Here is a 71,100-nt window from a genome sequence, read left to right on the forward strand (position 1 = left end):
TTTTTTTTTTTTGCAGTACTGGGGATTGAACCCAGGAGCATTCTACCTGGGTTCATTCCAACCCCCAGCCCTATTATTATTTTGAAACAGGATCTCACCAAGTTGCAGAAGGCCTCACTAAGTAGCTGAGGCTAACCTCAAACCTGCAATCCTCCTGCCTCAGCCTCCCAAATTCTGGGATTACAAGTATGCACCACTATAAAACCGGGCGTGGTGGTGCATGCTTGTAATCCCCACGCTTGGGAGGTGGCGACAGGAAGACCATACAGGTTCGAAGCCAGCCGTGCTGGCTTAAGAGACCCTGTTTCCAAATAAAAATGTTAAAAAAAAAAAAAGGTGTCTGGGAGTGTAGCCCAGAGGTAGAAGGGTTTCCAGGAACCCCAGTACCGCCACCACCAAAAAAAAAAAAAAAAAAAAAAAAAAGTATGCACCACTATGCCCAGCTTTTTAATAGCTTTTGAGTAAGAGATTTAAAAAATAATATTGCCAGGCATGGTGGTGCATGCTTGTAATCCCAGCATTTGGGAGGCTGAGATAGGAGGATCGGTTAGTGGACAGCCTCAGTTACTTAGTAGGACATTCTGTAACTTAGTGAGACCTTGTTTCAAAATAAAAAATAAAAAAATAGGACTGTGGATGTACCTTAGAGGTAGAATGCCCCTGGCTTCCATCTCCAGTACCACCAAAAATAAAATAATAAAATAATATTTAAAATAATATTTCATGATCTGAAAATTATAGTAAATTCAAGTTGTAGTGTCTACAAGTTTATGCTTATTTATTTATTTACTCACCTACTTAGTTAATTATTGTTACTGGGGAATGAGCCCAGGAGTGTTCTACTCTGAGCTACACCCCAGGCCCCCTATTTTTTTTCTTTTTTTGTGGTACTGGGGGTTGAACCCAGAAGCATTCTACCTCTGAGCTATACCCCTAGCTCTATTTTTTTATTTTTTATTTTGAAACAGGGCCTCACTAAGTTGTGGAGGGCCTCACTAAGTAGCTAAGACTGGCTGTAAACCAAAGATCCTTCTGTCTCAGCCTCCAAGTACTGGGATTAAAAGCATAGGCCACCACGCCCAGCTCCCAGCCCTATTTTTTACTCTTTATTTTGAAACAAGGTCTCACTGAATTGTGGAGGGACTCACTAAGTAGCTAAGGCTGGCTGCGAACCCCATGATGACTTCATACCCTGTCTCTCCACAAATGGCAACACCCGCCATCCTTAGCTAACCACCTTAATTCTTAACTTATACAAAAAAGAGAAGTAAAGAACCAGAAGACAGCTTCCTCATCGCTCTCCCAGTGTGTTTCCTTTTTCTTTTTCTATTTTTTGCTACATCCCCAACTTTTTATTTTTTTATTTGCGAGCAGGATCTCACTAAGTTGCTGAGGCTGACCTCGAACCTGTGATCTTCTTGTCTCAGCCTCCCTCGTCCTGGGATTACAGGTGTGCATCATCACGACTGGTTTCTCCAGTGCTTCTTTTTGTATCTATTGCCTGCATGTTCTTTTTTTTTCTATTTGTTGGTGGGTTGTTGGGTTGTTGTTTTTGTTGTTTCAATCTCTCTGTTGAATGCAATGTGGTCCAAAAGTGGTCCAAATGTGACCACTCAAGTAAAGCACCCTCATCAACAACCTTGTCAAATGACGTGATCAGTACCTTCCAGGACATCACGCTGCCCTGCTTCCTGTGGTCCTCTGGCCAGCTTCTCCTCTGCTGGTGTGTATCCCCTACCCTCCTCTCTCTGACCATGTTCATTTCCCCATCCCAACCCTGCTTGCCAATTGTTTTAGTCAGCTTTGTGTGGCTGTGACCAAAACACCTTACACAAACACCTCAGAGGAGGAGAGACTTGTTTGGACTCACGGTTTCAGAGGGCTCAGGCTGGTCACCTGGCTCCGCGGCCCTGGGCCTGAGGCCGAGGCAGAACATCATGGCCAAAGGTACAATGGGGAAAGCTTCTCGGCTCAGGGCAACTGGGAAGCAGAGAGAGAAATGACAGGAAGAGAAAAGAAAGGAAAGGAAAGGGAGAGAGAGGAGCGCGGGCTGGGAAGAAGATAACTCTTCCGGTGTAACAGTTTGGGATGTCACCATGGGTTCTTGTTCTTGGCTAGTTTAGAAAAAAATAGCCAGAACTGCACTGCTGCAAGCTTAAACAAAGTTTATTATTACAAGATAGAAAGAAGGAACAGAACAATCAAAGCACTATATCAGAGGGACGCAGTGGAGTTCCTTGAAAGTAAGACACGGAGGTCTCTGAACCCATAACATTTTTTATAAGAAATCATTATCAGCCAGGCGTGGTGGCGCAGTCTTGTAATCCCAGTACTTAGGAGGCTGAGACAGGAGGATCGCACAGGTTCAAAGCCAGCCTCAGCTGCTTAGTGAGGTTCTCAGCAACTTGGTGAGACCCTGTTTCCAAAAAATAGAAAATGGGCCTGAGAGTATAGCCCGAAGGTAGGAAGCCTCTAGGTTCCATCCCCAGCACCACCACAATCATCATCATCATCATCATCCATTATCTTCTTCCTCCCATCTTCTTAGTCAATAGTCCTCTTTTCCCACCAAAAGCAGGTGCAGGCCTGCCAGGTATCTCTGCTGTATAAGCCTTTTCTGTTAGATCACTGATCAAAATGTGTTACTTAGCCGTGCGCGGTGGCACACGCTCGTAATCCCCGCGCTTGGGAGGCAGAGACAGGAGGATCAGGCAAGTTCGAAGCCAGCCACGCTGGCTTAGGAGACCCTGTTTCCAAATAAAAAAGTATAAAATAGGTCTGGGAGTGTAGCCCGGAGGTAGAAGGGTTTCCAGGAACCCCAGTACCACCAAAAAAACAAAAAAGTGTTACTTGGTTAGCAAGGTCAGGGGCTGCATGATAGAAGCTTGCTTTGTTTTTGGTTTAATTTTTATTCTTAAAGTTTAAAGCATATATTGACAAGTTGGTAAGTTCTCAGTTTTTCCTTATCTTTGTCTGTTAGAAGTTACTATGTTGAAAACTTTGTTTGTTTGTTTGTTGGTTGGTTGGTACTGAGGATGGAACCCAGGGGCATTCAACCTCTGAGCTACACCCCCAGCCCTATTTTTTATTCTTTATTTTGAAACAGGGTCTCACTGAGTTGCAGAGGGCCTCACTAAGTAGCTGAGGCTGTCTGCGAACTTTGATCTTCCAGTCTCAGCCTCCCAAATGCTGAGATTACAAGTGTGCGCCACCACGCCTGGCTTGAAAACTTGTTTTATAATAAAAAAAAGAAAAGAGACAGAATGTAGTCTTTTAAAGTATGGAGGTTTGGGGAGCTATAACTATCTTGTGTTATTAGTAATTAATATCAGGTTAATATAGCTTGTTTTTTATCTTTTAACTTTTGTCTAAACTGTTGTGAGAGTCTCTATAATTCTTTTCCTAACTGTGGGTGTCTGTGTTTTAATATTCAGTGTTCAGCTGAGCTAAAAGGCAACTTTTAGCTGACCAAGGTCAACCCTGGTGGCAGCCTTTGGCTGACAGCTTAGAGACAGAGAAATAGATTTTATTGGTTTTTTTTGTGTGTGTGTGGGTCTGGGGATGGAACTCAGAGGTATTTGACCTCCGAGCTACACCCCCTGCCCTATTTTTTATTCTTTATTTTGAAACAGGGTCTCACTGAGTTGCGGAGGGCCTCACTAAGTAGCTGAGGCTGACCGTGAACCACGATCCTCCAGTCTCAGCCTCCCAAATGCTGGGATTACAAGCGTGTACCACCACGCCCGGCTGGATTTTATTGTTTTCCCTAAGTATGAAAACTTGTTCTTATTAGCAACTGCCCTTATTAGCAATCGGTACAGGTTCAATCCCTATCACCAAGCCCCAAGGTCCTAAGACCAATGAATCACATCACACACAATTTGTGTCTTTCCACAATGCCACAGGTTTATTCAATATTCAAAAGTCTAAGTAAAGTTCTAAAAAATTACCAGGAAATTATGTAAGTAAAGTAAGCTAAGTTCTAGGCTGGGATGCTGGGTGGCTGCTTTGCCAAAACCAGTTAGCAATGAATGAACATCAAGCAATATACTTCTCACTAGCAAATTTAACAATTTAGGTTGAACAAATATAATATATATATATTCCGGTTCTAGGTATTGAACAGGGGCATTCTACCTCTGAGCTACACCCCGAGTCCTATTTTTTTAATTTTTTATGGATTTATTGATTTATTTTTGCGGTACTAGGGATGGAACCCAGAGGCATTCTACCTCTGAGCTACACCCCCAGCCATATTTTTTTTTGTGTGTGTGTGGTACTGGGGGTAGAACCCAGGGGCTTTCTACCTCTGGACTACACTCCCAAACCTATTTTATATTTTATTTGGAAACAGGGTCTCACTAAGTTGCTGAGAACCTCACTAAGTAGCTGAGGCTGACTTCGAACGTGTGCAATCCTCCTGTCTCAGCCTCCCAAGCGCAGGGATTACAAGCGTGCGCTACCATGCCCGGCCCCAGCCCTATTTTTTATTCTTTTTATTTTGTTTTGGTGATACTGGGGGCGGAACCCAGGGGCTTTCTATCTCCGGGCAATACTCCCAGACCTATAATTTTTTTTTTTTTTTTTTTTTTTGGTGGTACTGGGGGTGGAACCCAGAGGCTTTCTACCTCCAGGCTATACTCCCAGACCTAGTTTTATATTTTATTTGGAAACAGGGTCTCACTAAGTTGCTGAGAACCTCACTAAGTAGCTGAGGCTGGCTTTGAACCTGTGCGATCCTCCTGTCTCAGCCTCCCAGGCGCGGGGATTATAAGCGTGCGGCCCCAGGCCCAGCTTTATTCTTTTTATTTTGAAACAGGGTCTCACTGAGTTGCAAAGGGCCTCACTAAGTAGTAGCTGAGGCTGTCTTTAAACTGCAATCTTCTGGCCTCAGCCTCCCAAATTCTGGGATTACAAGCGTGCGCCGCCACGCCCGGCTCCGAGTCCTATTTTTTATCTTTTATTTTGAAACAAGGTCTTCCTAAGTTGTGGAGGGCCTCACTCAGTAGCTGAGGCTGGCCATGAACCTGAGATCCTCCTGTCTCAGCCTTCTTAAACTTAAGAGCACTCAAATAATCCATAAATAGTACAATTCAAACAAGCAAGGAATAGAGAATAACGGGCCAAGTCCGGGAATGGAAGAGGAGCTTCAGGAGTTGGTTGGAAGCTGAGCGGCCAGAATCCTCCGTGAGAAGTTCCACTGATCCTCATTCAGCAGAAAGGGCAGGACCAGAGCAAGTCTCAGGATCGGAGTCCGGCACAGAGGCGGACTGCCGCATAAACAAAGCTCAGCACACTGCTCATAGGAAATCTAGGGTCCTTTATAAGGCCCTCTGGGAGTTTTCCATTGTCTTGTGTGTGTGTGTATGTGTGTGGTACTGGGGATGGAACCCAGGGGCATTCTAGCTCCAAACTACACCCTCAACCCTCTTTTTTATTCTTTATTTTGGGTCTCACTGAGTTGCAAAGGGCCTCACTAAGTAGCTGAGGCTGTCCAAGAACAGGGATCCTCCTGTCTCAGCCTCCCAAACGCTGGGATTACAAGTGTGCGCCACCACGCCCGGCTGTTTTCCATTGTCTTTAGCAAACTCATCCAGTTTTATGGAAACTGCCAGACTCTTATCATCAGATAAGATATTGATGACAGAACTCCATCAGATGTTATCAGCTGTAGCACAGAAGTGCTGATCTGAGCCCCATGTACAGACAAGTTTCAGAAGTTATATGCTGGCATGTTAAAACAGATTATCTATGAGTTCCTAAAATTTGTTTTATATCCCATGCTCTATACAGGTATAGCTCAGAGGTAGAATGCCCCTGGGTTTGACCCCTAGCACCAAAATAGATATATAAAGGCTACAGATGGCCGGGGATGGTAGTGCACATCAGTTATTTCATTACTTGGAAGGCTGAGATAGGAGGGTCGCAGGTTCACGGCCAGCCTCAGCGGGCCCTCCACAACTTAGTGAGACCCTGTTTCAAGATAAAGAATAAAAAATTGGGCTGGTGGTGTAGCTCAGCCTCTCAAGTACTGGGATTACAAGTGTGTGCTACCATACCTGGCTACTATACACTTTTCTTTCTTTTTTATTTGTGTGTGTGTGTGTGTGTGTGTGTGTGTGTGTGTGTGTGTGTGGTACTGGGGATGGAACCCTGGGACACTCTACCTCCGGCCTATACCCCCAGCCTTATGTTTATTCTTTACTTTTTTTTTTTTTTTTTTTTTGGTGGTACTGGGGTTTCTGGAAGCCCTTCTACCTCCGGGCTACACTCCCAGACCTATTTTTTATATTTTTATTTGGAAACAGGGTCTCTTAAACCAGCGCGACTGGCTTCGAACCTGCGCGATCCTCCAGTCTCGCCTCCCAAGCGCGGGGATTACAAGCGCGCGCCACCACACCCCGCTAGTCTTTACTTTTGAAACAGGGTCTCATTAGTTGCAAAGTGCCTCAGTAGCTGAGGCTGTCCACAAACTCGGATCCTCCTGTCTCAGACTCCCAAATGCTGAGATTACAAATGTGCACCACCACACCCGGCTATGTACTTTTAAAAAAATTGTAAATCTCGGGTTTTGTTGTATGCAGGTTTAGCAAGAAATGAGAAATTTGAGGGTCCAAGGGGAAGTGCCCATTGAAGCCTTTATTAACTGGACAGCGGCGTTGCCCTCAGTCTAGAAATCTGACCCGAGGGGCACGCTGTCTGCCGGGAGAGGGACTTATATAGGAGAAGGAAAAGGGAGAGACGAAAAAACGCACGCAGGTGGCCTTGAGATGAGCCAGAGCAAGCACGCCATCTTGCAGAAGCAGAACTGGCGGTTATCTATATCTCATTTGGCAAGAGCTTAATGTCCCAGCACAATTTACTTTGTGAGGTGGGAAAGAAAGGGAGGAGGCTGTAAGTGAAAAGGTGTAGAATGGCTGACAGAAACTAAATGGGGTTACTTTTCTATTACATTTGGTTCAGGCACACAAATCTGTGGAGTAATCTTAAACTTAGCCACTTAACACAGAGTATTATAGTTTATTCCTTGTGGTTAAGAATATAGCCAGTACAATTTCCAGTTTGGGGAGTTTGGTATTTCCTGCAAAGCCTAATACTTTACCAATACTTGTAAATGTTTTATTAACATTGAAAAAGTCGTGTCGCCACAGTTTGCCCAGCAGGTCCTCCGCCGTCACCCAGCCTGTTTACCCCGCCTTCGCAGACTGTCTCAGCACAGGGCCGAGAGCGCCCCCAGTGGCGGACCTCAGACACTGCACACAATTTGGCGTGCTTCAGAAATCTATTAACCTTCTGGCCGAATCTGATGGTTAATCTAGTTCCAGAAAAAAAAAAAAAAAAAAAAACAAATGGGAGAGTTTCTCCATCCCTACTAAATTTTACCGCTGTGTTCTTAACTACCCCTCCTGTACGTACTTAACATTTTATTAGCTGTGGTTGACAATTTGGAAAACAGCTTATTTGAAGAAAAGAAGATAACAGCTTATTTAAAGAAAATAAGGTCTCTAATTTGGGGAAGCTAAGAAGTAATGGGGATTCCAGAGGAGCGTCAGATAATGGAAGAGGAACCTCAGTAGAGCCAGGGAGATGGTCTAAGGGAGGTGGAGGAGGAAGGAAGGTTCGCTGAAGGAATTACTACCATCAGCTATGCGTACATTTGTGAAAATACCAATATCAATCTCAGTACTCTGTATGGGGAGGCGGGGGGGAGGACACCAAGTGGTGTGTGGGTGTCACTGTCAATAGTTTACATTATTATGTGAGACTGCAATGCACAATTAAGAGCATATAAAAAAAATAAAGGCTTTTTTTTTTTTGCGGTACTGGGGGTGGAACCCAGGGGGGCTTTCTACCTCCGGGCTATACTCCCAGACCTATTTTTTAGACTTTTTTAGGAAACAGGGTATCACTATGTTCCGAGAGCCTCACTAAGTAGCTGAGGCTGGCTTCAAACCTGCAAGCGATCCTCCTGTCTCAGCCTCCCAAGCGCGGGGATTACAAGCGTGCGCCACCACGTCCAGCTAAAAAATAAAGGCTTTTGCCGGGTGTGGTGGTGCGCGCTTGTAATCCCCGCGCTTGGGAGGCTGAGATAGGAGGATCGCGCAGGTTCGAAGCCAGCCGCGCTGGCTTAAGAGACTCTGTTTCCACATAAAAATGTTAAAAAAAATAGGTCTGGGAGTGTAGCCCGTGGGAGTGTATACCGGAGGTAGAAGGGCTTCCAGGAACCCCAGTACCACCAAAAAAATATAATAATAATAATAAAAAAATAAAAAATAAAGGCTTTTAAAATCCAATTTCAGTCAGATATGGTGGCACACGCTTGTAATCCCCAATACTTGGGAAGCTAAGATAGGAGGATCACAGGTTTGAAGCCAGCCTTAACTACTTAGTGAGATCCTGTTTCAAAATAAAGAATAAGGGCACACGCTTGTAATCCCAGCACTTGGGAGCCGAGGCAGGAAGATCGGATCACACAGTTTTAAGCCAGCCTTAGCTACTTAGTGAGGCTCGCAGCAACTCAGTGAGACGCTGTTTCAAAATAAAATATAAAATAGGTCAGGGGTGTATCACACACACACACACACACACACACAAAAAAAAAAAAAAAAAAAAAAAACCCTTACCAATTCAGGGCGAGTTACTTCTGTAATTTTATTTATTTATATTTATTTATTTATTTATTTATTTAGTGTGTGTGTGTGTGTGTGTGTGTGTGTGTGTGTATAGTACTGAGGGTGGATCCCAGAGGCTGGTTTTCTACCTCTAGGCTATACTCCCAGACCTATTTTAATTTCATTTGGAAACAGGGTCTCACTGAGTTGCTGAGAGCCTCACTAAGTAGCTGAGGCTGGCTTCGAACCTATGTGATCCTCCTGTCTCAGCCTCCCAGGCGCGGGAATTACAAGCGTGAGCCACCACACCCGGCTACTTCTGTAATTTTATTTTAATATTTATTTATTTGTTTATTTATTTATTTATTTATTTATTTCAGTACTGGGGATGGAAGCCAGGGGCATTCTACCTCTAAGCTACACCCCCAGCCCTATTTTTTATTCTTTATTTTTGAAACAGGGTCCCACTGAGTTGCGAAGGGCCTCACTAAGTGGCTGAGGCTGTCCGCGAACCGCTCTCTCAGACTTTCAAATGCTGGGATGACAAGCGTGCGCCACCACGCCGGGCTACTTCGGTAATTTTATAATCGAATTCTTTGTATGTTGAGTTTGGGTCACAATTACCTCTAAATTGTAAGGAGGTGATACAGTAGGCCGGTGGTAAAAATGTTTTATGCACTTTTTTTGGGTGTATGACATATTTTAAACACACACAATAACCGAATGGAAAGGAAAAAACAAAAAACAAAATAAAGAATAAACTGGGCGCACAATGTAATCCCAGCATTTGGAAGGCTAAGATAGAAGGATCTGGGTTCACAAACAGCCTCAGCTACCTTTGTAACTCAGTGAGTCCCTGTTTCAAAATAAAGAATAAAAAATAGGACTGGGGTATAGCCCAGAGGTAGAATACCGCTCTCAGTACCATAGAAAATAAAATAAAATCTCATTTCTATCTGGGCATGGTGGCGCATGACTGTAACCTTGGTATCTGGGAGACTGAGACAGGAGGATCACAGGTTCAAGGACAGCCTCAGCAAGTAGTGAGACTCTCATCAACCTAACAACACTATGTTTCCAAATAAAAGTAAAATAAGACGGGCAAGGTGGTGCATGCTTGTAATCTCAGCATTTGGGAGGCTGAGACTGTAGGCTCACAGTTCACGAACAGCCTCAGCTACTTAATGAGGCCCTCCAAAATTTAGTGAAACCCTGTTTCAAAATAAAGAATTAAAAAAACAGGGGAAGGGGTGTAGCTTGGAGGTCAAATGCCCCTGGGTTCCATCTCCAGACCCGCAAAATAAAATAAAATAAAATAATAATAATAAAATAGAGCTGAGGGTGTGGCTCAGGGGTAGAACTCTCCTGAGTTCAATCCCCTGTAACACACACACACACACACACACACACACACACACACACACACACACCATCCGATTTCTAATATTAAGAAAGCCCTACCCTTCTTCCCAACTCTCCTATTAAACTTTTTACCCACCCCATTTTTATTTATTTATTTATTTATTTATTTGTTTGTTTGTTTGTTTGTTTATTGGTGGTACTGGGGGTGGAACCCAGAGGCTTTCTACCTCCGGGCTATATTCCCAGACCTATTTTATGTTTTATTTGGAAACAGGGTCACACTAAGTTGCTGAGAGCCTCACTAAATAGCTGAGGCTGGCTTCAAACCTGTGCGATCCTCCTGTCTCAGCCTCCCAAGCGCGGGGATTACAAGCCTGCGCCACCACTCCTGGCAACCCACCCCAGTTTTAAGAATCTTCAACATACAATTAGAACTTTTTTGCTTGGTTTAAAAAATTTATGTTCTCCATTTATGAGATAAAAGTTCAATAAACGTCCCTTGAATGCAAGCTCCAAGAAGATGGAGACTTTATTTATTTATTTTATTTTTTATTTTTTATTTTTTTGCAGTACTGAGGATGGATCTCAGGGGCATTCTACTTCCAAGCTACACCCCCAGCCCTATTTTTTATTCTTTATTTTGAAACAAGGTCTCACTAAGATGTGGACAGCCTCACTAATTTGCTGAGGCTGCCGGTGAACCTGATATCCTCCTGTCTCAGTGCCCAAGTACTGGGATTACATGTGTGTGCCACCACGCCCGGCAGGATGGAGACTTTATGCTTTATCCTGATGTGTTTACTGCTGATGTAGTACTTACTGGTTCCATCAAAGGGCCTTGCTCACGTCACAATCAATAAGTTTTTGTTGAATGACCTGTTAATTAATCAATGAACCCTATTATCATTTAGATTATCTAAACCTTTGTACCATAGAATTTCCTTACAGTTTCCTACTATCATTATAGTGTGTGTGTGTGTGTGTGTGTGTGTACCCAGGGGCATTCTACCTCTGAGCTACACTCCCCACCCCTACTTTATTTTTTTATTTGGAAACAGGATTTCACTAAGTTGCTAATAGACTCAGTAAATTGCAATACTGGCCAAGCATGACGGCTCATGTTTGTAATCCCAGTGCTTGGGGGTCTGAGACAGGAAGACACCAGCAGCCTCTGCAACTTGTGAGGCCTTCTGTAACTTAGTAAGACCTTGTTTCAAAATAAAGAGAATAAAAAATAGGGCTGGGAGTGTAGCTCAGAGGTAGAATGCCCCTGGATGGTTCAATCCCCTGTTCTGAAAAAAAAAAAAAAAATTGCTGAGGCTGGCCTTGAACCTGTGATCCACCTGTCTCAGCCTCCCAAGTACTGAGATTATTTGGGAGTGTGTCACCACACCCAGCCCACTATTATATTTTTGACAGTTTCCTAATCTATTTCTATTTGGCATTAAATATTTCAGTAGTATATGATTTAGTGCCTTTTATAGCTATTCATTAATCATTGTAAATATACCCCATATCAGTGCAAAATGACTATTTAACAAAATGCTGTTTATAACATAAGGTTTGAAGCCGGGCGTGGTGGCACACACTTGTAATCCCAGCATTTGGGAGGCTGAGACAGGAGGATCCCTAATCTTGGACAGCCTCAGCTACTTATTGAGGCCCTTTGCAACTCAGCAAGACCCTGTTTCAAAATAAAGAATAAAAAATAGGGCTGAGGGTGTATCTTGGGGGTAGAATACCCCTGGGTTGCATCCCCAGTACCGCAAAAAAAAAGATATGGTTTTGTTTTATTATGTCTTTATTATTTTGAATAAGCAACATATAATAAGAATAAATTTTTAAGTATTTTATTGGTAGAGCTGGGTGTGGTGGCACATGCTTGTATCCCAGTACTTGGGAGCCTGAGACAGGAGGATCGCATGTTCAAAGCCAGCCCCCACAGCTTAGTGAGGTTCTCAGCAACTTAGCTAGACCCTGTTTCCAAATAAAATATAAAATAGGTCTGGAGGTGTAGCATGGAGGTAGAAGGTCCCCGGGTTCCATTCCATAGTACCAAAAAAATATATATAAATTTTTGGTACATTGTAATCATACATCTTAATGGAGTACAAGATGGTGGAGGTATACATGCACACATCACTCGTTTAGCCCTTCCCTAATTTCCGTCCCATTCCCTCCTCCTCCCTCTTTCTCATGTTTGGCTTAGTGATCCACTTTGATATGTTTATTAGCGTACATCATGTACACTCTGGAGTTTCCCTCTTCCCCCTCCCAGCCCCCTCAGTCAGGTCGCCTTATTTGCTCATCTGTGGTTTCTCCTTCTTCGTCTTGAGTTCCTCCCATGACCTTTTTCTCCCTGGCTTCCTCATATGAGGGAGAACATCCAATTTTTTTTTGTGACTGACTAATCTCACTTAGCATAATGTTCTCCAGTTCCATCTATTTCCCCACAAGTGACATAATTTTGTTTGTCTTTATGGCTGAGTAAAATTCCATTGTGTGCACATCCCAAAGTTTTGTAATCCATTTATCTGGTGATAGACAACTTGGCTGGTTCCACAGTTTGGCAATTGTGAATTGTGCAGCTATGAACATTAGTTTGGTAGTTTTATAATAATAAAATTTTAAAGGTGCAAAAGGGAAAGTAATCTTTCTTCCTTTCTTCTCTGCTATCACTCAGTCTCCCTTCTCTGAAGCAAAAACTGCTGATAGAATTTTTTTGATTACCTCAAGTTGGAAAGTTTTGTGTGTGTGTGGCACTGCGGATTGAACCCAGAGGTATTCTTCTACCTCTGAGCTCTACATTCCCAGCTCGATTTTATTTTTATTTGGAAACAGGGTCTCGCCAGGTTGATAAAGTTTCATTATTCACTGAGGCTATCCTCAAACCTTTGATTCTCCTGTCTCAGCCTCCCAAGTACTCAAAAACATTTTAATGTTTTATTTCATTTTTAGTACTGGGAACTAAAGCCAAGGATGTTTTACCTCCAAGCTATTACCCCAGCCTTCCCCCCTTTTTTTTTATGGTACTAGAGATTGAACCCAGAGGTATTCTACCTCTGAGCTACATGCCAGCTTTTCTTTTCTCTTCTTTTCTTTCTTTCTTCTTTTTAAAACATGTTGAGAGTCTCACTAAATTGCTGAGTCTGGTCTTAAATCTGTGATCCTCCTGTCTTAGCCTCCCAAGTACTGGAATGCTGGGCATGGTGTGTGTGTGTGTGTGTGTGTGTGTGTGTGTGTGTGTGTGTGTGTGTTTATTGGCAGCGATGGGTTTGAGCCAGTATTGATAGCTATTAAAGGGTATATATATATATATATATATTTGTTTTTATTTATTTATTTATTTATTTATTTATTTATTTATTTATTTATTTATTTATTTTGTGGGTCTGGGGAAGGAACCCAGGGGCATTTGACCTCAGCCACACCCCCTTCTCTATTTTTTAAATTTATTTTTGAAACAGGGTCTCACTAAGTTGTAGATGGCCTCACTAAGTAGCTGAGGCTGTCTGCAAACCACGATCCTCTGATCTCAGCCTCCTGAATGCTGGGATTACAAACATGCGCCACCACGCCCGGCTCAAAACATATATATTTTTAATTTTTTTGCAGAACTGGGGATTGAACCCAGGGGCATTTTATTTCTGACTACACCCCCAGTCCTATTTTATATTCTGTGTGTGTGTGTGTGTGTGTGTGTGTGTGTGTGTGTGTGTGTTCCTGAGGATGGAACCCAGGGGCATTCTGCCTCCAAGCTATACCTCCAGCCCTAATTTTTATTCTTTATTTGGAAACAGGGTCTCAATGAGTTGCTAAGGGCCTCACTAAGGAGTAGCTGAGGCTGTTCTCAAACCGCAATCCTCCTGTCTCAGCCTCCCGAATGCTGGGATTACAAGTGTGTGCCACCATGCCCGGCTCATCTTTTATTTTTTAAATTTGAACAGGGTCTCACTAGATTGCTTAGAGCCTTACTAAGTTTCCAAGCCAGGCCTCAAACCTGCAATCCCCCTGTCTTATACTCCTAGGTACTAAGATTACATTTTAATATCTTAATTAATTTTTATAGAGGGACATAAAATAAATATAATTTTTAGTACTAGGGATTCACCCAGAAGCATTCTGTCACTGAGTTATATCCTTGGCCCTATTTTTTTTGTGTGTGGTACTAAACCCAGGGGCATTCTACCTCAAGCTGCATCCCCAGCCCTGTTTTTTATTTTATTTTATATATATATATATATATATATATATATATATATTTTTTTTTTTTTTTTTTTTTTGCAGGTCTGGGGATAGAACCCAGGGGCATTTGACCTCCAAGCTACACCCCCTGCCATATTTTTTATTCTTTATTTTGAAACAGGGTCTCACTGAGTTGCAAAGGGCCTCACTAAGAAAGTAGCTGAGGCTGTCTGCGAACCGCGATCCTCCGGTGTCAGCCTCACAAATGCTGGGGTTACAAGGTGTATCACCAAACCCGGTTCCTTGCCCTATTTTAATATTCATTTTGAAACAAGAGCTCATCAAGTTGCAGAGAGCCTCACTGTAAATTTCTGAGGTGATCTTTGAACCTGCGACCTTCTGCCTCAGCCTCTCAACTACTAGAACTGCAAGTGTGCACAAGCGCGCCCAGGTTGGCCCCTATATCTGATACAATTAGTCATTTTATGCTTCCTGTTCTTTATGATTCATTGATGTATTACCTTCTGCTATATTGGCCCTAATCCAATACAACTGTTGCCCTTAGAAAAAGAGGATATCAGCCAGGCGTGGTGGCGCACGCTTGTAATCCCCACGTTTGGGAGGCGGAGACAGGAGGATCGCGCTGGTTCGGAGCCAGCCGCGCTGGCTTAAGAGACCCTGTTTCCAAATAAAAAAAAATATAAAATAGGTCTGGGAGTGTATCCCGGAGGTAGAAGGGCTTCCAGGAACCCCAGTACCACCAAAAAAAAAAAAAAAGGAGGACATCTGGACACAGATATATACAGGGAGAAGACCATGTGTTAAGTTGGGTCCTGCACTCATGTGACTTTGTGTCACATGACCTCTGCAGGGCAAGGGAAGGGCTGAAACCCCCGCGAGAATTGGGCATTCCCGCGAGTAAACCTCCATCTCGCGAGATGCATGCCTTTAAAAGGAGAGCCCGCGTCCTCTAGCTTTGGACAGGCGCGCGGGCCCCACGGTGCCTCGCCCTGATCCCCGGGAGAGCCGTGCCATTAAAACTTTACATGCCACGTGTACCGGACCTCTCTCGTGTTTTTCACACTCCGCCGTATGCACATTATTTTTATTTTACTCGCATTTAATTTTTTATTTTACTTATCATTTGGTGCCGAACCGGGAGAACTCTTGGGTCCCTCCCCATTTTTTTCCTTTTTTTTTTTTTTTTTTTCTGTTTTCTCTTTTTATTTTTACTCTCTTTTTGAGCCCCGGACTCTCCGACCCGCCAGCAGCTGACTGTGAGGTCCCACACCAGCGCTCCGCTTGCAGGCGTTGCTCCCACCACTGCCGCTGCTGCTGCCCCGTGCCTGCCCGGACCGTAAGCCATCTTTCCAGCCCCGAGCTCTGCTGAGAGCTCACGGCCATCTTTTCAGCCCCGCGCTCTGCTGAGAGCTCAAGGCCGTCTTTCTGGCCCCGCGCTCTCCGGGAGAGCTGGCGGCCTTCTTCCCGCCCCGGGCTCTGCTGAGAGCTCGCGGCCATCTTTCCAGCCACGAGCTCTGCTGAGAGCTCACGGCCATCTTTTCGGCCCCAAGCTCTGCTGAGAGCCGGTGGCCATCTTTTCCCGCCCATGTGCTCTCTTCCGGAGCGCCGGCGGCCATCTTCCGCGGCCACCACCGCCGGGGCGTGCAGGCTCCACCGGCCGCCAGGCTGCTAGTTCCACCCGCCCGGAGCCAGGCTCCTTGGGTGATGCTGGCACCTGTTCTACTTGCTGACCTCCTGCACGGGCCAGGACCTCTGCCTGCTGCTTGGACCTCCTAAAACCACCGTTCCCGCCTGCCCACGCCGCCCGCCGCTGGAATGGGACCGCGCCGCCTGCAGACTGCGCCACGCCGTGTACCTATGTTTTCTCCGCGCCTGACATTGCTTAGACCCGCCTGCCGGGGCCGCCTGCCTCCTCCATCTAGGCGGCCGCCACTCTGCTAAACAGCCCCCAGCCCGCGCTCCAGCTGGTTCCTCCACTCGGACTCGCGCCCTGGCGCCCTTCACCCTGTGCCCGCCCACCCCCGCTGCCTGGGCCTGGCCATTCCGGTAAGCAGCCACATGGAATTACTGGGGGATGGGGTCGCCAGCTTTGGCCCGCCATCTTGGACACGTGGAATCACTGGGGGGCCGCCATCTTGGCCCCACCATCTTTAACCCCTCCCACCTCATGGCCTCACTGGAGGCCTCGCCATCCTTAACCCCTCCCATCTCATGGCCTCACTGGAGGCCTCGCCATCTTTAACCCCTCCCACCTCATGGCCTCACTGGAGGCCTCGCCATCTTTAACCCCTCCCACCTCATGGCCTCACTGGAGGCCTCGCCATCCTTAACCCCTCCCACCTCATGGCCTCACTGGAGGCCTCGCCATCTTTAACCCCTCCCACCTCATGGCCTCACTGGAGGCCTTGCCATCCTTAACCCCTCCCACCTCATGGCCTCACTGGAGGCCTCACCATCTTTAACCCCTCCCACCTCATGGCCTCACTGGAGGCCTCGCCATCCTTAACCCCTCCCACCTCATGGCCTCACTGGAGGCCTCGCCATCCTTAACCCCTCCCACCTCATGGCCTCACTGGAGGCCTCGTCATCTTTAACCCCTCCCACCTCATGGCCTCACTGGAGGCCTCACAATCTTTAATCCCTCCCACTTTCCACTCCTAACCAATCCTAGGAGTCGGCGGCCATCTTTCCGGCCCGAGCCAGGCAGCTTGGCACTTGCTCTGCCTGCCAACTGCCTGCGCGGGCCAGGACCTCTGCCTGCCGCTTGGACCTCCTAAAGCACCGTTCCAGCTTGGTTCTCCGGTCACCGCCGGGACCTCTGGCCGGTTTGCCCCACCCGCCCCGAGCCAGGCTCACTGGCGGTGCTCCTCGGGGCCCAGCCTCAGCGTCTGGCGCGTGCCTGGAAGCCATTTTGTCTCCACGCCGCGGGCCCGGCAAGCCACGCCGCCTGCGCGCCCCCACTGATCCCGCCAGCCACCAGTGCCGTCCACACCAGCCACCGGCATCCGCGCGCCCTGGCTCCACCACGCCCCCAGCAGCTTCTCAGCGCTTCTGTCGCAGCCAGCGCTGGCTGGCAACACTTCACTCCGGTAAACTGCCTCCTTCCCTTGGTTAGCGGGTTCTGGACTTGGGTCTTCCGGTCCACTGGGACCTTAAAATCCAAGCGCTTGGTGACCCATTGTCCCATGGTCCACTGGGACCACGCTGCGGATGACCAGGTCATCCTCCGGTTTTGAGAAGGAATGAAGACGTTCTTCCCTATCTCTTAACCTCTGTTTCCGAACGATTGAGCAGGGAAATCGGGGACGCCCATTTCCTGTTCTTCGTTTCCACCCGCGAACCAATTATGGGGAGTCGAACCTTTATACTAGCAGATGCCCTGAGAGCCTGTCTGCCTTGATACGAGTTGGGAAATAGGTTGCGGTGGCCCAGGAATAGTTAGGAACTTTTATAAGCGGTCTGGTATCCTTCCAAATGCTCTCCCCCATCAGCTTCCATTTATTTTCCCGCCAGCTGCCATTTTGTGATGGCGCGTAGTCACTGCCTGGTGATGTCACAGTCGCCATCTTGGCCCGCGCCAGACTGCAATTTTGCTGGGCGGCCCGCGTGGGCGCGCCCTAGGTGCTGTGGGAAACGCCGGGGCTGGGGCGACACCCTCTGCCCGTGGGGAGTCTGCGTTGCCATTCTTGCCGGACACCAGCCCCGGGACGCGCTCTTTGTGAGTATAGGTCCGTCACAGCTGACAGAACCTTAACATAGCATCTAAGTTTTAATTCCAGAGAGAAACAGGCGGAAATGGAGCATACACTCCGACTTTGCCAAAAAGCAGATCCCTGGTAGCTGCCCTTTGGCTGGTGGTGGCGGCTCAGCCCCCTGGAGCGCCACCTAGGTGTGGAGGACTGCAACAACAACTACCTCCAGGAGCCTGCCTGAAGTGGGGCGAAGCCACGCCTACCAATCAGACTGCTCGGCGTGTGGCCAGGAGGGCCACTGGAACAGTGCCCTTGGAAAAGGGTGAGCCCCAGGTGCCTCAACACAGGGGGAGCACCTTTCCAGACCAGGCCCCGCCGCTGGCCCTACTCAGCCTGGCTGAAGACTGATGGCTCCTGGATCCCTCAACCTCCATCCTCTTTGCCAGCTCAGGGTAGCTCTCCAGGTACTGAGTAAGCCAGTCTCCTTTTTGGTCGCCTGCTCAATCTCATGATTTGTTTTTTTCTTTAATAGCCCTTGCCTGTTCAAGCCTCCTCAAGCGCACATCACTAAGCTGTCCAGGGTAACCTCCAATTCGCACTGCAGCTATGCACCCACCTGCACCCCCTTCTGGGGGACTGAACTCCCGACTCCTCCCGGCCTGGGGCCCCTGACGACGCCCCTTGACAGCAGGAAGAAGCTAGAGGGTCCAATCGGCATCCATTATCCCTACCATCAAAAGGCCGGAATGTTAAGTTGGGTCCTGCACTCATGTGACTTTGTGTCACATGACCTCTGCAGGGCAAGGGAAGGGCTGAAACCCCCGCGAGAATTGGGCATTCCCGCGAGTAAACCTCCATCTCGCGAGATGCATGCCTTTAAAAGGAGAGCCCGCGTCCTCTAGCTTTGGACAGGCGCGCGGGCCCCACGGTGCCTCGCCCTGATCCCCGGGAGAGCCGTGCCATTAAAACTTTACATGCCACGTGTACCGGACCTCTCTCGTGTTTTTCACACTCCGCCGTATGCACATTATTTTTATTTTACTCGCATTTAATTTTTTATTTTACTTATCACCATGTAAAGACAAAGAGAGAAGCTGGCCCTCTTTAAGCCACGAAGAGAGGCCTTAAAGGCAGCCACCCCTGCTGACACCTTGATCTCGGCTTCCAGAGCTATAAGGAAATTAATTTCTGTTGTTTAAACCACCAGTCCATTGGGAGGCTGAGACTGGAGGATCGCGGTTCAAGGACAGCCTCAGCTGCTTAGTGAGGCCCTTTGCAATTTAGTGAGACCCTGTTTCAAAACAAAGAACAAAAAATAGGGCTGGGGGTGTAGTTTGGAGGTAGAATTCCCCTGGGTTCCATCCCCAGTACCGCAAAACAAACAAACAAACAAACAAACAAACAAACCACCAGTCCAGTCGGGTGTGGTGGCACACACCTGTAATCCTAGTACTTGGGAGACTGAGACAGGAGGCCCACAGGTTCAAGGACAACCTCAGCAAATAGTGAGATTCTCACCAAACCCATGTACCCTGTTTCAAAAAATAAAAATAGAATAAGACTTGGGATGCACCTCAGATGCAGAATGCCTCTGGATTCAATCCCCAGTACCAAAAAAATTTTTAAAAATAAGCTTCCAGTCTGTGAATTTTGTTATAGCAGCCCTCGCAAACTAATATACTACCCAAAATATTCAAAGGAAAGGAGGACCCACATGGTCTTCCATGAGGATCACAGGTTCGAGGCCAACCTCAGCAATTTAAGGAGACCCTGTTTCAAAATAAAAAAATTAAATAGGCCTGAAGGTATAGCTTGTAGGTAGAATGCCTCTGGGTTCAACCTTCAGTCCCCCAAAATAAATAAATAATAAATTAAAATTTTTAAAAACATAAAAAGGGCTCAGAGGTAGATGCCCCTGGTTTCAAAACAAACAAACAAACAAACAAAAAACCATATTTCTGATACTTTTTAGGCCTTGCAAATATTACAGCCAACTGCATTTTTTAATATTTTTTTCTTGTATTTTGGTGTTTACTCACCACAGATAATGGAGGATAAGGGTGGACAGTGAGCTCTGATTCCCTGGTCTCCAAAAGTCTCAGCTGCGCTGGACACAGTGGCACATGCCCTACTTGGGAGGCTGAGACAACAGAATCTCAGGATCAAGGCCAGCGTCCACAACATAGTGGGACCCTGTTTAAAAAAAAATTAAGGGATGGAGATATAGCTGAGGGGTAGAATACTCCTGAGTTCAATCCCTAACACTGCAAAACACAAATATATAAGTAAAAAAAATATAATAATTCTGGGCATAGTGGCACATGCTTAGTACTTGGGAAGTGGGGACAGGCAGATCACAGGTTTGAAGTCAGCTTCTGCAACTTAGAAAGGCTCTCAGCAACTTAGTGAGACTCTGTTTCTAAATAAAAAGGGCTAGGTGGTGTAGCTCAAAGACTCTTGTTTCAAAATAAAGAATAAGCTGGGCATGGTGGTGCAGGCTTGTAACCCCCGCGCTTGGGAAGCTGAGACAGGAGGATCGCACAGGTTCGAAGCCAGCCTCAGCTACTGAGTGAGGCTCTCAGCAACTCAGTGAGACCCTGTTTCCAAATAAAATATAAAATAGATCTGAGAGCCCAGAGGTAGAAAAGCCCCTGAGTTCCATCCCCAGTACCACACACACACACACACACACACACACACACACACACACACACCAAAAAATAAATAAAAAAAAAATAAAATAGACCATAGGGCCGGGCGTGGTGGCACACGCTTATAATCCTCGCGCTTGGGAGGCTGAGACAGGAGGATCACGCAGGTTCGAAGCCAGCCTCACTGGCTTAAGAGACTCTGTTTCCAAATAAAAGTATAAAATAGGTCTGGGAGTGTAGCCCGGAGGTAGAAGGGTTTCCAGGAACCCCAGTACCACCAAAAAATAAAAATATAAAAAGACCATAGAGCTGAGGGTGTAGCTCGGAGGTAGAATGTCCCTGGGTTCCATCCCCAGTACCAAATAATAATAATAATAATAATAATAATAATAATAATAATAATAATGTCTCTGGGTTCAATCCCCACCACCAAAAATACATACATACATACATACATACATACATACATACATACATACAAGACTGGCATGATGGTACACATTTGGGAAATACTTGGAAAGCTGAGACAGGAGGATTGTAGGTTTGCAGCCTCAGCAATTCAGCAACACCCTCAACAACTCAGTGAGACCCTGTTTCAAAATTTAAAAAATAGGGGTGAAGATGTAGATCAGAGGTAGAATGTCTCTTGGTTCAATCCACATTATCAAAAATAAATAAGGCTGGAGCCGGGGTGGGGGCGCACGCTTGTAATCCCCGCCCTTGGGAGGCTGAGACAGGAGGATCGCACGGGTTCGAAGCCAGCCTCAGCTACTCAGTGAGGCTTCCAGCAACTTAGTGAGACCCTGTTTCCAAACAAAATATAAAAAAGGTCTGGGAATATAGCCCGGAGGTAGAAAGCCTCTGGGTTCCACCCCCAATACCACTTAAAAAAAAAAAAAAAGTATAAAAATAGGTCTGGGAGTGTAACCCGGAGGTAGAAGGGTTTCCAGGAACCCTTCTACCCAGTACCATAAATAAATAAATAAATAAATAAATAAATAAATAAATAAATAATAAGGCTGGGCATGGTGGTACATGGCTGTAGTCTCAGTATTTGGGAGGCTGAGACAGGAGGCTCGCAGATTTGAGAGTAGTCTCAGCAAGTAATGAGACTCTCATCAATCTAGCAAGACCCTATTTCAAAATAAAAATAAAATAAGACTGGGGGTATAGCTCAGAGGTAGAATGCTCCTGGGTTCAATTGTAGACAGCCTCAGCTACTTTCTTAGTGAGGCCCTCCGCAACTTAGTGAGACCCTGTTTCAAAATAAAGAATAAAAAAATAGGGCAGGGGGTGTAGCTCGGAGGTCAAATGCCCCTGGGTCCCATCCCCAGATCCACAAAAAAAAAAAAAAAAAGTGCTTATACTAAGTGTGTTTCTGATTCTCTGAGAAGCTGTATCCCGGCCACCCTCTACCCATCACCCTGTTTATTTCCTTCATAGAACTTAGCATATTCTCTCGTTTCTATTTTATTGCCTAGCTCCCAAAACTTATAGTTGGTCCACTTTAGTCTATATCCAGAGTCCAGAACTCCGCCTGCAGAGAGTTGGGGGCAAGGGGCATGCCTGTAGGATCACTTGAACCCAGGAATTCAAGGCCAGCCTGGGCAATAGAATATGACCCTGTCTCAAAAAGCCAGACCAAACCAAAACAATATATACATAGTCTTCAAGTTTTTAGTTTTAGGTTCCAAGCAAAACTGAGCAGAAAGTACAGAGTTCACACAGACCCCGCACATGGGCGGCCTCCCCCAATATCAACATGCTTTACCACAGTAGAACACTCATCACAGTCAATGAACCTATTATCGTTAGCAGCCAAAGTCCAGAGTTCACATTAGGGTTCACTCTTGGTGTTGTGCACTCTAAGTTTGTACAAATATATAATGACATGCATTCGCCATTATATTTTCACACAGAATAGTTTCAGTTCCTATTTATTTATTTATTTATTTATTTATTTATTTATTTATTGGTGGTACTGGGGTTCCTGGAAACCCTTCTACCTCCGGGCTACACTCCCAGACCTATTTTTTGTACTTTTTAATTTGGAAACAGGGTCTCTTAAACCAGCACGGCTGAATCTGCGCGATCTTCCTGTCTCTGCCTCCCAAGCACGGGGATTACAAGCGTGCACCATCACGCCTGGCTCAGTTCCCTTTAAAAAAAAAAAATCCTAGCCGGGTGTGGTGGCGCATGTTTGTAATCCCTGCGCTTGGGAGGCTGAGACAGGAGGATCACACGGGTTCGAAGCCAGCCTCAGCTACTTAGTGAGGCTCTCAGCAACTTAGTGAGACCCCGTTTCAAATAAAATATAAAAAAAGGTCTGGGAGTATAGCCCAGAGGTAGAAAGCCTCTGGGTTCCACCCCCAGTACCACCACCAAAAAAAAAATATATATATATATATACTCAGCCAGGTGTGGTGGCGCAGGCTTGTAATCCCCACGCTTGGGAGGCGCTTGGGAGGCGGAGACAGGAGGATCGCGCAGGTTCGAAGCCAGTTGCACTGGCTTAAGAGACCCTGTTTCCAAATAAAAATATTAAAATGGGTCTGGGAGTATAGCCCGGAGGTAGAAGAGTTTCCAGGAACCCCAGTACCACCAAAAAAAAAAAAAAAATCCTCTATGAGCAGGGCACGGTGGCACATGCCTGTAATCCCAGTACCTGCGAGCTGAGACAGAAGGACCTCAGGTTCAAGGTCAGCCTCAACAACTTAGCAAGACTCAGCAATTTACTGAGACTCTAAATCAAAAAATAAAATAAGCCAGGTGTGGTGACCCACGCTTGGAATCCCAGTACTTAGGAGGCTGAGATAGGAGGATCCCAGGTTAGTAAGGCCCTTTGCAACTCAATTAGACACTGTTTAAAAAGAAAGAATAGATCTTCTGGGTAGCATGAGTGTGGATCCTGAGTGCCTCCAAGCCTTGCCTTGTTCCGTACTGTCAGCTTGGAAGGACTCACCGAGGCCTGAGATCTATAGGGCTGAGGAGAATCACTCAGCCCTGGAAAAGTCGTCTGCTGAGATGCTGCCCCACACAGACACTGATATGCTTGTTCAAAACATCCCTGAAGCCGGGCGTGGTGGCGCACACTTTAATCCCTGCACTTGGGAGGCGGAGACAGGAGGATCGCCCAGGTTCGAAGTCAGCCTCACTGGTTTAAGAGACCCTGTTTCCAAATAAAAATACAAAATAGGTCTGGGAGTGTAGCCCAGAGGTACAAGGGTTCCATCCCCAGTACCACCAAAAAAAAAAAAAAAATCCCTGATTCTTCTACTAGCCCCCAGTACAACTCCCCATTTCCACAGAGGAGAGCTCAGGGAAGGAAGAGGAAGGCGTTAAGGTCCAGGCAAAGAGGCAGAAGATGCGAACTGTGTTCTCCCAGACCCAGCTCTGAGTGCTGAACGATAGGTTTCAGAAACAGAGGTACCTCACCCTGCAGCAGATGCAAGAACTCTCCAGTCTTCTGAACCTGAGCTATAAACAGGCAAAGACTTGGTTTCAGAATAAAAGAATGAAACATAAGCGGTGGGGAAAGGACATTTGATCAAAGAATAGCAGGAGCAGCTGTGTGACTGAGGGCTCAGCCTCTGTGGAATACCCAAGCCTCCATGCAATAAATGATCGCCCCGGGCGCCTGGTGAACACATCTGGAAACCTCCCAGCATGCAACCGGACCTCCAGCAAAAGCCAGTTCTGGGACAACCAGCCCTGAGCAACCAAACCTGGGAGCCGCCCCCCCTGGATTGGAGCAGCCAGCCTTGGGGCTCCTTCTCCTGGAATCAGACCGGCTCCTCTCAAGCCCAGTCTCTGGCAGCCGGGGAGAGGAAACCCTGCAGCCCTGCACCCAGTTCCAGAAGAATGTTCCCACCAGTGGTTTGGGGATCACCCCGGAAAGCGCTGGGGAAAGCCATTTAAATTTTGGTACCCCAGAAGCCCAGGATTTGTTCTCCAGTTACTCCATGCCATCCTAAAATGTGTGAAGAGGGTCCAGGACTTGTTTGCTGTCTGGATAATGATTCCTGTCATTCTTTGTTGCAATTTATTGTTGTTGTTGTTGTTTGTGGTACTGGAGTTCCAGGAAGCCCTTCTACCTCCGGGCTACACTCCCAGACCTATTTTTATATTTTTATTTGGAAACAGGGTCCCTTAAGCCAGAGCAAGCGGCTGGCTTCGAACCTGTGTGATCCTCCTTTCTCCTCCTCCCAAGCGCAGGGATTACAAGCGTGCGCCACCACGCCCGGCTTTATTGTTGTTTTTTTAGATCTATCTCTGCCTGGTATCCAAGTCCTCCCTCCACCTGTTGTGACAAAGGGGTTGGGTGTGACTGGAGACTAATCAGAGTATTTTATAAGCCGGGCGTGGTGGCACACGCTTGTAATCCCAGCATTCGGGAGGCTGAGACAGGATGATCACGGTTCACGGACAGCCTCAGCTACTTAGTGAAGCCCTTTGCAACTCAATGAGACTCTGTATCAAAATAAAGAATAAAAAATAGGGCTGGGGGTGTAGCTTGGAGGTAGACTGCCCCTGGGTTCTATCCCCAGAACCGCAAAAATAAATAAATAAATAAATATTAAAAAAAGAAAAAGAATAAAAAATAGGGCTAGGGGTGTAGCTCAGAGGCAGATGCCCCTGGATTCAACCCCCGGTACTGCAAATAATAATAATTATTATTATTATTGATAATAATAATAAATTCTGGGGGTGTAGCTCAGAGGCAGCACATGGCTGGAGTTCCATCCCCAGCACCACACACAAGCAAAACGAAGTCCTCTGCGTTCTGACTGCTCATCCCTCCCCCGGCACAATCCTAGATGATCACTGACCTCTTACTCTCCCCATGGTTCTGTGTTTTCCAGAAGGTCATATACTTGGGATCATGTAGTGTGTGGCCTTTTCAGATTGGCTTCTTTCACTTAGTAATATGTATATTTACTGTTTGTTTTAGTGCTAGGGATTGAACCCCGGTGCTTGTGTACCTACCTAACCCCCAGCCCTATTTTATTTATTTGTTTGTTTGTTTGTTTGTTTTTGCGGTACTAGGGATGGAACTCAAGGGCATTCTATCTCTGAGCTACACCCCCAGCCCTGTTTTTTATTCTTAATTTTGAAACAGGGTCTCACTGAGTTGCAGAGGGCCTCGCTAAGTAGCCGAAGCTAACTGTGAACCGCAATCCTCCAGTCCCAGCCTCCCCAATGCTGGAATTACAAGTGTGCGCCACCATGCCCAGCTATTTATTTATTTATTTATTTATTTATTTATTCTATTTTATTATTTTTGTGTGTGTGTGTGTGCATGTTACTGGGATGGAACCCAGGGGCATTCGACCTCTGAATTATACCCGAAGCCCCATTTTTTATTATTATTTTTTTTGTGGGGGGGGGTCTGAGGGTGGAACCCAGGGGCATTCTACCTCCAAGTTACACACCCAGCCCTATTTTTTATTCTTTATTTTGAAACAGGGTCTCACTGAGTTACAGAGGGCCTTACTAACTAGCTGAGGCTGTCTGCAAACTGCGATCCTCCAGTCTCAGCCTCCCGAATCCTGGGATCACAAGCATGCGCCACCACACCTGGTTTTATTCTTTATTTTGAAACAGAGTCTCCTTGAGTTGCAGAGGGCCTCACCAAGTAGCTGAGGCTGTCTGCAAACCGTGATTCTTCTGTCTCTGCCTCTCAAATGCTGGGATTACAAGCATGTGCCACCATGCCTGGCTTTATTTATGTAATTACATATTTATTTTGGTACCGGATATTGAACCCAGAGGCATTCTACCTATGAGCTATATCCCCAGCTCTTTGATATTTTTTATTTGGAACCAGAGTGTCGCTAAGTTGCTGAGGCTGGCTGCGAGCCTTCGATCTGGAATTACAGTTTAGGAGTTTCTTTTTCACAGTAAGGAAACACGTAGTCCAGGATGGTAATGGTTCTTCTGCCCCTCAAGGATCTCCACGTGTACGAACTCTCTCTGGGTGTTGTTATTTTGTCATCTCTAGAGGTTGCCCCAGCCACATAGTCCAAAAGCCTATGTTACAGAGGGCCTAAGATGACTGTTACAGAGGGCCAAAAGCCTATGTTACAGAGGGCCTAAAAGATGCAGGATCCCAGGCCTGCATCCCAGTGCAGCCACGCATGGCAGTGATGGGCTCTTCAGCTGGGTGCTTGGCGGCGGTTCGGCTAAAGACTGTGCTTCCCAGCTTCTGTTGCAAGGAGCAGCGTCCACGTCATTAAGTTTTGGTCTACGAGACGGGGCAGAAATGGGTCTGCTCAATTTCAGTAGCATATTCTAGGAAAGGAGCATGCCCTCACATCCCCTTCTTCCAGCAACTTATTGAGGCAGGGTGCAGGCCTGGGGTTCGGTCTTTTCCTCCCAGTACTTGAGAGGCTGAGACAGGAGGATCGAAGGTTCGCAGCCAGCTGTAGCAACTTAGGGAGACCCTGTTTCAAAATAAAGAATAAAAAATAGGACTGGAGGTATACCTCGGGGGTAGAATGCCTCTGGGTTCAATCCCCTGTACAAAAAAAAATTATATAGATATAGATATAGATATAGCTCCAATAACGAATAACAGCCACAAAACAGAAGGATGGGGTTGGTTCAGTATCTCTGCCCCACACCGGGGCAGGCTTGTGCCTCTGGTCTGGTCAGCTCTGGCCAGGGTGTAGGTCATGAACATCAGACAGGTTCCTCGGAAGGCGTGTTTGTTGAGTGACTCCCCTCCCTTCCATCTTTCTTTCTTCCTAATGGTTCCCCTAATTTCCCAGCTTGTGGTTAAAATACCATCCACAGCTTCTCCTGTGCTGGAGTGGCCCCTGCGTGACTTAAACCAATTAGCATGCGCTACTCCCCGCCACAGTGCTCAGACAAGAAACAGGCACTGAACCTGAGTGGGCAAAGGAGAAATTTTCTGCAGTACACGGAAAAGAAAAGCTTCCTCTCTTCAGGGGAAGCTACAGAAGAGATCCCTTTGTTTCTAATGATGTGGTGCTTAGACACGAGGTCTGGAACCACTGCAGCCAGTACTGCCATCAGGAGGAAGAGCTGGCTTCAAGAAGAGGCTGACGCCCAAACCAGGCACAGCAGGGAGACAAGCGAGGACACTGGCAACAGCGGGGATTTCTGGAGCCAATGGCCACTGTTAGATCTCCCTTTGGAGGTTTCGATGGCCTCAACCAGTAGGTTCCTTAGACTTGGGCTTTTGTCGTTGTTTTGTGGGGGTGTTGTCGTTTTGTGGGGGTGCGGCTGTTTGTTCTGCAGTGCAGGGGGGTAGAACCTAGGGCCCCATCCAAGCTAGGCAAATGCTGTTACCAGATAATTTCTTAAAATGAACCGAAAGCCGGGTGTGGTGGCGCACGCTTGTAATCCCCCCGCTTGGGAGGCTGAGACAGGAGGTAGAAGGCCCCTGGGTTCCACCCCTACTGCTATAAAAATTAAAATTAAAAAATTAAAGCTGGGCGTGGTGGTGCACGCTTGTAATCCCAGCATTTGGGAGGCTGAGACAGGAGGATCGCGCAGGTTTGAAGCCAGCCACTCTGGCTTAAGAGACCCTGTTTCCACATAAAAATATAAAATAGGTCTGGGAGTGTAGCCCAGAGGTAGAAGGGCTTCCAGGAACCCCAGTACCACCAAAAAAAGAAAAAGAACCGAGGGCATAGCAAGCAATAAATTATCAGCTATTTATTTCTTTGTTTTTAGTACTGAGAAAGGAACCCAAGGGCATTCTATGTCCAAGACTCCAAGATATGCTTCCAAGCGTTTTTTGCTTTTGTTTTGGAATGCCATCTCACTAGGTTGCTGAGGGTCTAAGTTCCTGAAGCTGGCCTCAAACCTACAATCTTCCTGTCTCAGCATCCCAAGTACTGGAATAACAGGCATGAGCCTCCGTGCCCAGCAGGATTACATTTTGACTATTTTTAATATCACTTTTAGAATTTTCATTATATATTTTGTTTTAGAAGATTTTTTTTTTAATTTTTTTTTTTTTTTTTTTTTTTTTTTTTTTTTTGCAGTACTGGGGATAGAACCCAGGGGCATTCTACCTCCAAGCAACAGCCCAGCCCTTTTTTTTTTTTAATTCTTTTTTTTTTTTGAAACAAGGTCTCACTGAGTTGCAAAGGGCCTCACTAAGTAGCTGAGGCTGGCTTCAAACCTGCACAATCCTCCTGTCTCAGCCTCCCAAATGCTGGGATTACAAGCGTGCACCACCACGCCCAGCTTTAATTTTTTAATTTAATTTTTATAGCAGTAGGGGTGGAACCCAGGGGCCTTCTACCTCTGGGCTATCCATCCCCCCTGCCCCGTTTTATTTTTTTTTCTGGAAACAAGAGTCTCACTGAGTTGCTGAGAGACTCACTAAGTTGCTGAGGCTGTCTTCGAACCTATGATTCTCCTGTCTCAGCCTCCCAAGTACTGGGATTACAGGCATGTGTCATCACACCTGGCTTTGCAATCAGATTTATAAAAGTTATTTAGACTTATAGCGAAACTTCCCCATTTGGGGGTTTTGATTTTACTTTACTGCTTGGTGAGTTAAGATAATTTCCCATAATAGGAGGAGACACGAGGTCTGTTTGGATATTTCCAAATCCAAACATTCTCGGAAGTGCAATTCTGTTGTCTATCACACACAAAAGACACATTGTCATGTGACTTTATGCATGGCAGGCACGGACATGCATACAGTAATTGAGTCATAAGCCAAGAGTGGTGGCCCACGCTCGTAATCCCAGGACTTGGGAGGCTAAGACAGGATTGCAGTTTCCAGGCCAGCCTCAGCTACTTTAGTGAGGCCCTCTGCAACTTAGGAGACTCTGTTTCAAAATAAAGAATAAAAAATAGGGTTCCAGTCGGGCGTGGTGGCGCACGCTTGTAATCCCCGCGTTTGGAAGGCGGAGACAGGAGGATCGCACTGGTTCGAAGCCAGCCTCAGCTACTTAGTGAGGCTCTCAGCAACCTAGTGAGAACCTGTTTCCAAATGAAATATAAAAAAAGGTCTGGGAGTATAGCCCGGAGGTAGAAAGCCTCTGGGTTCCACCTCCAGTGCCACCAAAAAAAAAAAAAAAAAAAAAAAAAAAAAAAAAAAATAGGGTTCCATCCCCAGACCCGCAAAAAAAAAAAAAAAGGAATAAAAAATAGGGCTGAGAATGAAGCTCAGATGTAGAATGCCCCTGGGTTCAATCCCTAGTTCTGCAAAAAAAAAAAAAAAAAAATTGAGTCATAACTTTTTTGTTGCTGACATAGCATAGACATTACACATTGGACTTGTATCATTAATACTGCAGAGAAGTCACTGGTCAGATCAATTTTTGTTCCCTTTTTTGGGGTGGGGACTGAACCCAAGGGCATGCTGCCACTGAGCTATACTACCAGCTCCTATTTTTTTTGTATGGTACTGGGGATTGAGCTCCGGCCCTATTTTATTCTTATTTTGAAACAGGCTCTCACTAGGCTGACGAGAATCTCACTACTTGCTGAGGCTGTCCTCGAACCCACAATCCTCCTGTCTCAGCCTCCCAAGTACTAGAATTATGGTCATACCCAACTCAGCCCTTTTTATTTAATTTTCTTTTTGTGGTACTAGGGACCAAACCTAGGAGCATTCTATCTCCAAGCTACACTCCCAGCCCTTTTTATTTTCGTGTGTGTGTGTGTGTGTGTGTGTGTGTGTGTGTAGTACTAGGGATTGAACCCAGGGACATTCTTCCTCTGAGCTATACCCCCAGCCATATTTTATTTTTATTTTGAAACAAGGACTCACTAAGTTGCAGAGGCCTCACAAATTTACTGAAGCTGGTCTCAAAACTGTGATACTCCTCTCTCAGCCTCCCAAGTACTGGGGTTACAAGCATCTGCCATCATGCATGGCTCTCAATTCTATCATGTTCGTGTGTGTGTGTGTGTGTGTGTGTGTGTGTGTGTGTGTGTGTGTGATACTGAGGATTGAGCCTCAGAACATTCTACCTGTGAGCTACACCCCCCAACCAGCCCTATTTAGTTGTTTGTTTGTTTATTTATTGTGGTACTGGGGGTGGAACCCAGGGGCATTCTACCTCCAAGCTACACCCCCAGCCCTATTTTTTAGTCTCTTTATTTATTTATTTATTGGTGGTACTGGGGTTCCTGGGAGCCCTTCTACCTCTGGGCTACACTCCCAGATCTATTTTTATATTTTTATTTGGAAACAGGGTCTCATAAGCCAGCGCGGCTGGCTTTGAACCTGCACGATCCTCCTGTCTCTGCCTCCCAAGCACGGGGATTACAAGCGTGCGCCACCACGCCCGACCTTTAGTCTCTTTATACTCCCAGACCTATTTTATACTTTATTTGGAAACAGGGTCTAACTAAATTGCTGAGAGCCTCACTAAGTAGTCGAGGCTGGCTTCGAACCTGTGTGATCCTCCTGTCTCCGCCTCCCAAGAGCGGGGATTACAAGCGTGCGCCACCACGCCCGGCTCTTTCTTGCTCTCACATCCATAACCCTAGTGATGTCACCAAAAACTTTTCTGAAGCCGGGCGTGGTGGGGCACGCTTGTAATCCCAACATTCGGGAGGCTGAGACCTGGAGGATCGCGGTTTGTGGACAGCCTCAGCTACTTAGTGAGGCCCTCTGCAACTCAGTGAGACCCGGTTTCAAAATAAAGAATAAAAAAATAGGGCAGAGTGTGTAGCTCAGAGGTAGAATGCCCCTGGGTTCCATCCCCAGACCTGAAAAAAAAAAAACTTTCTGAAAATGTCCTCCAACTCCTGTAGTAAATGGTACCACATGTCTTTCATACTAGTACTTGGGGCGCTGAGATAGGAGGATGACAGGCAGGCCTCAGCAACTTAGCAAAACTGTCAGCAATTTAGTGAAACCTTGTTTCAAAATAAAAAATAAAGTTGGACATGGTGCTGCCTGTAATCCCAGTCCTTGGGAGGCTGAGACAGGAAGACTGCAAGTTAGAGGCCAGCCTCAGCAAGTAGTGAGACTCTCATCAACCTAGCCAGACCCTGTTCCAAAATAAAGACTAAGAGAGAGCTGGGGGCTAGCTCAGAGGTAGAATGCCCCTGGGATTCTTCAGCCTCACTACCGAACAACTTGGAGACAACTTGTGCCCGTGTGACTCCCCTTGACCCACTCTGTCAGTCGCTACCAAAGGCTGGATTCCCGCCTCGGGTCTGCTGTGGGAAGGCCTGCTCTTCAGGGCATGACCGTTACTCTGTTAGTTCACCATTCATCTCAGCAACCCGCCGCATCTGCCATCATTTCACCTGCCTTGGGGACCCAGATCCTCCTCCTCGGCTCCAGTCCTCAGGCTCCTCCCTCCTGCACCGCCTCTGAATTGCAGCTCTCTACAGTTTCCTGCCGTGTCTTCTGCTCATGTACGGTTTCAGCCGCCTTGCGTGCCCGTCTTTCAGTATCTCTTAGGGGATGTCGTCTTGTGATGTCTCTCTCCGGTCGACTCACAGACAGGGTTCCTACAAACGAAGGTCTGGTTGGTTGGTGAGTGAGGAAGCAGCCAAGGTTCCTCCGCTCAACAGAGCCCGCGCCCCCGGCAGCCGACAGGCTCTGCCTACGTGCCTGCCTTTGGATCAGCTGCTCCTTCCTCCGTGCGCTGTAGCTTGAATGATGGAATTTGTATTAGACACAAACATACATATGTTACACACATAAACCAACAAGCCAGGCGTGGTGGCGCACGCTTGTAAACCCAGCATTAGGGAGGCTGAGGCGGAATAGTGGTTAGCAGCTAGCTTCAGCTACTTAGTGAGGCTCTTTGCAATTCAGTGAGACCCTGCTTCAAAATAAAGAATAAAAATAAATAAATTGGGCTGGGGGAGCCGGGCATGGTGGTGGACACTTATAATCCCAGCATTTGGGAGGCTGAGACCGGAGGATCGTGGTTAGCGGACAGCTTCAGCTACTTAGTGAGACCCTCTGCAATTCAGTTTTAAAATAAAGAATAAAAAATAGGGCAGGGGGTGTAGCTCGGAGGTCGAATGCCCCTGGGTTCCATCCCCAGACCCACAAAATAAATAAATAGATAAGTACGACTGGGGAATAGAATTCTCGGTGGCATTAGAATGCCCCTGGTTGTTCCATCCCCAGTACTGAAAAAAAAAAAAAAAAAAAAAAAACAGCCTCAGTGGCATACAAACGTAAGCCTTTGAGCTGTGCATATAACTCAGTGGTAGTGCACTAGCCTCGCATGCACAAGGCCCTGGATTCAATCCTCAGTACCACAAAAAAGAAAATGCTGTTCCAGTGCAAGCATTTCTAGCCAGGCATGGTGGTGCACACCTGTAATCCTAGTACTTAGGAGGCGGAGACAGAGGATCACAGGTTTATAGCCAGCCTCTGCAACCTAGCAAGATCCTCTACAAATCAGTAAGAATATGTTTCAAAAATTTAAAAATAGCCGGGCATGGTGCTGTACAACTGTAGTTCCAGAATTGGGAGGCGGAGACGGGAGAATCACAGTTTATGTGTGTAACATAAACTCTGTGAGGCTCTCAGCAATTTGGTGAGACCCTGTTTCCAAACCAAAATAAATAAATAAAAATGGTTGGGAGTATAGCTCAGAGGTAGAGTGCCCCTGGGTTCAAGCCCTAGTACCTTACACACACACACACACACACACACACACACACACACACTTAATTCATTTACACATGGGTTATTTGGAGGTAGGATGATCTATGCCTGGATTCAACCTGGACCTATTTTTCCCCCCTTGGTACCGGGGGTTGGACCCAGGGGTGTTCTACCACTGAGCTGCATCCCCAGCCCTTTAATTATTTAATTTCTTGTTTCGTTTTGGGTTTTTTTTTTTTTTTTTTCCTATTTGGGATGGAACTTCCCAAGTACTGGGATTATTATAAACATGTGTCACCATGTCCAGCTCCTTTTATTCATTTTATTTGTTGTTTTTGTTTTTGTTGTACTGGGGATGGAACCCGGGGGCATTCTACCTCCGAGCTACACCCAGCCCTATATTTTATTCTTTATTTTGAAACAGAGTCTCACTAAGTTGTGAAGGGCCTCACTAAGCAGCTGAGGCTGGCCACGAACCCAGTTCCTTCTGTCTCAGCCTCCCGGGTACTGGGATTACAAGCAATCGTGTGCCACCACACCCAGCTATTATGGAAATATTTTAATTGCGTTAAATAAGCCAATGGATGCAAAGCCAAATGTCAATGACCACAATAACTGTCTGAGTCAGAGGCAACTAGTTGGGGAAAGTTTAAGGCACTCCCCCCCCCCCGCCCCCCGATTTCCTCTGATTCAAGAGGAAATTCTGCATAACTTTTTCTCCACCAGCTCGGGTCTTATAAACAGCAAGGGTTCCTCCCAGGCCCTGCCTGGCATTTGTGTGTGTGTGTGTGTGTGTGTGTGTGTGTGTGTGTATTTTACTGGCGACTGAACCCAGGTGCATTCAACCTCTGAGCTACACCCCCAGCCTTATTTTATTTTTTATTTGGAAACAGAGTCTCACTAAGTTGCTGAGGGCTTCGCTAAATTGCTAAGTTTAGCTTCAAATCTGCAATCCTATTTCAGCCTCTCAAGGGCTGGGATTACAGACACGCGCCACATCGCCCAACTTCTGGCATTCATTTTGGGTGGTAAGTTTCTTCCATTTTCCACAGCTCTTTAGTGGTTCGAGTAGGCCTTTGGGAGAAACCACATCAGAGGCCCCTCACTGGACATCACTTTGTGCCCGACATCCTCACTGCCTGCCCTGGGGAGTCTTGCCACCCTCGTCTCTTCCTTCCCGGTACCACACCCTCCCTGGATATGGATTAATTCTCTAAGGAGCTGCACACTCCTGTTTGCTCCTGAGACTGATGTGTGTCTCAGTCCCACAATTATAAATCTCTGTAGTCTCTGGCAAAAGGCCCCACTGAAGCAAGGACTTAATGAATATATCTTTGTATCAAAACAATACTTAGCTGGGCAGAGTGGTACACATCTGTAATCCCAGTACTCGGGAGAAGGAGATAGGAGGATCACAGGTCTGACCGAGGCCAGCCTCAGCAACTTAGTGAAACCTGTTTCTAAATAAAAATAAAATAGGGTGGGGGGTGTAGCCTGGAGGTAGAAGGTCCCTGGATTCCACCCCCAGTAACACACACACACACACACACACACACACACACACACACACACAAACACACACACACACCTTACTGTCTTCATCCAATTGTTCTTTCCTCTGGGTTGGCTTCAGCTGGGAATGGAGCTCAGTGGAAGAGCACTTGCCCAGCATGTATAAGCTCCTGGGTTCAATTCCCAGCATTGCAAACAAACAAACAAACAAACAACAACAACAACAAAATCCCGCTTCCTCTGGTTGGCTTCAGGCTCCTAGAGGTAGGTCCTTCCCATAGTGATAATAGGCTACCAGGCCACCTTAGCACCACAATAGGAACAGAATTTCTTTGACCTCAGAATGCTGAACAACAACAAAACAAAATCAAATCCAGGTATGGTGATGCATGCCTGTAATCCCAGTACTTGGGAGACTGAAACAGGAGGATCACACATTCAAGAAATTCTCAGCAACCTAGTAAGACCCTGTTTCAAACAAAAAATAGGGCTGGGGATATAGCTCAGAGGTAGGATGCTCCTGATTTCAATCCCCAATACCAAAAAATAAATAAATTCAAAAAAACAGGGCAGAGAATGTAGCTTGAAAGTAGAATGCCCTTGATTCAACTCCCAGTGCTGGAAACAATTTTTTTATTTTTTATTTTCATGGGACTGGTTTAGATGATCCAGCCGTCCACCAATGAGGCCAATATGGAGGCCAGAGGACAGGGGTGCTCGATGGATCAGTCATCCTGAGAAACAGGTAGAGGTTTCAACAGGAGGAGGGGCAATAAACACTGAAAAGAAGTGGAAGGGAGGAACTTTCCCAGTGTGACGAGAACTGGCAAGGCCGCCGTCTCTTTGCTTCCTGCTTCCTAGGTTACAAAATGCTTCTCACTGGGTCCCCAGGAATCCTTACACCAGCCAGTGCCGCTCGCTCATGGTACTCTCCTTAAAAACGAGGCAGGGGAAATTTAGAGGCGTGGATTGACCGGGCTGTCTTCAGACACACAAGGAGCCCAAGGTGGGCTGGGGTCAGGTGTGTGCACACAAGCGGTCTCTGGTGACTCCCTCGCCTCCTCCACGCCCACACCTCCAGCGCAGCCCCTCCACCCCCGCCTCCCTTATCATTCTGCTCCTGCTAGTTTCTGCCACACCTCTTCTCTAACCTTTGCTCCAGCTCCAGCCCATTTATTTCCAGACCCGGGAGGCCCCTGGCTCACTTCCACCTGCTGCTACCCTTCCTAACTCGCCATGTGCACGGGAAAGTGCGCCCGCTGTCTGGGGCTCTCCCTCATCCCCCTCTCCCTGGTCTGCATTGTGGCCAATGCCCTCCTGCTGGTGCCTAACGGGGAGACCACCTGGACCAGCGACCATCTCAGCTTGCAAGTCTGGCTCATGGCTGGCTTCATTGGCGGGGGCCTGATGGTGAGGAGGATGGGGCTCCGGACAGGATGGGGAGGGAGAGCGAGGGAAGGGCAGGTGCCTGGGAGGGGATGACAAGGGTTTGGGGGGACCAGGAGCTTGTCCACTCTGCCTCCTAGATGCTAAACACTCTCTAGAAAGCCCTGGAGGAGCCCCAAGATCCTGAACTGAATATCTGGGGGTTGGGGGGGACAGGAAGGCAGGGGCTCTCAAATCTCTAAAGAGCTTCCCTTCTGGGCTGGAGCACGTCCTACCTGCCCCTCCCTGTCTCACAGTTGGGTAGATGCTGGGAACATCTCACTGTGAAGATTGAAAAAGAAGGAACAGGTGGTTGTGTGGGAGGTTATCAGGACCCGGTAATAAAAGGCCTGGGGGATGGGGCGAAAATGTCTGGAGCCAGATGGTGACAGTACTGAGCAGTCACCCTGCCTACCATCCACTCAGTGTTACCCTCCTGCTCCTCCACGTCCATTCACTCAGTCCATCTTCCCATTTAGGGATGGATGGATGGATGGATGGATGGATGGATGGATGGATGGATGGTGTGTGTGTGTGTGTGTGTGTGTGTGTGTGTGTTTTGCTGATGATTGAGCCCAGGGCCTCAAGCATGCTAGGCAAGCCCTGTACCACTAAGCGATACCCCCAGCCCTCAGACCACATTTCTGGCCTCCCACTTTGAGCTGAGCACTAAAGATAACTCCGAAGCTCAGTCAGTCAGGGTGAGAAGGTGCCCCCAAGTCACCCTGGAGACTAGGGTCTGCTGGACATGCTGGGGAAGAGAAGATGCAGACTTCTTGAACCTACTAAGGTTCCATCCTCCAACTCCTCCCCATTTAGGAACACTTTTAGATGGTCAAACTAGTGTAATAACTTCATGGAATGCCAGGTGTCGGTGGTGCAGACCAGAGGATTGCAGGTTTAGGCCAGCCAGAGAAACTTAGGCAGACCCTCTCTTAAAATAGAAGGACTGTGGGATATAGCTCTGTGGAAGAGCACCCCTGGATTTAATCCCCAGCACTAAGAAAAAAAAAAAAGAAGAAGAAAAAGGAGGAGAAGGAAAGGAAGGAAGCCAACTGGGAATGGTAGCACACCTGTCATCCCAGAACTCGAGACTGAGACAGGAAGATTGCAGGTTTGAGGCCAGCCTCAGCAACCTAGCAAGACCCTGTTTCAAAACAAAAAGGAATGGGACCCTAGTTTACAGATAGAGTGCCCATGGGTTCCATCCCTCCCCCTCCATTCAAAAGAAAAGGAAGATCTGTCCAGCACACTTCCCCACTTTTCAGGGCAGCTGACTGATAAAATTGTCCAAAAGAGGCTTCAATTCGTCCTAGTCACACATCTATTAGGAAACGCTGTCATCACTCCTTTAACCAGCACCCCTCTCTCCCTCTGCTCTCTCCTACCCCACCTCCTGCCTGGACTCATGGCTGTTGGAGCGCACTCCATTTCTCTGAGCTCAGCTCTGAGATGTCACTCTTCTCCCAGGCCCACAACCCACCCAGCCTAACACCGACCTTCCCCTCCCTACCTGGAGCCACTCTCAGAAGTGCCACGTAGCCGGGCTTGGTGGCGCACGCTTGCAATCCCAGCATTTGGGAGGTTGACACCAGAGGATCGCAGTTCCAGGACAGCCTCAGCTACTTAGTGAGGTCCTTTGCAACTCAGTGAGACCCTGTTTCAAAATAAAGAATAAGCCGGGCGTGGTGGTGCACGCTTGTAATCCCCGCACTTGGGAGGCAGAGACAGGAGGATCGCGCAGGTTTGAAGCCAGACGCTCTGGCTTAAGAGACCCTGTTTCCAAATTTAAAAAAAATACAAAAATAGGTCTGAGCATGTAGCCTGGAGGTAGAAGGGTTCCATCCCCAGTACCACCACCAAAAAAAAAAAAAAAAAAAAGTGCCACGTAGTGCCACAGGCACACAGACCCGGTCCCTTCTCTCCCTGAAGCTGTGTGCCTTTGGCAGGGCAAATGGTACTAAAGAAGCAAGACCGGAAGCCCATGAAAGCAAGGACCCCTGTGTTGTTGGCTACTGTGTGCCTGGTGCCCAGTCCAGTGCCTCACTTAATAGACATTCTGTTAATACTAAATAAGTCCAATGTGGTGGTGCATGCCTGTAAAACCAGTACTTGTGAGACTGAGACAGGAGGATCATAAATTAAAGGCTAGCCTCATCAACAGCGAGACTCTCACAACTAAGCAAGACCCTGTTTCGAAAAATAAAAGCCAGACATGGTGGCACACATGTGTAATTCCAGTACTTGGTAGGCTGAGACAGGAGGATCACAGGTTCAAGGGCAACCTCAGTAATTAGTGAAACTCTCATCAACCTAGCGAGACTCTGTTTCAAAACAAAAAGTATGGCTTGGAGTATAGCTTGGAGACAGATTGCCCCTAGGTTCAATCCCCAGTACCACAAATAATAAAATACTAATAATAAAATAAAAAGAGATTGGGGTTGAGGGTGTAGCTCAGAGGTAGAAGGCCCCTGGGTTCAATCCCTAGTACCAAAGAGGAAAAAGAAGGCCGGGCGTGGTGGCGCACGCTTGTAATCCCCGCGCTTGGGAGGCTGAGACAGGAGGATCGCACAGGTTCGATGTCAGCCTCAGCTACTTAGTGAGGCTCTCAGCAACTTAGTGAGACCCTGTTTCCAAATAAAATAGAAAATAGGTCTGGGAGTATAGCCCGGAGGTAGAAAGCCTCTGGGTTCCACCAAAAAAAAAAAAAAGAGGAAAAAGAGGAAAAAAAAGTTGGTGAAAAAAATAAGCAAGGTAAAGCTGGGTGTGGTGACACACACTTGTAATCCCAGCATTTGGGAGGCTGAGACAGGAGGATTGGGGTTTGCAAACAGCCGCAGCTAGTGAGGCCTTTTGCAACTCAGTGAGACCCTGTTTCAAAATAAAAATAAAAATAGGGCTGTGGGTGTTGCTCAGAGGTAGAATGCCCCTGGTTTCCATCCCCGGTAGCACAAAATAAATAAATATATAAAGAAAGAAGATAATTTCAGATAGTAGATACTATAAAAATAAAATAAATAACCAGGTGTTATGATACACACCTATAATTTCAATACTTTGGAGGCTAAAACAGGAAGATCGCAGGTTTGAGGACAGCCTCAGCCAAACAGCAACACCCTCAGCAACCCAGCCCTGTTTCAAAACAAAAACTGAAATGGGCTAGGAGAGCTGGGTGTGGTAGTACATGCGTGTAATCCCATACTTGGGAAGCTGAGACAGGAAGATCACAGGTTTGAAGACAGCCTCAGCAATTTAGCAAAGCCCTCTGCAACTTAGTGAGACTCTATTTCAAAATAAATAATTAAAGCCGGGCGTGGTGGTGCACGCTTGTAATCCCCGCGCTTGGGAGACAGAGACAGGAGGATTACGCAGGTTTGAAGCCAGCCTCAGCTACTTAGTGAGGCTCTCAGCAACTTAGTGAGACCCTGTTTCCAAATAAAGTATAAAATAGGTCTGGGAATATAGCCCGGAGGTAGAAAGCCCCTGGGCTGGGTTCCACCCCCAGTACCACCAAAAAACAAACAAACAAAAACAAAATAAATAATTAAAAATTAAAATAAGGCTGTGAGTGTAGCTCAAAATTGTAGCTCTAGGTTCAATCCTCAGAACCAAAAAAAAAAAAAAAAAGGACTGTGGGTGCTTGTGCTTGTAGGTAGGATGCCACTGAGTTCAATCCTCAGCAGCACTAAATTTAATTAATTAATTAATAAGTAAATCGGGGCTGTGGGTGTAGCTCGGAGGTAGAATGCCCCTGGGTTCAACCTCTAGTAACAAACAAGCAAACAAAAAAACAAGTATTGTTAAATTGCTGAGACTGACCTCAAACCTGAAATCCTGTCTCAGCCTCCCAAGTCCTAGGATTACAGGTGTGTACCACCACATTCGGCTTCTTTCTGTCTGTCTGTCTTTTTGTTTTTGTTGTGTGTGCTCTAGGGCTCAAACCCAGAACCTTGTGAACGCTAAGCACATGCCCTACAACTGAGCTGCGTCCCCAGCCTCAGCAAAATGAATTTTTACAAAGTGGGCCTGCCCATGTGCCAGCCCCCAGGTTAAGAAACAGCTTGTTCCTGTGGTCCCAGCCAAGTCAGGAGGACCACTTGAGCTTAGGAGTTTCAGATCAGCCTAGGCAAAGTGGTGAGAGCCCATCTCAAAAAATAAATAAATAAATAAATAAATAAAATAAAAAGCCAAGATCCTGTTAAGATCCTATTCTAGCTGGGCGTGGTGGCGCACTCTTATAATCCCCGCTCTTGGGAGGCTGAGACAGGAGAATTGTACAGGTTCAAAGCCAGCCTCAGCTGCTTAGTGAGGCTCTCAGCAACTTAGTGAGACCCTGTTTCCAAATAAAGTATAAAAATAGGTCTGGGAGTATAGCCTGGAGGTAGAAGGCTGCTGGGTTCCACCCCCAGTACCACCAAAAATAATAAAAATAAAAATAAATAAATAAATAAAAGATCCTATTCTGTCTTCCAATCTCATACACTAGTTTGGTCTGCTTAGCATTTTTATTTTTTATTAGGTTTTTTTTTTTGTGTGTGTGTGTGTGTGTGGTAGTGGGGATTGAACCCAGGGACATTCTACCTCCAAGCTATACCCACAGTCCTATTTTATTTTATTTTATTATTTTGTCAGTAACAATTTAATTGCTTATGCAAATGTTAATAGCTTATTCCTACTCTTCCACAAACTTACTTTCTCTTTTCAATTTATTCAAATTCCTTGAATCCAATTTAGCATAAATCTTGAAAATAAAAATTTAAAGTCTTTTCAACATTGAATTCAAGAAACTTTCTTTTTTTTTTTTTTTTTTTTTTTGCGGGTCTGGGGATGGAACCCAGGGGCATTCGACCTCCAAGCTACACTCCCTGCCCTATTTTTATTCTTTGAGACAGGGTCTTACTAAGTTGCAGAGGGCCTAAGTAGCTGAGGCTGTCTGTGAACCACGATCCTCCAGTCTCAGCCTCCTGAATGCTGGGATTACAAGTGGGCGCCACCATGCCTGGCTGAATTCAAGAAACTTTCTGCTAAAGTCTCATAGTCAGTTTTTTCCCTTCTGGAAAAGAGAGTTATTAGATTTTCTGTTGGTTTAGTAATTGATTGTTAATCTTTTCATGCAACTTAAAGAGATTCCCTCAAAGAAATAGTTTTCTTCCAAAAGCCAAAATTTAAATCTATATTGCCCTGATATAAAGTTATTAAGTTAAGCTGCTCAAGCAATGTATAAGTGATGTAATAAATGCATATCTTTAAAATCTGGGGAGGAACCGGGCATGGTGGAACACGCATGTAATCCCCGTGCTTTGGAGGTGGAGGCAGGAGGATTGCACAGGTTCGAAGCCAGCCTTGCTGGCTGAAGAGACCCTGTTTCCAAATAAAAATATAAAATAGGTCTGGGAGTGTAGCCCGGAGGTAGAAGGGTTTGCAGCAATCCCAGTACCACCATAAATAAATAAATAAATAAATAAATAAATAAATAAATAAGCAAGCCGGGCGTGGTGGCGCACACTTGTAATCCCTGCACTTGGGAGGCTGAGACAGGAGGATTGTGCAGGTTTGAAGCCAACCGCACTGGCTTGAGACCCTGTTTCCAAATAAAAATATAAAAATAGGTTTAGGAATATAGCCCAGAGGTAGAAGGCCCTTGGGTTCCATCCCCAATAAATAAATAAATAAATAAATAAATAAATAAATAAATAAAATTTGGGGAGAAAATGATATTTTATTACAGAAGATTCTTCAAATAGCTGCAACGTATTTTATTTGTGATACTGGGGATGAAACCCAGGGACATTCTACCTCTAAGCTGCACCCCCAGCCCTATTTTTTATTCTTGATTTTGAAACCGGGTCTGAGTTGCAAGGGGCCTCACTAAGTAGCTGAGGCTGTCCTCAAACCCAGATCCTCCTGTCTCAGCCTCCCAATGCTGGGATTACAAGCGTGCGCCACCACCCCCAGCTCTATTTTATTTTTTTTATTTGGAAACAGGGCCACACTAAGTTTCTGAGCCTGGCTTTAGACCCGAGATAGTCCTGGCTCAGCCTCCCCAGGGCTGGGATTGCAGGGGTGCTCGATAGGTCCACGGAAGCCATTCATGTGTACGGTTGTAGCTCTTTTCTTAGAGATTCTGTTGTATGAATAAACCTCAATTTATTGAAACATTCTGTCAATGAACACTTGGGTAGTTCCCAGTTTGGGTTTTTTTTTTTTTTAAATAAGGCTTCTTATTTATTTTTTTGTGGTCCTGGGGATGGAACCCAGAGGCTTTCTACCTCCGGGCTATACTCCCAGACCTATTTTATATTTTATTTGGAAGCAGGGTCTCAGTAAGTTACACAGAGCTTCACTACATTGCTGAGGCTGGCCACAAACCTCTGTTATTCCTTTCTCAGCCTCCCAAGCGCGGGGATTACAGGCGTGCACCACCACGCCTGGCCCAGTTTGGGATAAAACTGAGATCCAGAGAAAGCAATCAACTCAGAGTGTGAAGCAGTGCAGGGCTGGCCTTTAACTCAGGCCTCCTAACTCCCTAGATGGGCACCTTGTATGTGCCAGGAGTTGTGGGAAATATATATCATGGAACCCTACCCTCCAGGAAGTTGCAATATAGACAGAGATATGGTAGGCACATAAATAATGAAAAAATTAAGAGATAAGGTCTCCCTGGAGTCCAAAGTGCTGTGGACATCCTAAGCAGCGGGCAGGAGGGAGGAGGCTGCCCTGATGCGCTGAGGCCTCCCGGGCGGGGGTTTGGATGGGGGCCGATATCACACTGCCTCTCCTGTGCCTCTCCTACAGGTGCTGTGTCCAGGAATTGCGGCCGTCAGGGCCGGAGGCAAGGGCTGCTGTGGCGCTGGCTGCTGTGGGAATCGCTGTAGGGTAAGACCCAAATTAGTAAGAGTCGTCACAAAGCCACAGCGCCCTCTACTGGATTCCTGTTTCCTTGGGCCCCTCTGCAGTGCCCCCAGACGACTCAAAAATCTTAGGTTTCAATGAGTCTGACCAGAGGGGACTATATAACCTCCATCTCCAAGCGCTGGGCTTGACAGGAAATGTATTTTTCAGTGACATCCCCATCCTTGGAAAATGTGGGGTTTTGCTTATTTGTTTGGGGGGGGGGGCTTTCTTTTTCTCTTTTCCTGGGGGGCGCTAGAGTGGGGATTGAACCCAGGGGCATTCTACCTCCCGGCTACATCCACAGTCCTTTTTATTTTTTACTCTGAAACAGGGTCTCTTTAAGCTGCCCAGGGTCGCGCTAAATTGCGGAGGCTGGCATCATACCTGCGATCTTCCTGTCTCTGTTTCCAAGCGCTGAGATTATAAGTGCGTGCCACTGCAGGCCTGGAAATTTTTTTTTTTTTTTTAACCCGGGGATGGAACCCAGAGCATTTTACCTCTGAGCCTCACCCCTACCCCTATTTTTTATTCTTTATTTTGAAACAGGGTCTCATTGCGTTATGGAGGGCCTAAGTAGCTGAGGCTGTACTGAGTCTGATCCTCCTGTCTCAGCCTCCCAAATGCTGGGATTACAAACGTGTGCCACCATCCCAGCCTGGGAAATGTATCTTCTTTCTCCTGGTTTTTTTTTTTTTTTTTTTTTTTTTTTTTGTGTGTGTGTGTGTGTGTGTGTGTGTGTGTGTGTGTGTTACTGGGGATTGAGCCCAGGGGCATTCTAAAACCGACCTACACACCCAGCCCTATTTTTTTTTTTTAAACAGGGTCTCGCTGGGTTGCTGCGTCTTATTACTTGCTGAGGCTGTCCTCGAACCTCCCCCTGTCTCAGCCTCCCAAGTACTGGGATTACAGGTGTGCACCGCGCGCGGGGTTGGGAAGGTGTTTTCAACTCCTCTGCTGCGGGCAGCCGGGGGTGCGGAGCCAGGCGCGGTGGGAGGGCTGGGCGGCCCGACTCAGCTCCCCTCCCTCGCCGGGTGCAGATGCTGCGCTCCGTCTTCTCCTCCGCCTTCGGGATGCTGGGCGCCATCTACTGCCTCGCGGTGTCCAGCTCCGGCCTCCAAATTGGACCCAAATGCTTAATGAACGGCGAGTGGGGCTACCACTTGGAAGACACGGAGTAAGGCTTGGCCAGTACTCGTGGCCCGGGTTCTCCGCCTCCCCTTCCCACGCGGCCCGGGAAGCCGGCGGGACTGAGCCCGGGAGCCGCGCTCCCCCCGGCCCCGACCCCCGCCCGCCCGCAGCCCCCGCCCGCCCGCTCTCACGCCCCGCCTCGCCCCGCCCGCAGAGGCAAGTACCTGAGCAACCGCACCCTCTGGGATTTGTGCGAAGAGCCCCCTAACGTGGTTCCCTGGAACGTGACCCTCTTTTCGTTGCTGGTGGTCGCATCGTGCCTGGAGATCGTGCTGTGCGGAGTTCAGCTGCTGAACGCCACGATCGGCGTTTTCTGCGGCGACTGCAGGAAGGAGGTGCGGCGCGGGGCCGCGGGGAGCGCGGGGAGCGCAGGGGCCTGGGGGCGCAGGAGCCCGGGGTGCGGGGAGCACAGGGGCGGGGGGCGCGGGAAGCATAGGGGCTGGGGGCGCGGGGAGCATAGGGGCGGAGAGGCGGGGAGCGCAGGGGCCTGGTGGCGCAGGGGCCGGGGGTGCGGGGAGCGCAGGGGCGGGGGGCGCGGGGAGCGCAGGGGCCGCGGGGAAGCGCAGGGGGGACGGGGAGAGCAGCGGCCGGGAGCACAGGGGCAGGGGCTGCGGGGAGCTCAGGGGCTGAGGGCGCGGGGCGGCGGGAAGCGCAAGGGCTGGGAGGCGCAGGGGCCGGGGGCGCGGGGAGCACAGGGGCGGGGGGTGGCGGGGAGCGTATGGGCCGGGGGCGTTGGGAGCTCAGGGGCCTGGGGCGCCGGGTGGCGGGGAGCTCAAGGGCTGGGGGGGGGCGCGGGGGTCGGCGGGGAGCGCAGGGCCTGGGGCGCAGGCCGGCGGGGAGCGCAAGGGCGGGGTGGGGGGCTGAGGGGCTTGGGTTGCGGAGAGCGCAGGGGCCGGGGCGGGGGTCGGGGCCGCGGGGAGCGCAGGGCCTGAGGCGCCCGGCTGCGGTTCACCCCTCTTTTTCGCAGGGCGCCGAGTCGTGAGGCTCCGCCGACGCCGCCGACGTGAAGCCTGCTCGCCCGGCTCCCCTCCAGCCGCCCACTCCTGGCTTCTGGAATAAAAGGCTTCGCTCCCCGCCAAGTCTCCCGAGGGGCCCTGTGCGAGGAGGGCCGCGTGGGGGCTCCGGACACGACCCGGCTGCGGGGCTCCTGTGCGGAGCCCTTGGACCTCATTTGCTTTTTTCTTAACAAATGGTTATTGAGATATTAAGTAGCTCTGGAAAAACAGTGGTAATCGAGACGGACAGATTCTTTGCTCTCAAATTAAAATTCTGGTGGTGGAAAACTGGAGATTTTTTAAAGAGGCAAAGGATTATTTCAATGGGATAAACGCTTTGAAAACTCATGAGTGAGCCGGGTGCTGTGGCGCACCCCTGTGATCCCAGTTCTTGGGAGGCTGAGGGGAGGATCACAGGTTCCAGGACAGCCTCGGCAACTTAGGCCATTCGCAACTTATTGTGACTGTGTTTCAAAATTAAAAGTAAAATAAGACTGGGGGTGTATCTTAGAGGTAGAATGTCCTTGGGTTCAATCCCTAGTACCACACAAACACACAAAACAAAAACCACATTGGTGCCAGGTGTGATGGCACAGGCCAGTAATCCCAGTGCTTGGGAGGCTGAGACAAAAGGATTGCAGGTTCAAAGCCAGCCTCAGCAATTTAGTGAGGCCATCCGAAACCTAGTGAGACTCTGCTTCAAAATAAAATAGGCCGGGCATGGTGGCGCACGCTTGTAATCCCAGCATTCGGGAGGCTGAGACCGGAGGATCATGGTTCGCGGACAGCCTCAGGTACTTGTTGAGGCTGTCCTTGAACCTGTGATCCTCCTGTCTTGGTCTCCCAAGTACCAATGTGAGACCCTCTGCAACTCAGTGAGACCCGGTTTCAAAATAAGGATAAAAAATAGGGCAGGGGGTGTAGCTCGGAGGTCAAATGCCCCTGGGTTCCATCCCCAGACCCGCAAAAAAAAGAAAAAGAAAAGAAAAGAATAAGCGCTGGGCGTGTTGGCGCACGCTTGTGATCCATGCTTCGGAGGCGGAGACGGGAAAGCTCAGGTTCGAATAAAAATACAAAAAATAGGTGTCTGGGAGTGTAGCCCGGAGGTAGAAGGGTTTCTAGAAACCCCAGTAAGTACCACCAATAAAATAAAAGAATAAAATAGTTGGGGGTGTAGCTCAGAGGTAGAATGCCTCTAGTTCAATTCCCAGTACCAAAAATAAAAATAAAACCACATTGGTACTTGGGAGACCAAGACAGGAGGATCACAGGTTCAAGGACAGCCTCAACAAGTAGTAGGATTCTCAGTGAGACCCTGTTTCAAGACAAAATAGAAAAAAGGCTGGAAGGTGTAGCTTGGAGTAGAATGCCCCTGGTTTCAATGCCCATCACCCAGCCAGGCGTGGCAGTGCACATCTATAATCCCAGTACTTGGTAGGCTAAGATAGAAGGATCGCAGGTTCAAAGCCAGCCTTAGTAAATAACTTAATAAGACTCCATATCCAAATAAAAATATGAAATAGAAGCCGAGCATGGTGGCACAGGAGAATTGCAGGTTTGAGACCAGCTTCAGCAATTTAGCTAGACTCTCAGCAACCTAGTGAGACCCCTTTCCAATAAAAATTTTTTTTAAATACTAAAAAAAGCTGGGAGTATAGGTCAGAGGTAGAATGTCCCTGGGTTCAATCCCCAGTACCACCAATAAAATAAATTAAATAAAGCAGCCCAGCATGGTGACATACACTTGTAAGCCCAGTATTTGGGAGGCTGAGACAGGAGGATCGAGGTTCTAGGACAGCCTCAGCTTCTTAGTGAGGCCCTTTGCAACTCAATGAGACCCTGTTTCAAAATAAATAAAAAATAGGGCTGGGGAGTAGCTCAGAAGTAGAATGCCCCTAAATTCTACCCCTAGTACCGCAAAAAAAAAAAAAAAAAAAAAAAATAGAGTTAGCTGGACATGGTGGCTTATACCTGTAATCCCAGTATTTGGGAGGTTTTAAATGGGAAAATTGCAGGTTGGAAGCCAGCCTAGGCAATTTAGAAAGGCCCTCAAAAACTTAGTGAGACTCTTGTTTCCAAATAAAAAATAAAATAAAATAGGCTGGGGGTTTATCTTGGAGGTAGACTGCCCCTGGGTCCAATCCCCAGTACCAAAAAGGAAAAAAGAAAAAAAAAAAAAGAAAAAAAGATACTAATAGAGGGATTACTTTTTATGATAGGAAAAATCTGGGAAAGTGAGATTTGAGCTTCAATCTGAGGGATGAGCTAATCATCTGAGTATCTGGGGGATTCCAGGCAGAGAGAACAGCAAGGAAGATCAAAGGCCTTTAATGGGAGTGAGTATTAGAAATTACATTTTTTATTTTTATGGGTCTGGGGATGGAACCCAGGGGCGTTCTTCCTCCGAGCTATCCCCTCAGTCCTATTTTTATTCTTTATTTTGAAACAGGGTCTCACTGAGTTGCAGAGGGCCTCACTAAGTAGCTGAGGCTGTCCGGGAACCACAATCCTCCTGTCTCATCCTCCCAAATGATGGGATTACAAGTGTCCACCACCATGCCCTGCTGAAATTACATTATTTGATAAATTATTTTGTAGGAGCCAGGCATGGTGGCACACACTTGTAATCCCAATACTTGTAAAGCTGAGACTGGAGGTTTGCAGCCAGCCTTAGCAACTTAGTGAAACCCTCTGCAACTTAATGAGATCCTGTTTCCAAATAAAAGAATAAAATAGGTCTGGGGTTATAGTTTAGAGGTAAAATAAATGTCCCTAGGTTCTATCCTCAGTACCACCAAAATATTTTTTTTTTTTTTTTTTTAGGATTGGAAGGGAATGAAAACTATGGGAAAAGATACTTTCACCTCCTAAACTGTAAGAAGTTAAGAAGCCTTAAAGCCATTGTAGCATTATCAACTCCAAATTTGGCATACATATCTTAATCTGAAGTCACTGGTAGGGTAGGAAGAAAAGAGACAACCTAGGCCTTTTTTTTTTCCCCTTCCCTTCTTGGCAGTATTAGAAATGGAACCCAGGGACATTCTACCTCCTTTGACACCTTCAGCCCTATTTTGTTGTTGTTGTTGTTGTTGTTGCAGCAGGTCTGGGGATGGAAACCAGGGGCATTCTACCTCCAAGCTTCATCCTAGCCTTATTTTTTTATTCTTTATTTTGAAACAGTGCCTCACTAAGTTGCAAAGGGCCTCATTAAGTACTTGAGGCTGGCTGCAAACCTGTCTCAGCCTCCAAGTGTGCAGCACCATGGCTGGCTTCCTACCTATTTTTTATTCTTTTTTTTTTTTTTTTTTTTTTTTTTTTGCAGGCCTGGGGATGGAACCCTGGGGCATTCGACCTCCGAGCTACAACCCCTGCCCAATTTTTTTTTGAAACAGGGTCTCACTGAGTTGCAGAGGGCCTCACTAAGTAGCTGAGGCTGTCCGAGAACCACAATCCTCCTGTCTCAGCCTCCCAAATGCTGGGATTACAAGTGTGTGCCACCACGCCCGGCTTTATTCTTTATTTTTATTCAATTTATTTATTCTTTATTTTGAAACAGGGTCTCACTGAGTTGCAGAGGGCCTCACTAAGTAGCTGAGGCTGTCCGGGAACCACAATCCTCCTGTCTCAGCCTCCCAAATGCTGGGATTACAAGTGTGTGCCACCACGCCCGGCTTTATTCTTTATTTTTATTCAATTTATTTATTCTTTATTTTGAAACAGGGTCTCACTAAGTTGCAAAGGGCCTCACTAAGTAGCTGAGGCTGTCTGGGAACCGCCATCCTCCTGTCTCTGCCTCCAAATTGCTGGGATTACAAGTGTCTGCCACCATACCCAGTTTATTCTTTATTTTGAAACAGGAGTCTCCCTGAGTTGCAAAAGGCCTCACTAAGTAGCAAACAACAATCCTGTCTCCGTCTCCCAAATGCTGGTATCGCAAGCATGGCAGTAACCTGGACTTTTAATGGGGGTAGGGTATCTATAAATGTCCCCAGCAAGTCAGAGATTTACTTCATTTGTTCAAAAAAAAAATTGTGGGTGTTGCCGGGCACAGTACTTAGGCGCTCAGATAGGAGGATCTTAGGTTGGGGAAGCCAGTCTCTGCAATTTAGCAAGACGCAGTTTAAAAAAAAAAAAAAAAAAAAAAAAAAAAAAAAAATGGGCTGCCGGGCGTGGTGACACCAGCTTGTAATTCCAGTATTTGGGAGGCTGAGACTGGAGGGTCGCGGTTCGCGGACAGCCTCAGCTACTTAGAGAGGCCTTCTGCAACTTAGTGAGACCCTGTCTCAAAATAAAAGAATAAAAAAAAAAAAAAATAGGGCAGGGGGTGTAGGTGTAGCTCGGAGGTCGAATGCCCCTGGGCTCCATCCGCAGACCCACAAAAAAAATAAAATAAAAATGGGCTGGAGGTGTAGCTTGGAGATAGAACACCCCGGGGTTCAACTCCTAGGACCTCACCCACCCAGAAAAAGAAAAATTATGTGTTGAAGTACTTTTTCCTGGACCAAGGGACCCATAACTTGCAGCCCAAGGTAGCCTCCCCCCACCTATGCTGGGTCAGGAGGGGGCAGCAGGCGACGCAGTCTCCCATCCCCAAATCAAGCGAGACCGGAGCCAGCGGGGAGCTTTAATGGCGGGGCGGTGGGGGGCTCAGGAGCGGCAGCAGAACACGCGGGCGTCGTTGAGCGCCGTGTCGTCGCGGAGGCCCCGGGGCCGCTCGATCTTGGTCTGCAGGCCGCAGGCGCCTTTGGGGCAGGGGGCGCTCCACTCCCCGAAGGCCCCCCAGCCCAGCCCGGGGCCCTCCAGCTCCGCGCCGTCGGAGCAGCGGAAGCGCACGTTGTTGGCGGCCGTGTTGTCCCCCGGGGTCCTGGGCGTCTCCACGCGCAGCGAGAAGGCCACGAGGACGCCGCCGCCCGGGCACCACTGCGGCTCGCCCCACCTGCGGGGAGCGGACGCGCTGTGCCCCTGCGCCCCCCGGCCCCCGGCCGCCCGAGCTCACCTTCCGGACCCCGACTCCACCGCGTGGGTGAGGGGCTCGGCCGCCCCGCGCGCGCAGTGCAGCCGCAGCCCGTTCAGGGCCGTGTCGTCGCCGGCGGCGCCCTGGGGGGGCTCCACCTGGGAGGGAGAGGGCGCTGAGGACCTCCCAGGTGGAGCCCCCCCCAGGACCCTGCCGAAGGTCCCCGCGAGGCTCCGGCCCGAACCTCACCTTGATGGAGAACCCGGTGGCGAAGGAGCCCTCCGGACACATCTCAGGCCAGGCCCAGTCGCCCCAGGGACCCCCGTTGGTCACTTCGATGACCGAAGTGTAGCCGCTCAGCCCACCTGCCGGGGCGCAGCCGGCCGCCCACAGCAGCAGCCCCAGCAGCAGCCTAGCTCCCGCACCCCGCTCCATCCCCCGGGTCTCCCAGCCAGGCCGCCTGCCACCCGCCCACAGGGCTACACCCGCCCCTTATCTAGGCTCCCATTGCGCAAGGACCCCCAGAATTAAGTGATACCCGAAACTAATCCCCTCCCGGAAGCTGGAAGACTCCAGGAAGGCCGAGGCTTCCAAGGGTAGGGAAGGAGGGGCCATGTGAAAGGCCCAAGGCTGAGCCTGGTGCATGCCTGTCAAGCCCCTACTTGGGAGGCTGAGGCAGAAGGAAAGCAGTCATTGGAGGCTACTTGGTCATTTAGTGAGAGTCTGTTTAAAAAAAAAAAAAAAAAAAAGCCGGTGTGGTGGCTCACACTTGTAATCCCGGTATTTAAGAGGTGGAGACAGGAGGATGGCAGGTTTGTGGCCAGTCTCAGCTATTTAGTGAGGCCCTCAGCAACTTAAACCCTGTTTTAAATAAAGAATAAGAAATAGGGTTGGGGGTGTAGCTTGGAAGCAGAATACACCTGAATTCAATTCCCAGTACCACAGGAAAAATAAAAATAAAAATAAAAAAAAAGAAGAAAAGAAAAAAGAAGGCTGAGAGAATTGCAGGTTTCAGAGCAGCCTCAGCAATTTAGGGCCTCTGAAATTTACTAAGACTCTGCCCCATTTAAAAAAAACATTTTTTGTTTGTTTGTTTTTTATACTGGTGATTGGACCAAAGCACGTTCTAACTCTGAGCTACACCCCTAGCCCTATGTTATTTTTTATTTATTTTTTTTAATTTATTTTTTATTGGTGCACTGTATTCATACATCATAGTGGGATACAAACTTTTGTAGACATACATGCACACATCGCCCAGTCAGCCCCCACCCGATCCCCACCCCATTCCCTCCCCATCCCTCCTTCCCATGCTTGGCTTAGTGGTTGACATCTAGTATTATAGCAATTTATCCAAAATTAAACATGATAATCTCACATAACAGTTTCATTTGTCTGATACCAAGTTTTTGATGACTTAAAGATAACATTTCAATATTTCTTTTTGCTTTCTTTCTTACCAGAGAATATTTTTTTTCTATTTTTTTAGGTGAAACTATCATATATTTATATATTTATTTTTCAGAAAAAAATCTATCCTAATATGGAATATGGATTCTAGATACCCAAAACGATCTTGAAAAAGAACAAAGCTAGAAGATATATATTTTCTGATTTCAAACCATATAAAGCTACAGTAATTGAAACAGTGTAGTACTGTTCTAAAGGCAGATATATAAACCATTGGAGTTAAATACAAGCCTAGAACTAAATTCTTCCCTATATTATCAAGTTATTTTTGACAAGGTTTCCACGAACATTTGGTGGTGGAAATAATAATCTTTTAACTAAATATTGTTGAAACATAATAATTACATGGAAAAGAATAAAATTGGACCCTTACCTAATCCCATATACAAGTATTAACTCAAAATAGATAAAAGACCTAAATATAAATCTTAAGACTATAAACTTTTAGAAGAAAATCTGGGTCATAAAACCTCACCACAATGAAATTGGCAGTGATTTCTTGGATGTGATTTCAATGGCACAGGCAACAGAAGAGTATACAAACTCCCTAAAAAATAAAAAAAAAATATTGTATATCCAAAGACAATGTAAACAGAGTTAACAGTTACTAATAGAATGGGATAAAATATTTACAAATGCTATATCTGAAGTTATATTAATATTCCAACTAGAAATCCTAAAAATTAACAACAATAAAGGCAAACAATACCATTTAGAGATAGGTAAAAGACTAACAAATAATGAATCTCCACAGATAACCAATCTTAGTTGTCTGTTGGATGGAAAATCTTGTTTCTCTGGTTCTGGTGTGTGTTACCTATTTCTTCTTTGTAGTTAATCTCTTTGAGTATTTTCTCTAGCGCTGGTTTTGAAGACATAAATTCCTTCAGTTTCTGTTTGTCATGGAAGCTTCTTATTTCTCCATCTAATTTGATAGAAAGTTTTGCTGGGTAGGAAATTTTTGGCTGGAAGTTGTTTTCTTTCAGAGTTTGGAATATGTTCCTCCAAGCCCTTCTGGCTCTCATGACTTGGTTTGGGAAGTCTGGAGTGATTCTAATTGGTTCGCCTCTGAATGTCACTTGGCCCTTTGTTTTTGTTGCCTTTAAGATTCTCTGCTTGGCTTCCACATTGGTCATTTTGACAATTATGTGGCGTGGGGATCCTCTTCTCCGATCCTGTCTAAAGGGAGTTCTATAAGTTTCCTGGATCTGTGTATCAACCTCTTGCTCTATGTTTGGAAAATTTTCTGCTATTACTTCCTTGAAGAGATTGTTGATCCCTTTGGTATTACTTTCTTTTCCCTCCTCTATTCCAATTATTCTTAGGTTAGCGCTCTTAAAATGGGCCCATATTTCTTCAATGTCAGATTCCTGCTGTTGGATATTTTTTCCTAGATTAGAAACTATGCGTTCATTTTTGGAATGATCATCTTCTAAGAGCGAGATTTTTTTCTCCATGTGGTCTAATTGGTTGTTTGTGCTTTGAATTGAGGCCTTTACTTCATTAATTGCATCCTTTATCTCTTTTTGGCTCTCTCTGAGTTCTTTTCGAAGCACCTCTATTATTTCTACAGTTATTTTCCTGATTTGATCTTCTAGAAATCTCTGACTTTCTGTTTTATCGGGTTCTGATGTTGTGGGGTTGTGGGCATTCATTGCTCCAGTATTATTCCTCTTTCCCATGATTTTGGAAGTTTGTGCCTTCTCTGGGTTCTTCCCTTGGGTCACTATGACTTCACTTAAGGTGCTCTGGATCTTGAGTCTGTAGTATCTCAGACCCCACTACTCCTTTACTGGGTTGTATCACAGAGTCTCCGACGCAGGGAGTCGATAGAGGCTGCTTTAAATTATGGGGGGGGGGGTGCCAGGTTGGGCGTTCTCCTATGGTGTGATATCTCTGCCACCGCCACTCCCCCACTGGGTCAAGTCCCAGGAAGTACAGTACTGGGATTTCTCCTCTGTGGCCCGCAATTTGACTCACTGTTCTTGAGTTCGCAGATGTAGCTGTACTGGACTCATTGAATTCGCTGCTGCTGCCACCGGTGGCAATATGGCTCCGCTGCTACACCCTCGGCCGTGAGGCTGGCGTATTTCTTCTTGGTTTTGAATTCCACTCTGAGAACTTGCAGCGTGTGCTGAGATCAGCCACTGGGAGCTTTAGATGTTCCCTGTGCTGAAAAATCCCACCTGGCTGTTCCGCAGCGGCTCACCTCGGCTTGCTGTAGCCGTCCGGTGAATTCGCCGCTGCCGCCGGCAATATGGCGCTGCTGCCGCGTCCTCAGGCGTGAGGCCGGTGTATCTCCTCTGTGGCTCTGAGCTCTGTTCTCAGTCCGCTTTCTCTCTGGATCCTGGTGATTTTTTTGTTTCTCTGGTGATGGTGTTTTCTGGCTATGAAAGGCGCTGATTTTGTGGTAATGGAGATTGGTTGTTAGCGGGGCTCTTAAGCCCCGCTTTTCTTGGTCGCCATCTTCCCGGAAGTCTTATTTTTTATTTTGAAACAGGGTTTCAGTGTATTGCTGAAGTTAAGCCAGGCGTGGTGGCAGTTTTGAGACAGGAGAATCCAAGCCTCACTTAACTTAGTGAGATCCTGTTTCCAAAAAAAAGGGGGGGGTGTCTGGAGGTGTAGCTTGGAGGTAGAATGCTCCTGGGTTCAATCCCCAGTATTAAAAAATTTAAAAATGCCAAGTACTGGGATTACAGGTGTGTGCTACCACCCCAGGCTATGAGACTTTATTTCAAAATAAAAACATAAAATTGGGCTGGGGGTGTACTCAGAGGTTGAATTCCCCTGGGTTCAATCCCCAGTGCCACACAAAATAAATAAACAAATAAATAGGTCTAGTGGTGTCAATGGTTCACTCCCCAGTACAAGAAAGAAAGAAGCTAGGCATGGTGGCAACACACCTGTGATCTCAGTAGTTGGGAGACTGACACAGGAGAATAATAGGTTGGTGACCAGCCTCAGCAAGTTAGCAAGGCCCTCCACAACTCAGTGAGACCCTGTTTCAAACAAAAATAAAATAAAATAAAATAGGGCTGGTAGTATACCTCAGAGGCAGAATGCCCTTGGGTTCAACCCCAGTACCCCCACCACAACACATACACACAAAGAAAGAAAGGAGGCAGGGTAAAGTGATATAACCACTACCTACTAGACACACTGTGGTTAGCTTAGCACTTTGCAGGCATATTTAATCCTCACAATAGTTTTAGGAAATAGGAATTTTCCTTCCTACTTCGCAGATGATGAAATTGGGACTCCTCCATGACGAGAGACTGACTTGTGTGAGGTGACCGTTCCAGCACTGGGAATGGAGATGCGGGCTGGGGATGGAGGTTATCTCACTGGGTATCCCACCAGAGACAGGAGCGGTGGGTAGCAACCCAGGGACCTCCAGGATGTAAAGGAGCATAGGGCAAGAGCCATCACCTGGAGGAGCTGGGAAGGGTTTTCCTAAAGGCCCTGACCCTTTGAGAATCTTGGACACCAGATGAACCCAAGAGAGAAGAACAATTCTAAGGAGCCGGGCATGGAGGCGCACGCTTGTAATCCCAGCATTTGGGAGGCGGAGACAGGAGGATCGCGTTTCATCGACAGCTTCAGCTACTTAGTGAGGCCCTTTGCAACTCAGTGAGACCCTGTTTCAAAAGAAAGAATAAAGCCGGGCGTGATGGCGCACGCTTGTAATCCCTGCGCTTGGGAGGCGGAGACAGGCGGATCGCGCAGGTTCGAAGCCAGCTGTGCGTGATGGCTTAGGAGACCCTGTTTCTAAATAAAAACCTAAAATAGGTCTGGGAGTGTAGCCCAGAGGTAGAAGGGCTTCCAGGAACCCCAGTACCACCAATAAATAAATAAATAAATAAATAAATAAATAAATAAATAAATAAATAAATAAAATAGGAGCCGGGCGTGGTGGCGCACGCTTGTAATCCCAGTGCTTGGGAGGCTGAGACAGAAGGATCACATGGCTTCAAAGCCAGCCTCAGCTACTTAGTGAGGCTCTTGGCAACTCAGCAACTCAGTGAGACCCTGTTTCCAAATAAAATATAAAATAGGTCTGGGAGTATAGCCCAGAGGTAGAAAGTCCCTGGGTTCCACCCCAAGTACCACCAAAAAAAAAAAAAAAAAAAAAAGGGCAGGGGGTGTAGTGTACAGCGGTAGAATGCCCCTGGGTTCCATCCCCAGTACCACAAAAGAAAAAAAAAAAAAAGAATAATTCTAAAAATCATATGGACACAAGACTCATCTAGGAACATCTGTTTTTCCCATTACTTCCTTGTATCCTGGCTTCCTTTCCTTGAATGCCTTTTTCTCCTGATTTACAAAGCAAAAAACAAACAAAAGCTATCTGGATTTGTTAAGCCCCCTCCCCCTTTGCCAGCACTTCATCCACATATCTTTGTTTTTTCAGTACATATTTACTTAGCGATAATTTTTTTTTTTTTTTTTTTTTTTTTTTTTTTTTTTTTTTTTTTTTTGGTGGTACTGGGGTTCCTGGAAGCCCTTCTACCTCCGGACTACACTCCCAGACCTATTTTTACATTTTTATTTGGAAACAGGGTCTCCTAAGCCAGCGCGCATGCGCGGCTGGTTTCAAACCTGCGCGATCCTCCTGTCTCCGCCTCCCAAGCGCGGGGATGACAAGCGTGCGCCACCACGCCCGGCAGCGATAATGTATTTTAAGAGATGAAGAAAAGCAAGGCCCCTTTCTTCATCAGACCTCGCCTTTCCAGCGGGGGCGACAGATGGAAAGTCCTCCCCCCAGTGGACCTTGTGCTCTGTGAAGACACTTCTGTGGTCTGGAGGTCTGCTACAAGGCCTGGCGTGCGGCACTGATTAATGAAGACTGGTTTGATAAATGATTGAGGGGCCCATCTAGAGTTTAAAAAAATTAAACTACAGCCGAGCGTGGTGGAGCACACCTGTAATCTCAGTACTTGGGAGGCTGAGACAGGAGGATCACAGGTTCAGGGCCAGCCTCAGCAATTTAGGGCCTCTGCAGCCTAGTGAGACACTGTTTCAAACTAAAAAGAATAAGATAGGGCTGGGGGTGTAGCTCAGAGGTAGAACCGCCCTTAGTTTCAATCCCCAGTACCAAAAAATAAAAATAAATAAATAGCTGGGCGTGGTGGCACAGGCTTGTAATCCCAACATTTGGGAGGCTGAGACAGGAAGACTGCAGTTCTCGGACAGCCTCAGTGACTTAATGAGCCTCTTTGCAATTCAGTGAGACCCTGTTTCAAAATAAAGAATGAAAAATAGGAAGCCGAGTGTGGCGGTGCAAGCTTGTAATCCCAGCATTTGGGAGGCCAAGACAGGAGGATCACAGGTTCAAGGCCAGCCTCAGAAATTTAGTGAGCCCCTCAGCAACTTAGCAAGACCCTATTTCAAAGTAAAAAAAAAAAAAAAAAAAAAAAACTAGGGCTAGGGGTGTAGCTTAGAGTTAGAATGCCCCTGGGTTCAATCTCCAGTGCCCCTCCCCCAGAAAAAACCCACCAAACAAAACAAACAAAAAAGAGATTAAGCCTAAACTACATGATTGAGAGATCTTGTACTCAACCCTCTGGGGATAGAGAATCTAGAAGTGGGTGTTCCCTGGATCCCAAAGAGCTCCCCTGCCCCCTTGAACTTAATAAGTGAGATTTATGGGGCAATTGTGGTCAGCTTTTCCCTTTACAGTGCTTTCACATGCATTATCACTTAATCCTCACATGAGGCTTGCAAAGTACCTATTATTATGCTCAATTTGCAGTGGAAGGAACCCAAGCCCAGCGTGACCTCAGAGCCCACACCGCTGCTCAGTGGGGGACCTGGTTCTGACCCTAACCGCTCTTCTCTATAACACCCAGGCCGCCTCTCACCACAACGGCCCCCCAGGAAGAGGGAATGCAGAAATGTGTCAGTGCTGCCAAATCCCCCAATCCTCCTTCAGCCCCTCACCCCAAGGGAGCCGCCCGCCCCCTGGGGTAAAGACACAGGGGAGGGGGCCTTCGAAGGTTAATTATTAATGCGTTGCACCTCGGGCCACGGGCGATCCTCCCCCCCCCCCCGAGGTAGGGGCAGGGGGTCCTAGCCTCAGCTATGGGGGTCTTGCCGCCCCCCACCCTGCGGCGCCGCCAGGCGATTCCTCTGGCCTTCTCGGTGCTGCTGCCCCTGCAAGGGCGGCCCTCCCCGTGCCCGGCCCCCTGTGCATCCCAGGCTGGCTAAGGCCGGCGGCCCCAGCCCCGGGCGCCCCCGCGCCTGTGCCCGGCCGCCAGGTGACCCCGAGCGCGGACGCCCGAGGCCCGCTACCACCCACCCAGGCCGTGCGGCGCCTCCCCGCCCCGCCGTCCCGCAGCAAGGAATAAAGTGTTCTTCGGCAGCCGTCGTGGACGAAGGGTGCTTCGTGGATGGCGGCAGGCGCTGGGGAGAACGTGTGTCATTCCTGTCCCCGGCCGCCCAGAGACTCACGCTGTGGCTTCAGTGGCCGACTCCTCGCAGACCGGCCTCTAGGAAGCTCAGACCTCTCCTCTGAACCCCACTTCCACACAGCTAGTGTGTGTGTTAATAGGGACTGAACCAGGGACATTCTAGCTGCATACCTCAGCCCTACTATTTGTGTGTGTGTGTGTGTGGGTCTGGGGATGAAATCCAGGGGCATTCTACCCCCGAGCTACACCCCCTGCCCTATTTTTTTATTCTTTATTTTGAAACAGGGTCTCACTGAGTTGCTGAGGGCCTCACTAAGTAGCTGAGGCTGTCCCCGAACCACGATCCTTCAGGTCTCAGCCTCCCAGATGCTGGGATTACAAGCTGCGCCACCGCGCCTGGCATCAGTCCTACTTTTTAAAATTCTTTGAAACAGGGTCTCACTAAGTTTCAGAGGACCTGAGCCATCATGCCCCGCTTACTTTTTATTTTGAAACAGGGTCCTGCTAGATCGAGTCTCACTACTTCCTGAAGCTGTCCTCGAATCTGGATCCTCCTGTCTCGGCCTCCCGAGTACAGGGGTTACAAATACGGGTCACGACACACCCTGCTACAATAGCCTAATTCTCTCTGTACTTCCTTCCCCTTCCCACAATGCACTGTTAGAGCAGGAAAAGTAGTTCTTTAGAATATACTCATATCATGTTACCTCCCTGCTCACAATCTCCCAGTGGCTTGCCATTGCACAAAGATTAGGATTATTTAAAGTTTAAGCAGAAAATCCGCAGAGCTGTCTTTTCAGTGGGAATGACACAACACCTTATAAAGACCTAACATTACCTGCGGAGCACTGACCTCAGAACTCATTAAACATGCTAGACACGCCTCTGCCTCGGGAGCCCTGTACTTACATCCCCTCTGTTCAACAAAGTGCATTTCCCAAAGTAAATGTTCTCCCTCCTTAAACTAGAAGACCAAATTAAACCCAAAGATACCAGAAGGAAATAAATAATAAGGATTAGAGCCATGAAAAACAGAATAGATAAACAGAGAAACCCAGCTGGGCATGGTAATCTTGCAATCTCAGTACGCGCGAGGCTGACACCGGAGGGTCCCAGGTACAAGGACAGCCTCAGCAAGTAGTGAGACTTTCATCAGCCTAGTGAAACCCTGCTTCAAAATAAAGCTAAAATGGGGCTGTAGCGTGGAGGTAGAATGCCCCTGGGTTCAATCCCCAGTACCCCCCCCCAAAAAAAAGAGTTAATATGAGTAAATGGAGTTAATGAATGCAGTGAGCCCTGAGTTCAATCTCCTGTGCGCGTGCGCGCGCGCGCGCACACACACACACACACACACACACACACACACACACACACACACGGATTGTGATGAAGTGCTATGAGCCAGTTACAGTGGCAGATACCTGTAATTCCAGTACCTGGGAAGCTCTATCTTGTTTCAAAAAAATAGGTTTAGGGATGAAATAGAAAATTTCCTAGAAGCCGGGCGTGGTGGCACACGCTTGTAATCCCAGCATTCTGGAGGCTGAGACTGGAGGATCGAGGTTTGCGGACAGCCTCAGCTACTTAGTGAGGCCCTCTGAGACTTAGTAAGACCCTGTTTCAAAATACAGAACAAAAACAATAGGGCTGGGGGTGTAGCTCGGAGGTCAAATGCCCCTGAGTTCCATCCCCAGACCCGCAAAAAAAAAAAAAAGAAAAGAAAAGAAAAGAAAAAGAAAAGAAAAGAAGAAGAAGAAAAAGAAAAAGAAAATTTCCTAGAAAGACATAAACTGGGCTGGGGCTGTAGCTCAGTGGTAGAGTGCTCACCTAGCACATGTGATCCCCAATTGATCTAAAGATTCGAGCCGGGCGTGGTGGCGCATGCCTGTAATCCCAGCATTGGGGAGGCTGAAACCGCAGGATGGTTCATGGACAGATATTTAGTGAGGCCCTCCGCAACTCAGTGAGACCCTTTTTCAAAATAAAGAAATAAAAAATTGGAAGGGGTGTAGCTCAGAGGTCACATGCCTCTGGGTTCCAGCCCCAGACCCGCAAAAATACAGAAAGAAAGAAAGGAAAAAAAGAAAGAAAGGAAGGAAGGAAGGAAGGAAGGAAGGAAGGAAGATTGATTGATTCAATACAATTCCTGTCAAAATTGCAACAGCTTTTTCCCCCCTGCATAAATGTACAAGCTAGTTCTAAAACTCATAACAAAATGCAAGGGACCCAGAATAGCCAAAACCGTCTTGAAAAGGAGGTTCCACACTTTCCAATTTCAGAAATTACTGCATTCAGGAACTAGTAGAAATGATGGTTGTATAACACTGTGAATATAATAAATCACACTGAATTGTATCACACTGAATTGTACATTTTAAAATCATTAATTTTGGGGGGGGGCGGGCATGGTGGTACATACTTGGTAATCTCAGTACTTGGGAGGTTGAGACAGGAGGATAACAGGTTCGTAGCAAGCCTCAGCAACTTGTGTGGCCCTCTGCAACTCGGTGAGGCCCTGTTTCCAAATAAAGAATAAAATTAGGCTAGGGATATAGCTCAAAGGTAAAATGGTCCTGGATTCAATCCCCAGTAAAATACACACACACACACACACACACACACACACACACACACACACACACACACTAATACTCTGGGCATGGTAGCGCACACTTGTAATCCCAGCATTCCGGAGGCTGAGACAGGAGGATCCTGTTTGTGGACAGCCTCAGCTACTTAGTGAGGCTCTCTGTAACTCAGTGAGAACTTGTTTTAAAATAAAGAATAAAAAAATAGGGCTGTGGGTATAGCTAAGAGGTAGAATACCCCTGGGTTCCACCCCTGGTACCGAAAAAAAAATTTTAAATTAAAATTAAAGCGTGGTGGCGCAGGCTTGTAATCCCCGCGCTTGGGAAGCAGAGACAGGAGGATCACACGGGTTCGAAGCCAGCCACGCGCGCTGGCTTAGGAGACCCTGTTTCCAAATAAAAATGTAAAAATAGGTCTGAGAGTGTAGCCTAGAGGTAGAAGGGCTTCCAGGAACCCCAGGACCACAAAAAAATAAAATTAAAATTTTCTGGCCAGGCATGGTGGTACACACTTGTAATCCCAGTACTGGCAGGCTGAGACAGGAGGATTGAGCAGATTTGATGCCAGCCACAGCTACTTAGTGAGGCTCTCAGCAACTTAGTAAGACCCTGCTTCCAAACAAAATATAAAATAGGTCTGGGAGTGTGACCCAGAGGTAGAAGGCCCCTGAGTTCCATCCCCAGTACCACATAAAAAACAAAAAAAGAAAAGAAAAAAATAAGAATAAAAAAATAGCTGGGCATGGTGGTGCACATTTGTAATCCCAGTACTGGGAGGCTGAGACAGGAGAACAGTGGTTTGAAGCCAGCCTCAGCTACTTAGTGAGACTCAGCAACTTAGTGAGACCCTGTTGCCAAATAAAATATAAGAAGCCGGGCATGGTGGCGCACACTTGTAATCCCAGCATTCTGGAGGCGAGACTGGAGGATCGCAGTTTGCGGACAGCCTCAGCTACTTAGTGAGGCCCTCTGCGACTTAGTGAGACCCTGTTTCAAAATAAAGAATAAAAAATAGGGCAGGGGGTGTAGCTCAAAGGTCGAATGCCCCAGGTTCCATCTCCAGACCCTCAAAAAATAAATAAAAATTAAAAATAATAAAATAATAAAAAATATATAAAAAATATAAAATAGGTTGGGGGTGTAGCCCGAAGATAGAGGCCCCTGGTTCCATTCCCAGGACCACAAAAAAAAAAAAAAAAAGTCAGTTACCTTAGAATCCAGTAATTCAGTTCCTAATATATACTGCTATGGTTGTACACACGAAAAGAAAACATGGCACAGGCATTCTCAGGCTCCCAAATCCACCTGGGTGCTTTATCTCTTTCTTTCTCTCTTTCTTTCTTTCTTTCTTTCTCTCTTTCTTTCTTTCCTTCCTTCCTTCCTTCCTTCCTTTCTTTCTTTCTTCCTTCCTTTCTTTTTTTTGTGGTACAGGGAATTGAACCCAGGGGCATTCTATGAACCCAGGGCTGGTTGTGAACCTTCGATCCTCCTGTCTCAGCTTCCCAAGTACTGAGATTACAAGCATGGGCCACCATGCCCAGATAACCTTGGGGCATTTTCAATTAGAGCTCCAATCAAATAAATCAAATCAGTACAGCGCAGGATAAGCTCAGTGTGTGTGTGTGTGTATGTGTGTGTGTGTGTGTGTGTAAAAGAGACTGTGACTGGGGATTGAAACACATGCTAGGAAAGTATTCTACCTCTAAGCTCCATTCCAAGACACATATGTATGTGTGTATGTATGTATGTGTGTATGTATGTGTGTATGTATGTATGTATGTATGTGTGTATGTATTGTGCTGGGGATAGAACCCAAAGGTATTCTACCTCTGAGCTACTCACCTAGCCTTATTTTCTTTTTTAGTTTGAAACAGGGTCTTACTAAGTTGTCGAAGGCCTCACTAAACTGCTGAGGCTGCTGCGAACCTGTAATCCAGTTATAGCTGTGCACATCACACCTGACTCCAAGCCCTTTCTATTTTGAAACAGGGTGTTTCTTGTTAAATTGCCCAAGCTGATCTAGAACTTCCAGTCTTCTTTGCCTCAGCCTCCCGAGTAGATGGACCTATAAATGTGAGCCATCCCCGTAGGCAGGACTTCTTTTCTTTTCTTTTCTTTTTTTTTTTTTGGTAGTAGTGGAGATTTAACCCAGGGCATTCTACCTCCATGCTTCACCCCAGCTCTTTTTTGTTTTTTTCAATACTGGGGATGGAACCCAGGGCATTCTACCTCCGAACTACATTGCCAGCCCTATTTTATTATTATTATTATTATTATTATTCTTTATTTGGAAAGAGGGTCTCACTGAGTCGCAAGGGACCTCACTAAGTAGATGAGGCTGGTCGAAAACCACGATCCTCCTGTCTCAGCCTCCCAAATTCTGCATCATCATGCCTGGCTCTCCCTTCTTTCTTTCTTTCTCTCTTTCTTTCTTTCTTTCTTTCTTTCTTTCTTTTTTTGGTGGTGGTACTGGGGTTCCTGGAAAACTTTCTACCTCCCAGAACTACACTCCCAGAACTATTTTTATATTTTTATTTGGAAACAAGGTCTCTTAAGTCAGCGAGGCTGGCTTCGAGAGGCTGGCTTCGAACCTGCGCGATCCTCCTGTCTCCACCTCCCAAGCCCGGGGATTACAAGCGTGCGCCACCACGCCCGGTTTTTACTTTCTTCTTCTTCTTCTTCTTCTTCTTCTTCTTCTTCTTCTTCTTCTTCTTCTTCTTCTTCTTCTTCTTCTTCTTCTTCTTTTTTTTTTTTTTTTTGCGGTACTGGGATGGGCCACCCAGAGCGTTTCTACTTCAAGCTATACCCCCAGCCCTATTTTTTATTCTTTGAGACAGGGTCTCACTGAGTTGCAAAGGGCCTCACTAAGTAGTAGCTGAGGCTGTCTGCGAACCGAGATCCTTCTGTCTCAGCCTCCCAAATGCTGGAATTACAGGCATATGCCACCACGCCCGGCTTTTTCTTTCTTTCTTTGTCTCTCTTTATATTTATTTATTTATTTAGTGGTACTGCGAATTGAACTCAGGGGCATTCTACACCCCAGCCCTAGTTTTTATTCTTTATTTTGAAACAGAGTCTCACTGAGTTGCAAAGGGCCTAAGTAGTAGCTGAGGCTGTCCTCGAACCGCGATCCTCCTGTCACAGCCTCCCCAAATGCTTACAAAACGTGCCCCACTAGGCCGGGCGTGGTGGCGCACGCTTGTAATCCCCGCGTTTGGGAGGCAGAGACAGGAGGATCGCACAGGTTCGAAGCCAGCCGCGCGCGCTGGCTTAGGAGACCCTGTTTCCAAATATAAAATGTAAAAAGAGGTCTGGGAGTGTAGCCCGGAGGTAGAAGGGCTTCCAGGAACCCCAGTACCACCAAAAAAAAAAAAAAAAAAAAAAAAAAAACGTGCCCCACCACTTACGACTTTTTTTTTTTTTTTTTAGTATTGAGGAACCCAAGGGCATTGGACCTCTGAGCTACACCCCCAGCCCTATTTTTTAGTCTCTTTATTTTTGAAACAGTGTCTCACTGAGTTGCAAAGGGCCTCGCTAAACAGCTGAGGTTGTCCTTGAACCGCGATCCTTAGGCCTCTGCCTCCTGAAAGCCGGGATTACAAGCGGGCGCAACCAGGCCGGACCTTCTTTCTTTCCTTTTCTCCTCACTTCCCCTTCCTCCGCCCCTCCCCTCCCCCTCCTCAGCCTCCCCTCCACGCCCCTCCTCTCCTGTTACCGCAGGCTGGCTTTTCGTTCCTGCCACACTGCCATAAAGTGCTCGCTGTCGTAAAAAGCCGCCCTACACCTTTCTTTTCCCTTCTGCCGTCAAACGTGGCGTGGCTTCGCTCCCAGAAGCCTCAGCGAGCAGCTGGAGAGTGACGGAGCGCTTTACGACAGTTCCTTTGTCGTAAAGCACCGGAGGAGAAAGATGGCGGCCACCTTAGTATCTGCTCGGGGAGTGGGACCGGCGCCGGCCTGGGGGCCGGAGGCCATCGCCCCAGATTGGGAAAATCGAGAGGTTTCCACAGGGGTGAGGAAGGAGTCAGGGCCCCGGAGGTGTGCGCGCGGTGTGACTCGAGGAAAGGGAGAGGGAGGAGGGCTGTGTTATACTGCAGGCAGAGGGAGGTATTTTTATTTTATTTTTGTGGTACTGAGGATGGAACCCAGGGGCATTCTGCCTCCGACCTACACCCCCAGCTCTGTTTATTCTTTATTTTTAAGCAGGGTCTCACCGAGTTGCAAAGGGCCTCACTAAGTAGCTGAGGCTGTCCGCGAACCGAGATCCTCCTCTCTCAGACTCCCAAATTCTGGGATTACGAGCGTGCGCCACCACGCCCGGCAGGGGGATATTTTTAGGAGGCTGGAGTAACGTGGTGGGTCGTCGTGGGAGGTAGAGTCTGGGCACCTAGGGGTTGGGTGAAAACTGGGCTTTGAAGGTTCGAATTCTGGTACTTTGAGGGGTGTTGACGCCCCCAAGCGATTTGAAAATGGGTACGCAGCGCACGAAGTTTGTATTCTGGGAACTGGGGAAGGAATTGTTGATGTTTGTGTATGTTGGAAAATGTGGAAAAGCAGACTTATCCCTTTTTCCCCTTTTCCCAGACTACGATCATGGCTGTGCAGTTTGATGGGGGCGTGGTCCTAGGGGCGGACTCCAGAACCACCACCGGGTGAGACAGATTTGCAGAGAAAGCTCTTCTCGTCTTTCCCTTCCTACCCTGCCTGCCAGCCCACCCGCCCCCTCGTCAGAGCTAAGGGTGGAACCCAAGGTCTTCTAAGCAAGCACTCTACCTCTGACCCACATCCCCAGGCCTGGTAGCCCATCCTTACCCCACACAGGCTACTGAGGGGAAGAGAGGTTGCTCCTCTTCTAGGAGGTAAAGATTTGCTCCAGCTTCTGCTACTTTATCCTCTGGTGAAATCTTTATAAAAGTCTATTCTCAGCCCCATCCTGGTGGCACATGCCTGTAATCCAAGTACTTGGGAGGCTGAGACAGAAGGATTACCGGTTCGAGACCAGTCTCAGCAATTTAAGTAAGCCTCTTGGCAACCTAGAACGACCCTGTTTCAAAAACAAATAAAGGGGTTGGGGATTTGGCTTAGTGGCAGAGTGCTTGCCTAGCACGGGCAAAGCTCTGGGTTTGATCCTCGGCCCCATAAAAAAAACAATTGAAGAAGTATAAAAAACATACAAAAACAAATAAAACGGGCTGGGATGTAGCTCGGATGTAGATTGCTCCCGAATCCGATCCCCCGCGCCACCAAAAAAGGAAATCTATTCTCCATCCAGCCTACTTAGGTCTGAATGAGAACCAGTGGGCAGATCTTGAGTCCCCATTCCTAACCCCATGGGCAATATGACCTGATGGAGACGGGAAAGGGGGGCGCCTCTTCACCATTTGCCGTCCTGCAGGTCCTACATCGCCAATCGAGTGACTGACAAGCTGACCCCTATTCACGATCACATTTTCTGCTGCCGCTCAGGCTCAGCGGCTGATACCCAGGCTGTAGCGGATGCTGTCACTTATCAGCTTGGTTTCCACAGGTGCTTGTGGGCAGGGGCGGGGCGAGTATGTGAAGGGAGCTGCGATCTCTGGCGCTAAGTGTCCTGTGTCCTTACTCCCAGGTCCTGATACTGCTTTTTTTTTTTTTTTTTTTTTTTTTTGGCAACTCCTATCCCCACTCCATTCTCTAGCATTGAACTGAATGAACCTCCACTGGTACACACAGCAGCCAGCCTCTTTAAGGAAATGTGTTACCGATACCGGGAAGACCTGATGGCAGGAATCATCATCGCGGGCTGGGATCCTCAGGAAGGAGGGCAGGTCAGGCCCTCACCCCGCCAGAGCCCTGGAATCATGCCTTTGATCTTCTCTCTGCCCCAACCATTTTCTATTTTTCTTTCCGGTGTCTTCCTCACTCACTATTAACTCTCCCCAGACCATCTCACAATAGACAGCCGAATGTATGTGTGTTGGGAGAGGGGTGCAACTGGTGGCTCTTTTCTCCCTCCACCTGACAGGTGTACTCAGTTCCCATGGGGGGGATGATGGTGAGGCAGTCCTTTGCCATTGGAGGCTCCGGGAGCTCATATATCTATGGCTATGTCGATGCAACCTATCGTGAAGGCATGACCAAGGAAGAGTGTCTGCAGTTCACTGCCAATGGTGAGAGCTGGGGCTTCCAGGCCTGTGGGAGTCAGCCTCCCTACCCAGCCCAGGCCAGTGTTTCTCCTTCCTCACAGTATTCCTACCAACTAACTCCAAACCCTTCTTCCTCCTTTTATCCACAGCTCTTGCTTTGGCCATGGAACGGGATGGCTCCAGTGGAGGGGTGATCCGCCTGGCGGCCATTGAAGAAGCAGGGGTAGAGCGGCAGGTACTTTTGGGAGACCAGATACCCAAGTTCACCATTGCCACTCTACCACCCCCCTGAATCCTGGAATCCTAGGATGCGATAAGATTCACCCCATCCTGATACAAAATTTAATAAACAGTTTGTCAGAGAGAATCTTTGTACTTATTCTTTTCTTGACCTTAAGCCTGAATTTGTCTGACTTCTCTCTCTGCAATCCACTGCACTGAACTCAACAAGTTATAGAGGAAATGAGGGGAGTTTATGAATGCTCCTCACTAAACTTGCAAACTTGCATGGCTGATTCGTCCTTCCCGCCCTTCCTCCATCCTTTCCCTCCTTCCCTCCCAGCTTTTTTTTTCTTTTCTTTTCTTTTTTTTTTTTTTTTTTCCAGTACTGGAGATTGAACCCAGGGGCATTTTCCCTCTGAGCAAAACCTCCAGCCTTATTTTATTTTGAAACAGAGTCTCACTAAGTTGCAGAGTCCCTCTAAGTAGCTGAGGCTGGCCATGAACCTGGATCCTCCTGTCTTAGCCTCCCAAGTACTGAGATTATAAGCCTGCGCCACCACACCCGCCCAACTCCCAGCCCTTTTTTAACTTTAGGACAATGTTTCACTGGTTGCTCAGACTGGCCTCAAACTTGTGACCCTTCCACTTCAGCCTCCCAGGTAGCTGAAATATAGGTCTATGGCACTGAACCCAGCTACATGATTTTTTTTTTGGGGGGGGGGGGCTGGAGATGGAACCCAGGGGTTTTAACACTCCCAAACCTATTTTATATTTTATTTAGAAACAGTTTCTCACTAAATTGCTGAGAACCTCACTTAAGTAGCTGAGTCTGGCTTCGAACTTCCACGATCCTCCTGTCTCAGTTTACCAGATACTGGGATTAAAAGTGTGCGCCACCATGCCCAACAACATGGGTAATTTTCAAACCTCTTTCTCCAGACTACCTTCCCCCACATTTCCTTTCCCTTATATCCCAGGTACTTTTTTTTTTTTTTTTGGTGGTACTGGGGGTGGAACCCAGAGGCTTTCTACCTCCGGGCTATACTCCCAGACCTATTTTATATTTTATTTGGAAATAGGGTCTCACTAAGTTGCTTGAGAGCCTCACTAAGTAGCTGAGGCTGGCTTCGAACCTGTGCAATCCTCCTGTCTCAGCCTCCCAAGCGCAGGGATTACAAGTGTGCGCCACCATGCCCGGCTTATCCCAGGAACTTTAATACCAGAGTGCGGCTAATGTCAGAACTACCAACAAAACCCTCTCCCTGCTCAAGTCCAAGGTGGGACTCTGAATTTTGAGGCTGAGTCAGCGCTCCTCCCAGTTATTATGGGTGAATACTGGCCTTAACTACCAAAAGAACTCTTCTTCAACCCAACCTCATAGTTTCTTCTCCCCACGCTTAATCTAGCACCTCATTTTGTGGTCAGGATGTAGCAATGTGACTTCCTTGGCTTTGGGAAAAGAGGTGGGCCTTGTCTACAAGTAGAATTTTTTGTTTTTGTTTTTTTAGGTACTGGGGATGGAACCCAGAGGCATTCTACCTCTGAGTTACACCCCTAGCTCTATTTGTTAGTCTTTATATTTTTTGAAACAGGGTCTCACTGAGTTGCAAAGGGCCTCGCTAAGTAGCTGAGGCTATCCACGGAACCACGATCCTCCGGTCTCCACCTCCCAAATGCTGGGATTACAAATGTGCGCCACCATGCCCGGCCTACAAGTAGAATTTAAGATAGAGTTTGAATAGCAGAGGACAGCCACAGGGAGTGCTTTTGGCCAGCTCTGGAAGGCAGCATTCCCATTCTAAAAAGTAGTTATTTTTGCCAGGCAAGGTGGCTCATGCTTGTAATCCCAGCATTTGGGAGGCTGAGACAGGAGGATCGCAGTTCAGGGACAGCCTCAGCTACTCAGTGAGACCCTTTGCAACTCAGTCCTATTTCAAAATAAAGAATAAAAAATAGGAAAATAGGGTTGGGGGGTGTAGCTTGGAAATTGAATGCCCCTGGGTTCAATCCCAGTTCTGGCAAAAAAAAAAAAAAAAAAAAAAGTTATTTTCAACCAAGACTGGTGGAGCATGCCTGTAATCCAGTACTTGGGAAGCTGAGACAGAAGGATCACAAGTTTGAGGATACCTCACCAAGTATTAAGACTCATCGACATAGCAAAATCCTGATTAAAAAGAAAAGAGCCGGGTATGGTGACACATGCTTGCAATCCCAGTACTTGAGGCTGAGACAGGAGGATCATGGTTTGCAGACAGCCTCAGCTACTTAGTGAGACCCTTTGCAACTCTGAGACCCTGTTTCAAAATGAATAAAAAATAGGACTAGGGGTATAGATGAGAGGTAGAATGCCTCTGGATTACATCCCCAATACCACAAATAAATAAATAGAATAAAATAGAGCTGGTGGCATAGCTTGAAGGTAGAATGCCTACCTCACCAGTAACACACACACACACACACACACACACACACACACACACACAATTTATTAAAAAAAAATAATAAAAGCCAAGAAACTAGATGAGCAAATAAGGTGACCTGAGAGAGATAGGAGGGAGGAGAAGGGAGAAATTCTCTAATGTACATGATAAACATTCACAAACATATCAAAGTCAATCACTAAGCCAAATATGAGAGGGAGGGAAGGGGGGAAATGGAGAGGGAATTGGGGGAGGGCTAAATGCATGTATGCCTCTAACATCTTTTATCCCATTAAGATGTATGACCACAGCCAGGCGTGGTGGTGCACACTTGTAATCCAGGCATTTGGGAGGCTGAGACAGGAGGGTCACAGTTCATGGACAGCTTCAGCTACTTAGCGAGGCCCTTTGCAACTCAGTGAGACCCTGTTTCAAAATAAAGAATAAAAAATAGGGCTGGGGTGTAGCTTGGAGGTAGAATGCCCCTGGGTTCCATCCCCAGTACCACAAATAAAATAATAAGAATAAATAAATAAAATTGGGCTGGAGGTATAGCACAGAAGTAGAATACCCCTGGGTACTACCAAAAATAAAGAGTACATATCCCCCCCCCCTTTTTTTCTGTACTAGGGCTAGAACCCAGGGGCATTCTACCTCCAAGCGACACCCCCAGCCTTACTTTTCATTCTTTATTTTGAAATAGGGTCTCACTGAGTTGCAGAGGGCCTCGCTAAGTAGCCAAAGCTGACTGGGAACCGCGATCCTCCTGTCTCAGCCTCCGGAATGCTGGGATTACAAGTGTGCGCCACCACGCACAATTTAGCACATACCCTTATGATACTTCTTCCCTGGAGGGATTCAGAGGACCAGAGGGAGATTTCCTAAGTGGGTGATGAGGTTCTGGATTAAGCGAAGGGTAGAAAAGATCTCTGACCCCAATATGTGTATCTCAAACTTAAGCATGTGGTAGTTTGGATTTTCATGCCAAAACATGTTCTCCCAGGCATCATCTTTACTTTTTTTTTTTGGTGGTACTAGGGGTGGAACCCAGAGGTTTTCTACCTCCGGTCTATACTCCCAGACCTTTTTTTTTTTTTTTTAATTTGGAAACAGAGTCTCACTAAGTTGCTGAGAGCCTCACTAAGTAGCCGAGACTGGCTTCGAACCTGCGCGATCCTCCTGTCTCAGCCTCCCAAGCGCGGGGATTACAAGCGTTCGCCACCACGCCCGGCAAGGCATCATCTTTGATTCCTCTCTTTTCCTTGCAGTCCACATGCAATGTACAGTTGGTTCCTAAGAACTCTCTGAAAGTTTTTGCAGAAATCATGCACACATCTCCGCAGCACTGTACTGATCCCAACCCGTCGTCTCTTACCTAGAGAATGGCAAGTCTCCCAAGCGGCCTTGTTGCTTTCAGAAAGGCCCTCCTGCAGTCCCTTCCCCACATGCCAACCAAGTGATCTTTGTAACATGAGACCACGTTGCCTCCCTGCTTGACGTTCTTCAATCATTCCATTCCCCCTAGAATAATATTTTACCATGATTTCGAAGACCCAGCAGTTGCCCTAACCCTGCTACCATAGTAACTGGCTTTTTTCTCCATTTCCTACAATCTATGGAATTTTCCACCTAGCACTTGCTAGTTGTGTTTTGTTTTATTTATTTATTTACTTTTTGTGATGCTGGGTATTGAACCCAGAGGCAGAATGCCTCTGTGCTACACCCCTAACCCCATTTACTTTGAAATAGGGTCTCATTAAGTTGCAGAGGGCCTCACTAGGTTGCTGAGTCTGTCCT

At 47.2% G+C, this 71,100-nt stretch overlaps 3 protein-coding genes across 3 annotated transcripts; 2 read left to right on the forward strand and 1 right to left on the reverse strand.

Moving 5' to 3' along the window:
• Nucleotides 1-35,851: 35,851 nt before the first annotated feature.
• TM4SF5 (transmembrane 4 L six family member 5) lies at nt 35,852-45,104 on the forward strand (the record flags this gene model as incomplete). The annotated part of the gene is made up of 5 exons (XM_080713960.1): nt 35,852-36,025; nt 42,836-42,916; nt 43,972-44,108; nt 44,277-44,457; nt 45,090-45,104. 5 exons carry the CDS (start codon nt 35,852-35,854, stop codon nt 45,102-45,104), a joined length of 588 nt encoding a protein of 195 aa, XP_080570086.1.
• Nucleotides 45,105-49,764: 4,660 nt separating this feature from the next.
• VMO1 (vitelline membrane outer layer 1 homolog) lies at nt 49,765-50,506 on the reverse strand (the record flags this gene model as incomplete). Its single annotated transcript, XM_080713181.1, has 3 exons — nt 49,765-50,053; nt 50,114-50,229; nt 50,321-50,506. 3 exons carry the CDS (start codon nt 50,504-50,506, stop codon nt 49,765-49,767), a joined length of 591 nt encoding a protein of 196 aa, XP_080569307.1.
• A 13,940-nt stretch (nt 50,507-64,446) lies between these two features.
• PSMB6 (proteasome 20S subunit beta 6) lies at nt 64,447-66,953 on the forward strand (the record flags this gene model as incomplete). The annotated part of the gene is made up of 6 exons (XM_080712479.1): nt 64,447-64,548; nt 65,121-65,188; nt 65,932-66,063; nt 66,214-66,343; nt 66,541-66,685; nt 66,811-66,953. The coding sequence occupies 6 exons, from the start codon at nt 64,447-64,449 to the stop codon at nt 66,951-66,953; spliced, it is 720 nt and encodes a 239-aa protein (XP_080568605.1).
• Nucleotides 66,954-71,100: the final 4,147 nt, after the last annotated feature.

The sequence above is a fragment of the Muscardinus avellanarius genome (genome assembly GCF_963383645.1).
Source record: "Muscardinus avellanarius genome assembly, chromosome: 16".
NCBI lineage: Eukaryota > Metazoa > Chordata > Mammalia > Rodentia > Gliridae > Muscardinus > Muscardinus avellanarius.